Below are 72,089 nucleotides of genomic sequence, written 5' to 3' on the forward strand. Positions count from 1 at the left end.
TAGGCTCCAGTAGACTCCCAAGCTCTCCTAGGCCACTGCCATGCTTAAAGCAGTAGTGGTTTAGGTACTCAAAATTAATGAGAATCAAGCTCCATCTCACTCCATCGGGTCGAATCGATCTGCTGAGCCACGATGGTCTCAATCTTAGCGACCTGGTGTGAGTCGATTTAGGGCCAGTGGCCCCTATCTTCAGAGGGGATCGTGGGGCAATTACATCATCAACCCTAATGAGCCACCGCACTACACTAACCCCAACACCAGGGTAGGAGGTCAACCAGCACTTTGGTGACATTCAAGGCCATCTTAACCAACTCCATGATGTCCGCCGTCGCATCAATAGGAGTAGCAATTCCCATCATGCGGGTGAAATTCTCCGCTGGTAGGAATATGACCAAGAATAGGGCAACCGCAAGGCCGCCCTTCAGCCAATCGAGCCGGCTAACTCTGACAATGCCTTTTGGCCCATGGCCAGCAACACCTCCTAGCCTCCCATTAGTAATGCCATCGACCTGCCACTAGCAGCCACCACCACCGCCACTGCCCCATGAGCCACATGAGTTGCTACTCCATGCGCCATTGATGACATCATCATCATGAGTGATAGCCCGTTAGCTTTCACGACAAGGCTCCATGTAGTATAATGGCCCATAAACTTCAAGGTCTATAAGGTCTAGCCATATAATGGCCATGCCAATCCTAAGTAGTGACTGACGAGTTATGCCATTGCTATGCAAGCCAGTAGTTGTGACACAGACGTAATGGCAAATTGCTTGCTAGTTATGCTCCAACCCATCATAATGAATTGGCTCATAAGTCTCCAACTAGATATCATTGACTCTTGGGATGACCTCAAGAGAATGTTCATTGAAAACTACAAGGCAACCTGCAAATGGCTAGCAACAAAGCATGACCTGGACAGAATCTACCAAAGGATAAGAGAGCTCCTTTGGAGCTACATCCAGCACTTCTCGGAAGTAAGGAACCAGATTCCTAACATACATGAAGCCGAAGTAGTTACCTATTTTGTCTATGGGCTCTATCATCATGATGAGCTCCGTAGAAAGTTCAATAGAAAGCCACCGATCTTGATCGGCAAGATGCTCTAGACAGCCAACTAGTACGCTGATGTTGATGAGGCCGACTAGCGCCATAAAGAAGAAGTCGGTAGGGTTCCTCGGACCGACCACCTAGCATTCTACGATGACTACCATCGCGACGACCACCATCGCGACGACTGTGAACACTGTTCTAACGATCATGACTATCACAACAGACCAAAGGGCTCTAAACATAGGCAGCTACGATGCCGCTGACTCGATAACTTCATCGGCTCCATTGAGTAGCCTCATGTCGAGCACAACTATGGCACATAGTTTGACAAGCTTCTCCATAGCCCATGTCTGGTTCACAAAGGCGCAAAACATACTATGAGGGAGTGCATGAGACTAGCCAAGTCCCTCTTCAAAGAGCAAAACAAGAAGCATGATGACCACAATGATGATGTGTACAAGGATCATGAGCCCCCTAGAGATGCAAGCAAAGATTACCAAGACTGCTATCAAGACTATCCATACCATCTTTGGGGCCGTGTAGCCTCTGAGAACAAGCATGACTAGAAGCTCACCGCTCGGCAGGTTCTTTCCATCAAGGCCACCAAAACCATTACAAACCCTAGATACTCCCCTAGTTGGATTAGCCTATCACCTTTACCAGGGCTGACTAGTGGGTAGAGATTCCTTACACCGGACACTTCCCACTCATTCTAGACACCATCATCCAGAAGGTGCGCTTCACAAAGGTCCTCATCGACGGAGAGAGTGCCCTCAACATCCTCTATGTCAGCTCCCTAAAGGAGTTGGGCATATCCAAGCAAGACCTCACCCCTGCCGACTCTCTATTCTAGGGAATCATTCCAGGCAGGGCATCTTAGGCCCTCGGTGAGATTACGCTGCCTATTCAGTTTGACATCATCCAGATTTTCCACATCGAGTACATCACATTCCTAGTCATCGACTTCGACACTGCCTACCATGCCATTCTTGGCCGACCGGCTCTGACCAAGTTCATGGCCATCCCGCACTACTCCTATCTAGTGATGAAGATGCCAATGCCTGGAGGGGTCCTTTTCTTGCAGACCAACCTCGTTGTCGCTTATGACTGTGAGAAGGAGAGCCTTGCCCTCACCGAAGCCTTTGACCTCTCCACGCGCATGTAGGCATGCCTTGTTGAGTCCAAGAAGGTGCTCAAATACGAACAAGGGATCCCAAAGATGGAGGTGCCCAAGCAAGCTACCAAGGCTAGGAAACCAAGGAGGCGAGCCTTGGCCCATCTAGACCCCAAATAGGAAGACGTGCTCATCAACTTCCTATGTACCAACGCATATGTGTTTTTATGGAAACCTACCAACATGCCTGGGGTACCTAGGGAGTTGATCAATCACTCCATACATGTCTCGTTGATCACTGATTAAGTAGAAGCTCCATCGATTCGTGTAGGACAAGGAGGCTATTAGGGTAGAATTAAACTGGCTTTTAGCAGCCAGATTTATAAAAATGGTGTATCTCCCTAATTGGCTGGCTTACCCAGTCCTCGTTCAAAAGAAGAATAAAGAATGAAGAATGTGCGTTGATTATACCAATCTCAACAAACACTTCCCTAAAGACCCATTCGGTCTACTTCACATTGATGAGGTCATTGACTCCACCACCGGTTGTGAATTGCTTTCTTTTCTAGATTGCTATTCTGGTTATCACCAGATCTCCTTGAAGGAGGACTATCAATGAAATTTGGTCAACAGTCTATCGAGGGGTATGCCCATGGTAGTAGATAAATCGATGGAGGTGCGCATGAGGAAATCAGATGGTGACATAGAACGCAAGAGACAACGATTAGAGAGGTTTGGGCCATTGGCTTGACATAATACCCTACGTTCTGTGTCTTTGTGGATCATATTGCATGTGTTCAGATGAAAACAAAGGGGTCCCTACCCACTTTATATAGCTTGGGTGTAGGGTTACAAGATAGGAGGTTACAAATCATACAATATCTATCATATCCATGTAGATTTTCATAGATCACTAAGGATCTTCACGTTGCCTTATGAAGCATGTCATCCTAGGATCAGTCTTCCAACCAATTAAAATAGGGGCTGAGCTATTGAAGCAAGCGTCCGAGTAGTTTGAATGAGTGTCCGAGTTGTTGAAGTGGGTGTCCGAGCAGCTGAGATAGGTGTCTGACTAGTTTAACTAGGCATAAAGCTTAGACTCACTCGACAGTTGTGGTTTGCCATAAGTATGTAAGGAGCTCAAGTAAAAATTTTGAAGTCTTGGTCGGTGAAGTGTACACACTTAAGTGCCAATTGCAATGGACCTGACGATGTGGTCATTAGGGTAGAGCATAGGTGGAAACTTCACGAAGGCAAAACACCATGAATAAGAAAAAGTATGTGCACCACAAGGTGCATTGTACACAATGTAGTCCTCGAGCCTACAGGAAGATGATGAAGGAATCTTTTAGCAGGGTCAAAGAAAAATATGCAGTCCCCATCATTGTCGAAAGATCAAGTAATTAGGGAACCAGTACATTAACCGCAAGGTGAAGTGTAAACACTTAGTCCCTAAGCCTGCTAGAAGATGATGAAGAAATCTTGTAGTAGGGTGAAGGAAAAATATCTTGGCATAGATGGATAATGAATTCCATTGACCCAGCGTTGAGTCTGGAGATTTGTTTTGTTGTTCCACATTCAACTGTGATTTAACACCATAGCCCACCTTGTTCATTTGGCAGCACATTAGCAGTGCGGTGGTTTTGGGAGGGAATGCGGTAGTTTAGGCATGGTTTCCATAAATCCCTAGAAGGCAAAGGCTCAGGGGTCAAACTATTATAAAGTGCCATAGCCCTAGCGCACATTCTCCACCTTGCTCTCACCTCTTTGTCTTCTTTGCAGCCTACACCACATCACTCGGCAACTGCTCTACCATGTTAGCAACCGCAAGCTCATAATCTCCCACCATTCCTCAGATTGGCAAGATGGCGCCCAAGAGAAGCCATAGCAGCTCGAGTAGGGCATCACGCAAGCTCAATTGCACTAGGAATGGGTGAGCTCCATCAACAATGAAGTGGTGCTCAACCAGTTGGTGGTGGATGGTGTGCTATCAGATAGGGTGATGGTGGGATGGCTTCCTATTCATGGTGAGAGCTTTCCTACCCCCCATGGTGATGAATTGGTCATGTTTGAATATTATTTCTATCAGTGGATTTGGCATTCCAATCCATCCATTCCTCCATGGATTGATTGAGTATTATGCCATACATCATGTGTCTTTCTTCATCCATTTCTATGAATCCTATCTTGGCATTCTCCCGCATTTTGATCTCTTTCCCCACTTTTTCTATTTGAAATCTCATGGTAGATCTAGATCTAGGGTTGTGGGTAGCGCGTACTTGCAACTATGGGATGGGATGGTTGGACAGTACATCGCTACCTTGTTGAACACAAACATGAAGTATTGGGCACAATGATGGTTCTACATGCCACAGGGGGTACATTATGTGGCATGTGACATTGATCAGATTCCCATGAGCAACGCCAAGTGGTCAGAGAGACCTAGTGTCAATGTAATGGAGTGTCAATGTAATGGAGCATGTGAGGGAGCTCTTGACATTGATCGATCGGACAAGGGTGGATGGGGTTATAGTAGCGATGAATTTCACTTTTCAGCAATGCTAGCCGAGCAAGGAGAGGGCACATCCCGTGTATGAATTCCATAAGGATACTAATGGGACCCAAGTGGTGCCTGAGCCAATTGATCAAGATGAAGTCATGCAGCGTGTTGGGGTGTTGTTTAACCTCATGGGTCATCATAAGATCGATGACCAGTAGAGGGCCTTCAGTGTAGGGAACTTCCCACTATGAGTAAAAGTCTTGTTTCTAGTTTTGTTTGATTCCTTTTTTTGTTGCAGCATAGTCATTCGTGCTCTTGAAGATTCATGGGTAGGACCAGGTAGTGTACTTCTCAGCAATGCATTCAACCGACTAGCCGAGGGGTGTTGATGCTTAGCTAAGCAGTCCCTGGCATTGGGCTAGCTCAGAAGCTAGGTGGGGATAGCTCTGATGATGACAACGATGGAGATGAAGGTGAGTGGATGTCGCATGTCCGTGAGAAACTTTGAGGGACGTGGCCTATGGGCGAGGAGCCATCCCTAAAGAGAAGGAAAATGGGAGGGTCATCCCATCAAGAAGAGCAGCCAGTGAGCATCGACGCTCCCACTCAGTACCAAAGGCAGCAAATGGTGGTTTCGAGCTCGTCAGATGATGATGGGCTAGTGGCACCACCTTCACCAAGGGTTGGGATGCCCCCGCCAACCACGCCAGCTAGAGCAAGGACTCCTGTGGCACTAGGGGAAACTACTCAAGTGGCTACTAGGGGTCCTTGAGACCATAGTTACGCCCATGGTGGAAGCAACACAGGTGACCACCGTAGTCCCTGAGACCACCTGGGTGGTTCTAGTGGTGGCGGTGGAGATGTCGAGTGATTCAGCTATTGGACAAACTAGTTCCAGGTGGGGGCGCTAGTTCTGGTCTGCATAGCGGGAGTCCCAATTGTAAGTGCCTTATCTTATTTGGCGTATTTGTTCAGCACGGTGGATTATTTCTTGATGATTTTTTGTTTGTTGAAGTGCAGAATCGATGAAGGACCTACAGCCATAGGCTACCAACGATGGAAGGTGCGCGGAGGAGCCATGAGCTTCCCACACCAAGTTAGATCATGCCAGAATGGATTTGGCTACCACCACCCTAGAGCAACCTATGGTTGCAAGGCTGATGGTCCCTACTATGGAGGAGCCCTCAGCAACTGGACTGACCTCGCCTGGTGGCAGATTGCATGACGAGGGCAATCCTTGTGTGGAGGAGGTGTGGGGTGCGGCGGTGATGTCAAGTGGCCTTGCTAGACAAGGTACAAAGCCTATAAATGATGCACCGAGCAGTGTAGTGCAAGGCCCACCTATGGTTGCTGAATAAGGGGCGGCTGACGATGGAGGCAGTGCTTCGGACACCTTGTCTGAGCACTGACAGCAGCCGAGGAGGGCACCTTTGCTGGTGGCCATTGTTGAGGTCAAAGAGATAGTGCGGGGAGCTCATCCTGCCTCCCCAATGTCTCCACATAGTCATTTAGTGCAGCGAAGAGTTTGAGGTGCTCGAGGAGGGGGAGGCAAGTGCAGAAACAAAGAAGCTAAGGGCTGATCTAACATCAATGATTAGCTGTATTAAGGTAAGCTTGAAGAGATCTTTTTGTCCCTTGAAGAGCATAGTCTGTTAATCTGCTTGTCCTCTACAAAATGTGATGAAGGTGTCCAAGCAGCGCCAGTGGAAGCTAGAGGAGATGACTCCAGTACTAGAGGAGAATAAGAGTCTGCAAGCATCAATGAACGACCTCCAGGCACACCTGCTTCGAGACCACCACTATAGGGAGGATCTAGAGGTAAAGGTTCTAGCATTAGAGAAGGAGCATCAGCAAATGGAGGTGGAGGACCAGTCGATGGCTGAACAACTTAGCCATAGCGCTGATTGGCAGAAAGGTATGTCTCGTAACTTTGCTTTGCTAGTAGTCAGCATTGTGAAATGTCTACCAATTATATATAGCACTAGAGATGAAGCTCGGCCTTTCCTAGGAAGCCTTCGGCCAGCTTCTAGAGGCGAAGGAGAAAATGGAGGAGAAAGACGAGAAAGCCATTAAGGATCTTCAATGTGAGTATTTTTCACTCAATTTTGACTTGTGTGGTGTTAGGTGTGCGCTTAACATATGGTTGTGTTGTTTGTAGAGAATCGACACCAGTCCCAGGCATAGTTCTAGGTGCTTGTGGAACAAGTGAAGGCATGTGATGATAAGCTAGAGATGATGATCGTAGGAATCTAGCCCATGCTGGACTGCGTCAGTCCTAAGCAACCCAAGGGGGACGTCTGCCCAGTGATGGGCTGTATCAATTGGTCATGGATCATTGCCGGATAGCGTGGATGGACTTCAAGGAGTTCATGCATAGCACAGCCTATGGGGTTGTCGTCCACACGCTCATGTAGCTAAGGTTACATTACCCTTCGGTGGATCTCCAATGAGTGGCGACCGAATATGCGCAGAGCACGAACATGGAGAAGATTGCCAAGCTAGAAGATGATGCGGAGGAGCCAACAAATAGGTTGGCCGAAGATGTCGAGTTGTTTGTTGAGGGGGAGTGCAGTGCTCCATAGATTAGGAAAAACTCATGTTGGGTACTTTGCAATTTTTGTTGAACACTTGTAGCTATGGTATGTTTATGTTTATATTTGATATAAACCATCCGATCAGTCATGTGTAGTTGAGTCCCTAGCCCTAGCTAGCCTGTTAACCATAATGCAAGGCACTAGGGCCATGTGCATGTGGGAAGAATTGGGCATCACTAAGGAACCATTGCCGACCACCCATGACGTAGAGGGTGGATGCTCATGGATGTGTAGGGAGAAGTCAGAGACAGAGTCATTTCTAGAGGCGTCCGAGCATCAACAGTGTTTGATTGGGTATTTGCGTTAGCCATAGTTGGCGTGTCATCTTTGAGATGTTGTACACAGAATCAGAATCGCTTAGCAGAAAAGTGTGGAGAAAACAATATGGAGAAACATCAGTGTAAAAAACTTTAATGAATACTTAAACATGAAAGGTATATATCTTTGAAGAGGACACTTCAGGGGTAGAAATGTCTAAACTTGTCGATGTGCCAAGAGTTTAGGACATCTCTTTCATCCATACCACACAGTCTATAAGACCCTGGCTGGGTGACCGCCTTGATGATGATAGGGCCCTCCAAGGTGAGGAGAGCATGTGCATCCCATCTATCTTTTGTTTTCTGTAGAGTACTAAGTCGCTGACCATAATGAATCGGTCATTGACACTACAGTTGTAGTATCTTCATAAGCCATCAAGGTATTTAGCTGTCTGAACATAGGTGACTAGACGTACCTCTTCTAATCTATCCACTTTGATGAGCCAACCTTGGTCGGAGTTATCCACATTGTAATTCTCCACCCTAGGTGCTCAAAAGGCGACGTCAGCTGGCAATATAGCCTCAGAGCCGAAAACCATGAAGTATGGGGAGACGCCAATGTTATGACTGGGCTAGGTCCTTAGTCCCTAGACTACAACTAGTAGTTCCTTGAGCCACTTACCCAGGTGTTTCTGTTTCTTCTCATAGAGCTGTTTCTTCAATATGTCTAGGATCATACCATTGGCGCGCTCGACTTGGCCATTGGCCCTTGGGTGAGCCATGGAGACACACTTGACTAAGATGCATCTTTCATCGTAGAAATCCTAGAAGTCAGTGATGATGTTGTTCGGTAGGCCAAACCAGCAGATTATGTCATCAAGCAGCTTGGCTGCTTTCTTTGCTTTAGCTTGGACTAGGGGTTTGTATTTGATCCACTTGGAGAATTTGTCAATGCAGACGTAGACCTAGCGGAACCTCCTGGTGTGGGCTTGAACTGGCCTGATCATATCTAGTCCCCAACATGCAAAGGGCCATGATGCAGGGATCGTTTACAAGACTTGAGCTACGATGTGGAGTTGTTTGGCGAAAAATTGGCAGTTCTCACATCGGTGAATGAGTGCTTTAGCATTAGCTATGGCTAAGGGCCAATAAAAACCAGCTCAAAAAGCCTTTTTGACTAGTGTTCTAGAGATGACATGCTTACTGTAGGTGACTACATGGATCTCCTTGAGTATCTTCTCGCCTTCTTCCATGGAGATGCACTTCTGGAGTAGCTTCCCTTTTGCATTTTTGTGGTACAACTTCCCTTCAACTAGGACATAATGCTTACTGCGTCGAGTAAGGCATTCTCTCTCCATGTTGTCAGCTAGGATGTCTACAGTGGTGAGGTATTTAATGAAGGGTTCCCTCCAATCATTGCTTGGCCTAGGGACCGCTGTGACTATCTGCTCGGGAGGTGTTTTTTCTTCAATGCCTTCTTGTTCTTGCTTGATGGAAGGGGCCACAAGGTCCTAGATGAACACTCTGGCGATAACTTCAGCCTGGGTTGATCCTCTTTGATAGTTCATCGGTTGCTTGATTATTGGCCTAGGACATGCGGTGGTATTCGATGTCGTAGAATATGTCTTATAACTTTCTTTTCATAGCGCACTACTTGTCTATTTTCTCGTTGGTGCAATTCCAATCCTTATTGAGCTAATTGATTATGAGTGCAGAGTCACCATACACCTAGAGGCATTTAACGCTGAGCTCGATAGCTATATGGAGACCATGAAGTGTTGCCTCATATTTAGCGGTATTATTGGATGCTCGAAAGTGTAGGTGGAGGTTATAGTGAACCTTATCCCCTGATGATGAGATGAAATATATGCCTACCCTAGCACCATCAAGGTTGAGTGACCCATCAAAGTACATGGTCCAATGCTTGGGATAGTCGACCGGTATAGGAGTCTGCATGTCCATCCACTAGGGGATGAAATCGGTGAGCTCCTACAACTTGGTCATGTGGTAGGGCCAAGTTGATGGTATAGGTGCCAAGGTTGACTGTCCATTTGATGATGCGACCGCTAGCTTCCTTATTGTGGAGGATGTCGCCGAGTGGGTACTCCGAGACTACCGCTATGTGGTAGGCATCGAAGTAGTGGTGGAGCTTCCAGGATGTGACAAGGATGGCATATAGTAGCTTCTAGACCTATGGGTAGCGAGTCTTAGACTCATTTAAGACCTCGCTAATGAAGTGGACTGGGCACTGGACATTATATGCGTTTCCGGCCTCCTCTTGTTCAACAACGATGGCAGTGCTGACTACCCGGTTGGTCACTGTAATGTAGATTAGCAAGGTTTCATCCTTTTCAGGGGGCGGTCATGATCGGAGGTGTGGTGAGAAACTGCTCGAGCTTGGCAAATGCCTTGTCAGCATCCTCCGACTAGACAAATTTCTCTTGAGCCTTGAGTAGCTTGAAGAAGGGGAGTCCCTTTTCATCTAGACAAGATATGAAATGACTTAAAGCCACCATGCACCCTATTAGCTTCTGGACATCCTTGACATAGGATGGTGGCTTCATGTTTATCACCGCCGCTATCTTCTCTAGGTTGGCTTTGATGCTGTGGTGATTGATGATGTTGCCTAGCAGGATACCGGATGGAACATCGATTATGCACTTAGGGGGATTCAGCTTCCATCGGTATACTTTTAGGGCTTTGAAAACTTTGGTGAGGTTGACAATGAGGGTGTCAGCTGTTCTAGACTTTACCACCACATCATCGACATAAGCCTCAACATTCTTCCTAATTTAGTCATTGAGATAGCGCTAGATGGCTTTTTGATATGTCGCGCCCACATTTTTTAGTTCGTAGGACATGGTCGTGTAGCAGTAGGCGCCAAAGGGTGTGATGAACGATGTCTTGATCTAGTCTTCTTCCTTTAGCATGATCTAGTGATAACCAGAGTAGCAATCTAGAAAGCATAGGAGCTCACAACCAGCTATAGAATCTACGACCTCATCGATGCGAGGTAAGCCGAAGGGGTCTTTAGGACAGTGTTTGTTGAGATCGGTGTAATCAACGCACATTCTCCATTCTTTATTCTATTTTCTTACAAGAACTAGGTTGGCAAGCCAGTCTAGATGGTACACCTCTTTTATGAAACCGGCGGCTAAGAGCCAGGTTATCTCTACCCTAATAACCTCCTTTTTGTCTAGCGCGAATCATCGAAGCTTCTACTTGATGGGCTTGGTGGTCACCGAGATGTTTAAGGAGTGCTTGATCAGCTCCCTTGGCACACCGAGCATGTCTGTAGGTTTCCATGTGAACACATTGACATGCTCGCATAGGAAGCTGACTAGCATGTCTTCCTATTTAGGATAGAGGTCAGCCCCGATCTGAGCAGTCTTGGACTGGTCACCAGGGACGAGGACCACTTCCTTGAATTCCTTGGACTTGGTTGAAGCTCGGGCGGCCTCCATGGTAGGGATCTCTAGGTTATTTGGAGGGATCACCTACGAAGTCACGATGCAGTCCTACATATGGATGGAGATGTCAGTTGCCTCAGTGAGCACGAGGCTTTCCTTCTCATAGTGGTAGGCAACATCAAGGTTGGCGCACAGGGAGAGGACCCCCTACTCTATTGGCATCTTCAGCACTAGGTATGTATAGTGAATCATAGCCATGAACTTGGCAAGAGCTAGTCGCCCAAGGATGGCATGGTATGCCATGTTAAAGTTAGCAATGAGGAAGTTGACATAGTTGACATGGAAGTGCTTCACGGTGCCTAACTAGAATGGTAGTAAAATCTATCCCAAGGGAAGGGACACCTTCCCAGCAACAATTCCCCAGAACGGAGAGTCCATGGGCTAAGGTCTTCCTTCTTGAGGCCTAGCTCCTCTAGAGATCTAGTGAAAAGAATGTTCAGGGTGCTCCCTCCGTCAATGAGAACCTTCTAGAAGCGCACGTTCTTGATTATGGGATCCAGGATGAGTGGGAAATGCCATGGGTATGGGATGTTCGACCACTGATCAGTCCTAGAGAAGGTGATTGGGTGTTGTGACCAGTCAAAATACTTTGGATTAGAGATAGGGCCATCATATGTAGCGGCTGATATGATGCGTTGGGTTACGAGCTTCTGCTCTTGCTTGTCTTCAAACACAACCCTCCCACCAAAGATGGTAGCAACAGTCTTGGTGGGATCCTAGTATGTAGGGACCTTGTTCTTGCCTCGCTCTCCACCTTGACCATCTCCAATCTCATCATCATTGAACTATTGCTTCTTTGATGGTTCTCCTCGGAGCATGGTCTTTAGGCCCCTGCACTCTTGCATGGTGTGCTTAGCATCCTTGTGGATAGGGCATCTACCATCCAGTAGCCTACCAAAATCCATGTCATAGGTGCGCTTCAGAAGGGTGTCAATGGTGTTGATGGAGGTATCAGATTGGTGATGATGGCTTTGTCTGCCTCTCGAGCTCTCTAGATGATCATCACGCTGGGGGTTGCGGTCATCGTGATGGTGATCATGGTCATCATGATGGTCATGACCATCGCGGCGGCAATCGTGATCGTCGTAATGTCTGTCTTCACAATGAGCGGAGCGGGTAGCCCATTTGGCTTCTTCAGCGTCAGCGTATCCATTCACTGTTTGTATTAGCTCATTGATGGTGGGGGCCTCTTGCGGTATAGCTTGCTATGAAGCTACTCATGTTAGAGCCCCTTGGTGAAGGCAGCGATGGCCTTGGCATCGGTGATGTTGGGGGATAGAGTTTCTTGTCTCCGAGAAGCGCCTAATGAAGTCACACAGAGATTCCCTGAGGACTAATGAAGCTTTTCCATGTCATACTTTGTGCTAGGCTACTCATATGTAGCCATGTATTTGTCCATATGGAGTTCTCCTACAAGCTAAGGAGCCAATTATTTGCAGACTGGTTAAGCATGAAAGGAAGGTAGTTTGCCTTGATGTCCTCATCTCCGCCCGTGGCTTTTATGGTGATCTCGTATAGAGTTATCCACTAAGTGGGGTTGGCCTTTCTATTGTAGTTATTGACACCAATGACCTTGAAGCCCATTGGCCACTAGACGGCTCAAAGCCTCTTCGTCAATGGGTGAAGTCCTGATGCGCTAGTGGGGAGTGGTGCTTGGCGAGCAGCGAATACTTCATGTTTAGCGTCAAATCACTGACAATGCTCCATCTCTACTTTGTAGCATGCGGACCTGCTATTTTTGATGTGGCCATGGGGATTTGCACTGGCGTTATGGTGATCGCAAAGGTCATGAGGAGTGGGTTGATTGACCTCCTGGCTGTGGTTGCCACCCTGACCTCCCTAGGGATGTGGTGGGTGGTTGTCTTGGCGAGAACATGCTTCATAGTTGCCCCTGTATCCTCTATAGAGGTAGGGGCCTCTAGCTTGAGGTCGGGGGGTGTTAGCACCATGATGTTGGCCTCCTCCATCATGGCTAGAGCAGCGGCTATGAGTCAACATGGTGGAGTAAGATGGCGTATCATTCCAGAACTTGTTGACCTAGACTTATGTAGCTATGATGTGTGCATGGACCTTCTCGACCTCTGGACTATGAGGAAGTTTGTCGAGCTCATTGAAAGCAACAACAAGATTGGCGTTAGGAGTTTGATAGACTAGCTAGTTGCCAACCATGTCAAATGCCTTTTCTAGATTACGTTGATGGCAGGGTGGGCTATGACCATCTTCGCTGACCTCAGGGGCCACTTCTGCATCTCGGTGACATTGGTGATCGACCTTCTTTGCTAGACAAGTGTCATGCTCTTCAGCAGTTTCACCCTCCTTGGTAACACTATCATGGCTGACGTGGAAAATCATGCCCTGAACCCTAGAGGGAAAGTAGGGCAGCTCAACAAGGTCATGGTCGAGCCCTCAGAAGAATCATTGGGTCTTTTGTCTAAGATGTGGTGAAGGGATTTGTCAGGGACCTAATACTGGGGTACCCTAGAAGGTGGAACCAATAACCACCGAACGTGAAAAACTTCTGGACGCATAAGGGTGCCGTTTCATCCCTTGTTTAGGTGATAGGAGTTTGGTTCCTGCCTCGCCCGACGCCTTTGGGAGATGACTCTGCCTCGCCTGAGGGCTCAAGGTTAATCTCCGTCTCGCCTGATGCCATTGGGACAGGTTCGGTCTCGCCCGAGGGCCAAGGGATAAACTCTGTCTCACCCAACGCCTTGAGGGTGGGCTCGGTCTCGCCCAAGGGCTGAGGGATAGATTCTGCCTCGCCCGACCCCGGAGGGGCGAGGTTGGTCTCACCTAAAAGATAGGAATTGGCCTCCGTTTCGCCTAACGGCAAGGAACGAGTCTCACCCTGCTCCATATCTAAAGATTGGATTCATCCTCCCTGACGACTTCTCCCCATTCCCTCAAGATGATAAGTATAGGGCAAGACAAGACGTTCAGGTCAACCATGGCTCCAAGGACCATACCCTGCACCCTGGCAGGAAAAGTACTTCCAGGGGATGACAGGACAGGTGCTTTAGACCCTTCCGGGCGCCGTAGAGCCCGAAAGCTTGTACGGGTGCATGCTCCTCGCCTTGTAGAGTTGTAGGCGCCGCCTTCAGCCCTAGGACACGCAACCCGATGAAGATATACGACAACCGCTACGCTCTAGAAAAGGACTTAATATCTCCACGCACAATGGACATTCCGTCACCACGCTATGGACCCAAGGGAGTGGCACCTGCTTCCCAACCCCTTAGGTCTGCCAAGTCAGAAGGCCTTGACCACGTCGTCACTCTAGACCCTGACCCCTTGTCCCTCTGACAAAGACTCACAGGAACCAGAAGGCATGTGAAGCAAGGCTAGGAGAGGCTAATAAGTCAAAACCACTGTACTATAGCCCACACCCTACGTAGGGTAGCATTCTGTAATCGACCTAACATTCTATAGTGACATCAATAGTATTGTAGGCGCCTATCTTCCTTCGCACTCATCAGAATGAAAGAGGAGGATTGGGTAGACGTGAGCCACAAGACTAAGTAGAGTATACATCCTAAAACCTCGCCCTTGTAAAAGCCACCCCCTTCCTCTATAAAAGGGGATGCGCTTCCTCCATCAGAGGGACGAACTCTTGAGACTGAACAATACGACACACAGTCAAGTTGTTTCAAACCTCTTGACATCCCTTCAACCCTTCCATTAGAGACTTGGGACCAGTTCCTCTCTAGATTGTTTGTACCCCTTACTACAAACTATTCATGGTGCTAATAACACGAGCAGCAACAAACTGGACGTAGGGACTTTCAGCCCGAACCAGTATAAATCTTGTGTCCTTTAGTGCACCATCCGAGCCTAACACGCATTACTATAAATTTGCTTGCCTAGTGCTTGTACGAAACACCGATAGGATTCGATCAGAAGAGGGGAATCCTTCGAGAGATGATAAATGGCCACCATGTTGACCACGGTGCTGACTGACCGGAGTTAGTTGGCTTCATCACGTAGAGTTTGGTGACGCGATTGCATTCGACATGGTTAGCAAAGAGGTGGTGGAGGGTGTTCTGATATGCAAATCCTGCACCCTCTAGCCCAAAGGGGTAGGGCCTCAGTAGGTTCTCCATTAGGGCTTCATAGTCATCCAAGCAAAGGACGGTGGCGGGAAGTGGTTGGCGCCACACCGTGCACCCTTCTAGAGTAGCCATGATCACTAGATTGAAATCTATCCTCCTTGCGCTATGTGGCTGAGCAGGTCATTTGATCATCGTGCTTGGTGATCTTGGGGCGTAGGAAAATCATCGCTCACTCTAGATCAATCTAGGACCAAATCTATGAGGAGCTAGCATTCTATTAGGCGATCTGTGACCCGATCGATGGATGCGATCAGGTCATCATTGCTGATGGATCTATTGATCCAGCGATGTGGCACCAAGACTAGAGATGTCATTGCTAGTGTCAGCCTAATCAACATAGGGTGGTCCTACACTGCCTCCATGATCTCTCCATTGTTGTCGGGGCTGATGACCTAGGTCATGGATCTAACCATGAAGATTAGGCCTAGCTCAAGGGGGCCATGTAGCTTGGGAAGGTGACCATCTAGTTTGCCATGGATTCAAGACACACACCCCCTATCTGGCTTGCCACTATCGATGAAATCTAGTCAGTAGTCTACCGAGGAGTATGCCCACGGTAGTAGATGAATCGGTGGAGGTGCCCATGAGGAAACCAAATGGTTACACAGAATGCAAGAGACAACAATTAGACAGGTGGATCATATTGTGTGTGTTTAGATGAAAACAAGGGGGTCACTACCTACCTTATATAGCTTGGGGGGTAGGGTTACAGTTTAGTTATTTCTATTCTAATTGGTTTATAAGATAGGAAGTTATAGATCATACAATATCTATCATATCCGAGTAGATTTCGTAGATCACCAAGGATCTTCACATTGTCTTGTGAGCTAGGCCTCGACCAGTGGCGCAACCCATGCATAGTCTTATGGGTTGGGCCTCCCCTAGAGGCTTGGTCCATGTGGAGCCTTCTAGGTACTAGGGGTCATACCCCTACAAGGACCAAATCAAAACATCCTTCATCACGCCATATGGCGCCTACTGTTACACCACTATGTCCTTCGGACCTAAAAATGCTGGTGCAACATATCAGAGGGCCATCCAATGTTTCCTTAAAGATCAGATAGGCCACAACATTGAGGCCTACATCGATGATGTAGTAGTTAAGTCCAAGACCACCAATAACCTCATCGCCAACCTCGAGCATTCAAAGCCCTCAAAAAATACCATTGGAAACTGAATCCCACCAAGTGCATATTCGGTATTCCATCTTGTATTCTTTTAGGAGACATTGTTAGTGCTTAGGGGATCGAGGCAAACCCCAAGAAGATCTCGGCTATCACAAGAATGAAATGGCTGACCTGCGCGAAGTACATCCATATCACGATTTCATGAGAAAGGTCTCCCCTTCTTCAAGCTGTTGAAGGCTAACGAGCGATTCAAGTGGACAGATGAAGCTGATAAAGCTTTTGCTGAGCTCAAATGGTTCTTGACTTCGCCTCCAATTATGACAGTGCCTCAATCCGGTGAGACTTTACTGATTTACATTGCCGTGACCTCCTAGGTTGTTAGCACGGCTATTGTCTTTGAGCATGAGGAGGCAAGGCATGCAAACAAGGTCCAATGACTAGTTTACTTCATCAATGAGGTCCTAAATGAGTCCAAGACTCAGTATCCTTAGGTCCAAAAGCTGTTGCACATAGTCCTAAGCACATCCCGCAAGCTCCACCATTATTTTAAGTGGGCGATCGAGCTCGGCACCTACTATATCAAGTTTAGGAGCCGACTGATTATTAAGTCACAAGTTTTGGCAGATTTTATCACAGAATGGACCGAGGTCCAAGAGACCATACCGGTCAATCACCCTGAGCATTAGAAGATGTACATCGATGGCGCGCTCAACATTAGAGACATCAGCACAGGCATGTTGTTTATTACCCCCTCCGGGGATGAGCTTTGCTATGTACTCTAAATTAATTTTTTCGGCCTCCAACAATGCCGCTGAATACGAGGTAGCTCTCCATGACATCTGTATTGCCGCTAAACTTGGTGTCAAGCACCTCATGGTGTATGATGTTTTGCCTTGGTCATCAACTAGGTCAACAAGGACTGGTCCTGCACTAGTGAGAAGATGGACGCCTACTATGCCAAGATCAAAAAATTGGAAGGGAAATTCTATGGTATCTAGTATCATCATGTCATTTGGGATCTTCTAGAGCTAAAGTCCCAGCAGGTGTGTTTGTTCAAGATCTCCTGACTCCATCCATCAAGGAAAAGTAGGTAGTCAACGAAACGCCCCCAGCCAAGCAGTTAGTCCTGGTGATGCCTACTCCTAGCCCTAATTGGAGGGAGCAGTTCATCAAGTATCTCACCATAGCTGAGGTCCCGAGTGATAGAACTAAGATGGAATGTCTCATTGGCCGTATTAAGCACTATGTGCTAGTCGATGGCAAGCTAATGTGGAAGAACACCTAGGAAGAGTTGTTGCAAAAGTGCATCTCCCAAGTGGAGGTTGAAAAATTACTACTTGAGATCCATGCTGGTTCATGTGGCAACCATGCAGCCTCCAGAAATCTGGGCAGCAAGGCTTTCCGAGCAGGTTTTTATTGGCCATCCGCCATGGCAGACGCTGAGGCACTCGTTCAGCATTGTGAGGGTTGCCAATTTTTCACCAAACAGATACATGTGCCAGCACAAGCCCTTTAGACCATCCCCACATCTTGGCCCTTTGCATGCTAGGGACTGAACATGATTAGGCCCTTCAAGCTAGCTACGGGAGGTTTCAAATATGTGTATGTTGCCATTGATAAGTTCTCCAAGTGGATTGAGTACAAGCCCCTCTTCACCGCAACTGCGAAGAAGGCAATTGAGCTATTTGAGGACATCATGCACTACTTCGGCCTACCAAATAGCATTATTACCGATTTGGGCTCTACATTCATCGGCAATGACTTCTAGGATTTTTGTGAAGATTGGTGCATCTCTATCAAATATGTCTCGGTCACCCACCCTAGAGCCAATGGCCAGGTTGAACGAGCAAATGGCATGATCTTAGATGCCCTCAAAAAGAGACTATTTAAGAAAGATGAGAGGCATCCGGGCAAGTGGCTAGAGGAATTGCTAGCTATAGTCTGGGGACTCCGAACCTAGGTGTAACACCCCAATGTTAAGCATTGCATTTGGCATTTGCATTTCGTGAGCACAAGCATCATCCAAGCATTCATGAGCATGAGCATATGAAGTTTCATTTTGTTTACCTTCTCTTTATCACATGTGATGTTACTCATATACTTAATTATGCTTGTGGTCATATGTGACCAATGCATGAGATGGTTGTGAGTTCACCAAAATACCTTGGACACATCTATAATTATATTTGGAACAATGTTTATATTCATGACTTAAGCCAATTTTGCTTCTAAGTGTTGTTTTACTTTGTAATGCCATTTTCATGATGCTAGTTTGACCAAAGTTGTAATGCCATTTTCATGATGCTAGTTTGACCAAAGCTCTACAATGTCTATTAAGGAATTTTTTGCTAAAGCACCATGGATTAGGAGTAGTAATCGCTTGAAGATGCTTCGTCAGTCGGCCTAATGGCCAATTTAGAGCCATGCCGCACCAACCATCGTGGCTGACCACGCTCAGGCTGCGGCCGCCACCTCGTGGCCATCCACTAGCGATGGCCCCACCCCTCAGTCCAAAGTAGGTGGTAAAGAGCGCCGCATCGCGGGCACCTACTCACACGCGCTCACTCTCGCTCTCGCCTCTTCTCTCACCCACATGCCGCTCCAGAGCTAATGTTTAAGAAAGATGAGAGGCATCCGGGCAAGTGGCTAGAGGAATTGCTAGCTATAGTCTGGGGACTCCGAAACCTAGGTGTAACACACCCAATGTTAAGCATTGCATTTGGCATTTGCATTTCGTGAGCACACAGCATCCACAGCATTCATGAGCATGAGCATATGAAGTTTCATTTTGTTTACCTCTCTTTATATCACTGTGATGTTACTCATATACTTAATTATGCTTGTGGTCATATGTGACCAATGCATGAGATGGTTGTGAGTTCACCAAAATACCTTAGACACATCTATAATTATATTTGGAACAATGTTTATATTCATGACTTAAGCCAATTTTGCTTCTAAGTGTTGTTTTACTTTGTAATGCCATTTTCATGATGCTAGTTTGACCAAAGTTGTAATGCTATTTTCATGATGCTAGTTTGACCAAAGCTCTACAATGTCTATTAAGGAATTTTTTTGCTAAAGCACCATGGATTAGGAGTAGTAATCGCTTGAAGATGCTTCGTCAGTCAGCCTAATGGCCAATTTAGAGCCATGCCGCACCAACCATCGTGGCTGACCACGCTCAGGCCGCGGCCGCCACCTGGTGGCCATCCACTAGCGATGGCCCCACCCCTCAGTCCAAAGTAGGTGGTAAAGAGCGCCGCATCACGGGCACCTACTCACACACGCTCACTCTCGCTCTCGCCTCTTCTCTCACCCACATGCCGCTCCAGAGCAGAACCATAGTGCCGTGTCGTCGACACCAACCTCCACCGTGCTCGCTCGCTGCCATAGTAGCACCATTGTCCAATTGCTCACACACAATGCTCTGCCATCCCCTGCTCCACCTTCCCGAGCCACTATCCATACCAATCATGCTTAGGTAAAGCCATTGTTCGAGTTCACCACCACCATGCCATCACCGGAGCTTCGCCGAGCTCGCGTTCACCGTGACCCTGCTCCACTGAGCCATCTCGTGCATGCCTTTCTCTTGTTAGGGTTAGCCTAGGGTCAGGTCTAGGTCACGCTGCTGGCCATTGAGCCAACACCTGGCATGGAATGTGGTTGCACACCATCGTGCTTTTGTTATTGCCACTGCCGCTCCACCGTAGCTCGAACCTAACCCTAGATCTCCGTTGCACCACTAGGACGCTGTAGCCTGAGCTCGCCTAAGCATGCCATGGCTAGAAAACGATGGGTGCACACCATAGCACCACCGCCATCTGCCATTAGCGCTACCCCTATAGCCAACCACCATCAGGGGTTCACCCACTTAGCTCCCTATGTGCGGAACGAGGAGGGAAACACGTCAGTGGTGACCTCATCACCGGTGACCTCGCCTGGCGCCGAGTTCTCACCGGTCAAAGCGCCTCCTCTGTTATGTTTGGCTATCATGTGGGGCTGGGTTGACTATGAGACCCATGTGTCAGTCACAGCGGGGTGTATAGATCGGGTGCACCAAGCATTTAGGGTTTAGTTGTTTTTGTTTATTTTTCATAGATTTGAATACAAACTTCAAAAAATCATATCTAGGAGCTAGGAGTATCCAAATGAGGTGAACCAAATTTTGTTGGATTCATCATGAAGAGTAATATTTGATAAAAATATGAAATCTATTGCTTAGGGTAATTTTTAGGAGAATTAAATTGAGCAAGATAAGTGCTTTTAAAGTAGTTTATATGTTTTAAAATGCATAACTTGAGCTAGGAAAGTGATAAAATTGAGATTCCAATTTTACTGGTCTTGTGTTGATGTGCTATAGCTAGGAAAAATACTAAACCTACAGTAGACATACTTGTAATATAGTCTTCCTATTTAATCTTAATTAATTGTTAGATTCTAGTCAAATTAATTGGGCTAAAAATACATAAAATATGATCATACAAATTTTTACACAATATTATCATTCTAGGAGGAAAGTAAGAAAATATTAAATCTGTTGCTTGACACTTTTCACTATGCTAAACTATTTTTACTAAAATAAGTATTTATAACTTGTCATTTTTGTAGAGGTAGATATTGTAACATCCTAATGGGCCAAAGTGGGCCCAATGTAATCCTAGTCATTGGATGGCCAATGTACTGTAGCAGAATGGGCCGGCGGCACTGGTTACCCGAAAACGGGCCGGTCAAATTTGAGGTACTGTTCACATGGGTTACTGTAGCACCTGCGGAAAAACGCTGCGCAACCAGTTAGTACCATACTGGAAACTCTGAGGTCGCCAGATCGACTTAAATACCAGGGTCAGGGACGCGTAATAACCTTCGATTAACCATTTTGAACGAAGTGAGGACGAAAGTTCAAGCGGGTTGCTACGCGGGTGGGACCACTCCTAGGAAGAGTGGGCCTAGGGCCATGTATGTCGGGACTGGACGTTACAAATATACTTATCCAAATGGCATAAAATTTGTACAATAGACTATTAGGGTCATGTGTAGCCTACTGTAATTTTCTCAGAATTTATTGAGCACTAAAAATATTTATCCTTTAAATCACCTTATTATACAAGGAAATTGATAAATGAATATAAATAAATTTGTTAGGCTTAACCATGATGTTTTATGTGGTGTGTATGATGCATATAATCTATTGATATTGTTAGTGAGGCTTAGAAGTATTTGTTTATAGGCAACTAGTTAACTATTGCTTTATAATTCAACTAGATGACTGCATGTATAGTTTCTGTTGTGGTGATGTTTTCATAATGATAATGATCTTTTCTGTAAAGATGGTTAATAACAATGTTGTATATAACTTACTTATATACCTTATGTTAAATTTTCATAGTCTTAGGCCTTATGGTTTGAGAATTATGGTGGTCAGAAGTCTGCTATCTGAAATGCTTGCTCTCTGGACAGATCTGAAAGATTGAATTGTTTGACCTAGATAACTGTAGAATCAAATTAAGATGATTAAAATAAAGTTGTAGGAAATTTCATAATATTTCCATAAAGTCCACAACCATATTAACTAGATGTGTATAACTCATGTTATGGTCAAAATAAGTGGCTGCTACCTTGCAGTCTAGATAATGATTTACATAATTGTTTGTTTAAGTTACTAGAGAAGAGATATGCACCTACTCAGTAAAAGAAAATGTAACTTGTTAGTCACCTTAATGCAATGCTGCTGAGAACACTTATGAAGATACATTTATCACATTATATCATATTATACATGTCATTATATATGCATCCATGATATCTTATTTCCTTGCTCATGCATATAGGATCAGTCTGAGGGGACAACTCTATTGGAATTCGATGAAGAGCTGGAGGAACAATAGGACGCACCTTAGCCTATAGCTCCAGAAGGTGAGGAGCAAGCTCTCTAGGACCTACCCGAGTGCCCAGATCATAGGCCAACTTCCTTTATCAAAGGCAAGCCCCGGAGCATTCTAAGTCTCCCATGTTTTACAAAATATCAATTGAGTCTTTTATGTTTGATGCATTAGGTTATAAGAGTTGGTTGGAAACACTTGATGCATAGAACTACCTTGTCCAAATATATACCTTTAACCCTATGTAAGTCCAAGATCGAATATATGCATAGCTATGCTTAGACTGGTTGAAGTTGGGTGATTTCTTGTCACCTACGAGATATAGGTGGGCACTAAACCATAGTTGGCTATATTTGCTATCATGTAAAAGAATCATGGATGTTGTAAATCAAGGTTAGATGGAGTCTATGTTGTTGGTTGACTCATGTGATTCTGTCTAGTGTCGATTAAGGACTATACCGTTGTTGGTCCTCAGTCATTTTGAAAGCATGCCTCTCACTTAGCTGGCCGGCTAACTCATTCCAACCGTGAAGCCGAGCAACTCAACTTAGGCCATGGCCCATTCTATAAGAGTGCACACTCTGGTTGGTAGTAAGGATATGCCGGGAGCTAGACGTGAACCCAAGGGCAGGCCGGGCCTGAATGTCTTGGCAGTTGGTCATCCTCGATTGTGCGGCGCTGATCGAACCCACAAAATGTGGAATTGAGTTGTACCAAAGGTGACCTATGGTGACCATTGATCTGGTCTAGCCTAGATTTGTGTTAGGAATAAATTCACAACCAGTTGAAATCGATTCAAATTGTTGTCTCTCCTAGATAGTGAGAAACTTGACTAAGCTTCCTTATATCGTAGTGTTAATGGCAAGTGGAATGGTTCTGAGAATGAAATATTAAATGGCTATGATTATTATTGTGCTGTCATTAACAATATACTACATGTTTGGCATAAGTTAGTCGCTAATCTAGAGATGAATAGCTATAATTAACTTGATGACCTGAATTATAAAAGGTATAGTTGAATTAGTGGCTTTTATGCAAAATGTTGTCAACCTAGCTCCACTTAGAAAGCCTTGCATGGATCCTTGGAGTCACTTTATTTTTAGTTTATGATGGGTAAGTCTAGCTGAGTACCTTGTTGTACTCAAGGTTTATTTCCCATTGTTGCAGATAATACAATGTATCATGGTTACTATAAGAACTGCTTTTGTCCAGCCATGGATGAGGAGTAGGGCCCTGGACAAGGCATCTCTTTTTAATCTCTCTCTTATGCTTTTGTGGGATTGTGATCATGAGCTAGCATAGTATTTGAACAACGATGGAGATGTTGGTTTCAAACTTTAATTGCTTCCGCTACTATTTAACCTGAACTTGGTTTATAATAACTTTTAATTGTACTCTGATGTATGGAACTATATTTGTGATTTTTATGTAATGTGTGACCTGTATGTTGAATCATGTATGATATTGGTTGTGTGTTGGTTGAATCGAGACCCTTCGTGGTACTCGATGGACTACCGGGTTTATATGGGCTCAAGTATGACAGTGCGACCACTTGGGGGCTGCTATTGTACTTGTGCTCTAATAAATTGGATGGTTCTACTACACTAGGCTAGTCATAACACCGGTGTTTCTCCTTATTACTTGGTGTATGGCTCGATGGCTGTTTTGCCAACCGATATTGCCTTCCGAGCACCAAGGGTTGAGAACTTCAATGAAGAAAAGTCAGGTTGTTGCCTGGCAAGAAGACATTGATCACCTTGAAGAAGAGTGTTTGGTTATATGTGTTAATATGACAAAGTGTCTAGAGGTCCTACGGAGATTGTAACAACCCAAAAATCCACACACCAAAAATCCCAACTACAAAATTTTTTCTTCAAAACCCTATGTGATGATGAGTGACATTTGTAGGAGCTAACCCTAAGTGTTGCATTAGTCATAATCTAACTAAACCTACATGACTTGCACAGGTATCTCACCTCATCACCTTGAATTTATTTTGCCACATAACATACATCAAGTTGCATTATATTCAACATGGTGATTTGGCTTTTATTTGGGTTTATGTGTTGATTAATAAAAGCTAACAAATATTTGTCTATAAATAAATGTACTAACATGGGATTAATATCCCAACATATACTATGACCAATATACCAAAGGATAAATATGCCACCTTGATTTATAAACAAGAAAGAAGTGTAACATAATACAAAAAGAAATAGAAAAAGAAAAGGAAATAGGAGAGAGGGAACAACAGCAGCCCAGGCTTGCTCGGCCTTGCGAGCCAGCCCAGCCAAGCCCACTAAGCCCACCTGCTCGACCTTGATTTATAAACAAGAAAGAAGTGTAACATAATACAAAAAGAAATAGAAAAAGAAAAGGAAATAGGAGAGAGGGAACAACAGCAACCTAGGCCTGCTTGGCCTTATGAGCCAGCCCGACCAAGCCAGCCTAGCCCTCCCACTCGAGCATGTGGCCCACGAAGCTAGCCCAGCAGCACCCTACCGCCCGTGCGTGCACAAGCCGCTGACGAGTCGGACCCGCCCATCAGCCGTCATGCACTACACACCATCGCATCAGGACAAGTTGACAAACGGGCCCCCTCTGTCACCCGCACAGCAATAGGGTCTTCTTCCTCCACACGCCAGCCTCTTTTCCCGACCAAGCCCTGACCACAGAGCAGGCGTGGGCCTAGGGTCATGCAAATTGCATGACCTTGTTCCCCCTTGCGCCGCACTTACGCTACCGCACGCGAGCCGTCGTATGCACTGCACGTATCACCACCGCCCGATCACCGTCCACCATTGGAGCACTTGGAGCTCAGCTATAAAAGCCAATGTCCGTGAGCCCTAACCCTTAGCCCATTCACCGCCGTTGCTGGTGGCATAGCACCACACAGCGTCAAGCCGAGAGAGAGGGAGGAGGGAGAAGCAAGGAGGAGAAGGAGAGGCATGGAGAAGGACGCCGCTGCCTAGAGCAAGAAGGGAGGAGCCACCGACATGGAAGATGGCGAGTACCTTTGTCCCTGGCTTGGCTCTACTACACCATTGACACCTGCACCACCACCATCGCCTTCGAGCTCTCTATGGTGAGCCATCTTGCTGAGACCACCTCCCTAGCCAAATGGAACAGTGCACCGCCATGATCAAAACCTTGCTAAAGCTTCAAGCTCTAGCCTAGCCCAACTGGTTAGCTAGGGAGACCTGCCATGGCCATGCTTGCCGAGACCCAGGACGCGCCATGCATGCTACCATCAGCCAAAAGAAGGACCCCAGCCATGACATTGTACATCAGAGCAGGAGCAGCACATACACAGGCATGTTCACCATGGCCGAGAGCACAACCATAGCGAGACCACCGTGTCTTCTACGTTGCGGTAAAGGTGATGTTGACACCCTGACTGGCTCCACCATGATGAGAGTCACACCGCGCTCACCTTAGCCAAGGAAGAAGCCCACCAGAGCCCTACATTGCCGCACCGCACCTCATCAGAGTGCCACCGCCTCCACTTTGCCCTCACCACCATCACTGGAGCCACTAGGAGCACTAGGAGCTCCTTCAACATGCCCACCATGGCCGTAGAAGCACCGTAGAGCTCACATGCTCTTCCAACTAGGCTCTTGCTACCACTACAGCCCTATCCATGCACACAGACGAACCCATGCCGCCATTCACTGCGACCTAGAGCCCTAGGCAGCCCTAGTCCGTCGCCCCGACCCCACCATCGCAGTCGCCATGACATGGGGAACCTATTGCCTACCCTAATCGAATGCTAGCACTACCATGGGGGCTCGCCGGTGACCTCACCACCTGATGGGAGCCCTATTGGGGAAGAGAAGGGGATTTTCCCCTCGCCGGCCACATGTCCCAAGCAGCTCTGCCAAGCTCCGACCATGACCACGTTGACCACGTCCTGAGCAGCTCCGCCGAGCTCCGACCACGACATCATCGACCACATCCCAAGCAGCTCCGCTGAGCTCCGACCACAACCACGTCGACCACGTCCTGAGCAGCTCCACCGAACTCCGACAATGACCATGTTGTGCACGTGAACCGAACCCTGGGAAGGAGTAAATGGACCAAGTCCTTCATAGACCAGCTCTGTGGTCTATGGACCAACGCAAGCGGGTTCACCATGAACTGTGCCTCACCTACGCCCGTGGATCATGGCCCATTAGTGGCCTAGAAAGGTGACATGGCCACACCAGCGCATGCCACATGGCGGGCCAAGCCTGGCCCAAATCCATGCCTGCCTGTATTGGCCATTGACCGATCAACGTTGACCGTTGATTGGGGCCACATGTCAGTGACATCGCCATGCGGACCCCACCTGTCAGTACCAGAACCAAGACAATGATGTCATGCTAATGTCATGCTGATGTCAGCATGCCACGTGGACCAACAGGAGCGTGACACATGTCAGCACGATATTAATTCATCCTTTTCCCATTTTTAGAAATGATTGAAACTTTAGAAATTCATAACTAATTCATACGAACTCAGAAAAATACAAGACCAAGACCAAAATTCATCTAAAATTGAGCTCTAAGCAATGAAACCATGTTTGAGTGCATTTGGCGCTTTTGAATTTTCATTGCTTTTTGTGCTATTCTATAGACGTCGCTAATGCGACTATAATGCGATCGCTTGCAGACTCGGAAGGAGAACCAGATGGACATGGATCGAGAGTACCATGAGGAGTACGGAGATGACTTCACTAAAGGTGCCACATCCCACCCAACCTCGTAGCACCTATTACGCATGGCTAAAATAGAACAACTATTGATTTACTTTATTGTTATATTCACACTATGATAGGACTTGCATGGTAGTGTGCTTACTTGATGGCCTTTACCTTGACACAACCTTACCCCTTCTTACCCTACTATTAGGCTAGACACACACTTGCTGCTATATTTCATTGCTTATCACTTCTACTATGCTTGTACTACATTGATGTGTAGTGGAAACTGGTGTTATCTAGACTATGGGGAGAGTGCTGCGTGTGTGACTTGGGTGCATGGAGGGTAAGGGTTGTGTCGACCAAGTTGGAATATACAACGAGCCTGAGGCAAGTCTTGCCATGGGGTGCTACCTGTGCACCCCTGGAAAATGGATACCTGTGGTGGGTAAATGGTATATGAGGTGGCCCTAGGTGTGAACCTGTGATGGGAGGAGCCTGGGGTGGAGGTGCTGTGGTGGCATGGTAAATGGAAACCATGATGAAGACATTCTAGCTTGGTCATCCCTAAGGACTTACTAGTACTCAGATTCACCGGGAAGCCTTACGTACCGCTCACCCTATATGGTGCGGGACGGCCGGACTACTTGGTAGGATATTGCCACTACTGCTAGGTTGATAGCAGATAGTGTAAGGAGGTATGGGGCGTGGAGGATTTCCCCCACACCCTTCCGAGACTTCATGGAGGCCTTGTGGACCTAGCTCATGACTCACAATTTCAGCCGCCCCAGATTAGACTTGGGGTGTACCAGGGCTAAATGGTAGAGTGGCATTATCCTAGGCTAGCAAGCGGTCGGAATCAGCCCAGTTGATGATGGTCAGCGAAGAAGGTAGATCTTGTGGTTATGTAAAACCTCTGTAGAGTGTATGGTTGATCGATCGATACATATGCCGACTTGTCAGCTATGGACCTTTCCTAGGGTTTTGCTTAAACTAGATAGTGAGATGAGTCCTTCTCTTCTCCCCCCCGTGAGAGAGTGTCGGTTGTAGCCAGGGGCTACAGGCCTTGAGACAGTGCTAAGAGGGAGTCGGCCTATCGACTAAGCGATGGTATGGTGATGATATGGAGATGGTGGTATATCGATCCTAGGATCGAAACCTAGCTCTAGACGGGAATGGGGTGGAATGTGTGTGGGAATGGCATTAAAACTTGACTACACTATTATATACTTGATATGTTAAAACATAGGAAACCCCAGCCTTATAGGTTCCTTTTGATTATATCCAACTTGCATTCAATTTCCACAAAGCAATGCTCATAGGGTGGGAGTGGCCAGTACAAATCGTACTGATAAATTTTGGCACACAGGTTCTACTGAGGAGTGTAGCTCTGAGGAGTTTGATGGTTGAGGGGTTCGTTCCTATGCTCAAGTTTGATCTTATCTTCAAGCTGTTCTGAATGATTGCTGCTTTTGATTCCGTCAATGCGGTGATGTAATAATTTATGTAATTCCACACTATTTGTACACTGATATTATGTTGTATGGATGTGATATTCGACAGGAATTTGGGTAATATGATCTACAACAGTCTTATTACACTTCGACTCTATGGATTTCCCTCCTCGTGGAAATCAGGTCGCTTCAGTTGGTATCAGAGCCATACTTGACCCTAGGACGAAACCCTTAGAAATGGATGATAGAATAGGACGTGAACAACCCTTCTTTTGGTTATATACTGACCCTGCATTTACTTTTATGCAAGGCTTATCTATTTATTGACCTGCTAACAGCTGTTCCTTAAAACATGCAGATGGCAACGAACGTCGAATGGCCGCCTATAGGACCGCTACCTTTGGACCACACCAAGCTTACCTTTGACCTATGTGAGCTCAGGGGTTTTGCATAGACCCTCTGCCGAGTTCTCGTCATGTTAGGAGTCCCTAACGAGCTTGTCAAGGTCACCTGCACTGAGAAGTTAGCTCAGGAAGGAGGAATCGAAGGACCAGTTGTCACCTCAGTCGAGTTCCCAGCTAGCACTACTTTACCTTCTGTCCTAGCTTTCACCGAGTTGACCATAGAGGACACAGTTGAGGAGGGACTGCGAGCTATCTCACACAAGGCACTTCGTAGAGTGATGAGGGATCACTATGAGCACTTGAAGATGATAGAGTTCCATTTACTTCCCCAGGCCCTCGACCTCAGCCTTACCCCCAGTGAGCAGAGTTTCGCAGCTGGCAGAGTTATCTTTGCTGAGGATGATAGATGCCTTCGTGTCTTGGCTATCCACCTACTAGAGTAGGATAGGTATGTGACCTAGCTTAAGCAGAGGAGACATGAGGACTAGGCCCTTCTATGGGAGTACTAGGAGCGAGACTCATAGGGAGCATAAGAGCGAGCTAGTCTGCTTAAGACAGTTGCCAAGCTACAGGACGAGCTCAACCGTCGTGAAGAAGTCCACAGAGCCAAGGTCGATGACTTACAGGACAAAGCCGCCAACCTAGGCAATAGGAACTGCTACCTCGATAGCAAGGTCTTGGAGTTGCAGAGAGAGTTGGACGACAAGAAGGCTGAGTTCAACCGTAGAGGAGATAGAGAGAGGTCCAAGGGGATTGATATGCTAAAAATCCAATCTAAGAACAAGACCATGAATCAGGAGCTAGAGGAGTTCAGGAAGAAGGCCATTTGCAACTAGGGTCACCTGATCGAGGCACTTAGGTAGAACGAGTACCTACAGGACAAGTGTGAGAGGACTTGGCAGGCTTGGCAGAAGTCTGACAAGAAGCGCCTTAGGGAGATGAAGAGTATGTGGGATCAGCTATCCAAGGAGATTCATAGTAAGACGAAGCCTAGGATAGAGGAGTTTGAGTTAGCCCTGACTCACCTCAACCTAGATGCCTGCCCTACCCTAAATAGAGCCAAGCCTACCGAGGAGCTCACTAAGGCCTTGAAGTACATGTCCCAACTTCACAAGTCTAACAAGGAGATCGAGAATAGTCGTATCCCAGCTGCGGTGTATGAGTTAGAGTAGATGACCCTGCATGGTCATAAGTCATGTTAGTGGCTTCCATAAGTTGTACCCCATGATGTACCACTTATGAGATGTAATATGAGACACTATGCGTAGTACGATTCTCGCAAGTCTCCAAGTGTAGCTACTAGAGATGATGCTATGTAATAAAACCCATGTAATGAATGTTTTGGATCTTATTGCATCTTATGGATTTTATTGCTTCTTTGTAATGAGTGTTGGATAGTATAAATGAATTTCTTTAAATTGTCAAAATCATGTAATCATACTGAATTATAAACACTTATGGCACAAACACTAAAATTCCTATGAACTATGTTGCAGATGCCGAACCACGGATCTGCTCGCCTAATGAACCGTGGATGTGCACCCACCCCCAAACCAGTCGAACCAAACGGGGGGCATGATGGCAACAACCGTGGCCGTGGCCGTGGATGTGGAGGGATACCCTTCAACCTAGAGAATACCCCGCTGCTTGTTGAGGAGAACATTCCACCACCACCACCATCGACCCTAGCAGAGGTGATGGCGCAACAAACCCAGCTTCTTGCAGCTCTTGTAGACAGAGCAAACTGTCGCTAGGGAGGCCAGCAGAATGACTTCTAAAGGAAGCTAGAGGGATTTCTGAAGTTGAGGCCACCTACCTATGATGGCACCGACCCTGACCTGATGGTAGCCGATGACTGGCTCAAGGAGGTGGAAAAGAAGCTCGACCTCACCACCTTCACCTACGATGAGTGTGTTAGAGCTGCCACACACCAGCTCATAGGTGCAGCACACACCTGGTGGGATAGTTTCAGTGATTCCCATGAGGACCCTACCAACATCTCATGGGATGAGTTTGCCGAAGCATTCACTGAGTATCACATTCCCAAGGGTATCATGGAGGCCAAAGCCGAGGAGTTCCGCAACATCAAGATGGGAAAGGATTGGGTGACTGAGTACACTACTCGTTTCACCAACCTTCTACGCTATGCACCTTCCTATGTTGTGAACTCTAAGAAGGAGAAGCTGTATTATTACCACAAGGGACTTAACCCGCACATCAAGCTGAAGTTTGGCGGTATTGACAGTAGCACGCTACGTGCTCTGGTGGATCACTGCATCTAGATCAAGAAGGACCGTGCTGAAGCTGGAGAGGAGTATATGGAGAGGAAGCGTAAGCCTGAGGAGTCCTACCATGGCCATGATCGCAAGAGGGTCCGTAGAGATGCACCATCCATGGAACGCTCTTGCCACAATAGGGATGACAACCCTAGATCGAGTAGGGGTGGTGGAGGCTACACCACCAAATACTCCTGCCCAACTCAGGATCTTTACAACCAGGACCAATATGCTCAGGATCGTTACACTCAGGACCATTTGAACTGTTCCTGCTCAGCGAATGAATGCCTAGCATAGAACCGCTCTGCACCAAGCATTGGAAACTAGAAGACACCCGTGCCAACCTCTACAGGCAGTGCGCCTTTCACCTGCTTCGCTTGTGGCCAACCGGGTCACAAAGACGCTGAGTGCCCTAAGAACTTAGCCACTTAGAAGTCTCAGTTCAAGGGATCTTCTACTCATGGACATCTCAACCATCTGGACATCGAGGAAGCACAGGCTACCCCTGACATTGTGTATGGTATGTTTTTAGTTAATGGCAATACTGCATTAGTTCTATTTGACTCTAGAGCAACTTGTTCTTACATATCATCCAAGTTTGTACGAGAGCATGACCTGCTATAACCCCACATGGAAAGCCTATCATCACCAGCTCACCTTTAGGAGACCTAAAGTGCACCCACATCTGTAAGGGAGTGAGTCTTACCATTGAGGGGCTTATCTTTAAAGCCGACCTTACCCTATTACCTTCCACAAGCCTAGACATCATCTTAGGTATGGATTGGCTAACCATTCACTAAGGTATCATATCATGTTCACCTAGATACATCCAAGTGACCCATCTATCAGGCCAAGTTATTAGATGTGAACCTTAGTCCGGAAAGTCCACTTCTATCCTATGTGCCCTTAAAGCGAGTTTAGAATCACAAAAGGAGAAGACAGTTCATGACGTGCCTATGGTTAGAGACTATCCCGATGTATTCCCTAAAGAATTACCGGCTATGCCACCAGACCATGATGTAGAGTTCATCATTGATCTTTTGCCAGGAATAGGACCCATTGCCAAGAGACCCTATTGCATGTCAGTTGATGAACTGGCCGAGCTCAAGAAACAGCTTGATGAGCTCATCTCAAAGGGATATATCAGACCCAGTGCTTCACCCTAGGGATCCCCTGTTCTATTTGTTAAGAAGAAGGATGGCTCAATGAGAATGTGCATTGATTACCAGAACTTGAATGCAGTCACCATCAAGAACAAGTACCCCCTACCAAGGATCGATGATTTGCTTGATCAGCTTTGAGGTGCCAAGTATTTCTCCAAGATTGATCTCAGATCTGGCTATCATCAGATGAAGATTCGAGAGAGTGACATTCTGAAGACAACTTTCATGACTAGGTATGGGCAGTTTGAGTTCACTGTGGTGTCTTTTGGACTCATGAATGCTCCCGCATACTTCATGAACATGATGAATAAGGTTTTCATGGATGAACTAGATAAGTTTGTGGTAGTATTCATTGATGACATCCTTGTCTATTCACCCACCACCAAAGAACATGAACATCATCTAAGAACTGTGCTTGAGAAATTAGCCCAACTTCAGCTCTACGCAAAGTTCAGCAAATGCAAGTTTTGGCTACAAAAAGTTGCCTTCCTAGGCCATGTACTATCAACTGAAGGTGTTGCAGTTGATCTAGCTAAGATTGAAGCTGTGAAGGAATGGGATCAACCCCATAATGTGACAGAAGTCAGAAGTTTCTTGGGATTGGCTGGATATTATCGCTGATTCATTGAAAACTTTTCCAAGATAGCCCATCTAATGACCAACCTTCTGAAGAAGACTAAGGAATTTGAATGGACGCCCGAGTGCGAACAAAGCTTTCAAGAGTTGAAATTGAAGCTTACCACAACTCTTGTGCTAGCATTGCCTGATATCAGCAAAGATTTCATGGTCTACTGTGATGCATCCTGTCAAGGACTTGGCTGTGTATTGATGCAAGGTGGAAGAGTGATAGCTTATGCTTCTTGCCAGTTGAAAGAACACGAGAACCGTTACCCTACTCATGATCTTGAGTTAGCAGCAGTTGTGCATGCATTGAAGATCTGGAGGCACTACTTGATAGGCAATAAGTGTGATATCTATATCGATCACAAGAGCTTGAAGTACTTTTTCACTCAAGAAGATTTGAATATGAGGCAACACCGTTGGCTAGAGTTGATCAAGGACTATGACCTAGAAATTCACTATCATCTGGGAAAAGCTAATGTAGTCGCAGATGCTCTCAGTCGCAAGAGTTACTGTCACACTTTGATCACAGAATCCGTACCACCTAAACTCAAGGAAGAGATTGATGATTTCCAACTTGAGATGCTACTGCATGGCTTGTTGAATGAGCTCCGTATACAGTATGATCTCACAGATCACATTAGTCAAGCTTAGAAAAATTGTGAAGAGATCGAATATCTCCATGGTCTGATGAAACTAGGCTACAAGACCAACCACCATGAAGATGAACAAGGAACCATCTGGTTCAAGCACAGAATCTGTGTACCTTCCAATCCAGCACTATGAGAGGAAATTCTGTCAGAAGCTCATGATTCTAAGTACTGTATTCACCCTAGAGGTTCAAAGATGTATCAAGACTTGAAGAAATACTTTTGGTGGAAAGGCATGAAGACAGACATTGCGGGACATGTGGCATGATGTGACACTTGTAATAGAGTCAAGGCTAAACATCAAAGGCCTGTAGGATTATTAAAGCCTCTTGACGTTCCTGAGTGGAAATGGGAGAGCATATCCATGGATTTCATAGTTGGGTTGCCCCGTTCATAGAAAGGCAATGATTCTATTTGGGTGATTGTAGATCGGTTGACCAAGGTTGCTCACTTTGTACCAGTTAAGACCAAGACCGATGTCGAAAAATTAGCAGATCTATATGTTGAGCATATTCTCAGACTGCATGGAGCTCCCTCTAGTATTGTATCTGATCATGGTCCTCAGTTTATGTCCCTGATTTTGGGAAGCCCTGCACAAGTCCATTGGAATCAAACTTGATTTCAGTACCGCTTATCACCCATAGACAGATGGACAGACTGAACGAGTGAATCAGATCTTAGAAGACATGCTTCGTGCTAGTGTACTGAATTATGGCTCTGATTGGGAGAAATGCCTACCCTATGTAGAGTTCTCTTACAACAACAGCTACCAAGCCAGTATCAAGATGTCGCCGTTTGAAGCACTGTATGGCAGACCTTGTAAGACACCTTTGATGTGGTCTCAATCGGGGGAAAGATCATTCTTTGACTCTGCTAAGATTCAAGATGCTGAAGAAGGAGTTGCTCAAGTAAAGGAGAATTTAAGAATTGCTCAAAGTCGATACAAGAGCTATGCTAACAAAAGAAGAAGAGAACTTGAGTTCAATGTGGGAGACTTCGTTTATCTCAAGGTATCCCCGCTACATGGAACTATCAGATTCCATGTGAAAGGCAAGCTCGCCCCTAGATTTGTTGGACCATACAAGATACGCAAGAGGATTGGAAAACTCGCTTACAAACTTGAGTTACCTGAGGAATTGGCGAGTGTACATCCCGTATTCCATGTCTCATAGCTACGCAAGTGTTTGAGAGTACCCGATGAAGTAGTTCCAACTGATACACTTGACATTCAAGATACTCTCGAGTATAAAGAGCATCCTATCAGAATTCTGGGCAGAGATACCAAAGAGACCCAAAGCAAAACTATTCCTTTGTGTAAGGTCCAATGGAGCAATCACATTGAGAGGGAAGCAACATGGGAGAAAGAGTCTAACCTCTGGCTACAATATCCTTATCTCTTTGAAGAGTACGTTACGCTTTAATCTCGAGGACACAATTCTATTAAGGGGGTAGGACTGTAACAACCCAAAAATCCACACACCAAAAATCCCAACTACAAAATTTTTTCTTCAAAACCCTATGTGATGATGAGTGACATTTGTAGGAGCTAACCCTAAGTGTTGCATTAGTCATAATCTAACTAAACCTACATGACTTGCATAGGTATCTCACCTCATCACCTTGAATTTATTTTACCACATAGCATACATCAAGTTGCATTATATTCAACATGGTGATTTGGATTTTATTTAGGGTTTATGTGTTGATTAATAAAAGCTAACAAATATTTATCTATAAATAAATGTACTAACATGGGATTAATATCCCAACATATACTATGACCAATATACCAAAGGAGAAATATGCCACCTTGATTTATAAACAAGAAAGAAGTGTAACATAATACAAAAAGAAATAGGAAAAGAAAAGGAAATAGGAGAGAGGGAACAGCAGCAGCCCTAGGCCTGCTTGGCCTTGCGAGCCAGCTCGACCAAGCCTGCCTGCCCTCCCACTCATGCATGTGGCCCATGAAGCCAGCCTAGCAGCACCCTACCGCCCACGCATGCACAAGCCGCTGATGAGTCGGACCCGCCCATCAGCCATCACGCACTGCACTGCCGCTGCATCAGGACAAGCTGACAAACGGGCCCCCTCTATTAGCCACGCAGCAATAGGGTCTTCTTCCTCCCCATGCCAGCCTCTCCTCCCGACCGAGCCTCGATCGTAGAGCAGGCGTGGGCCTAGGGTCAAGTAAATCGCATGACCTTGTTCCCCCTTGTGCCGCGCTTACACTACCACACATGAGCCATTGGATGCGCCGCACGTATCACCACCACTCGATCGCCATCCGCCATTGGAGCCCTTGGAGCTCGGCTATAAAAGCCAATGTCCGTGAGCCCTAACCCTCAGCCCATTCACTACCGCCGCTGGTGGCACAACACCACACAGCGTCAAGCCAAGAGAGAGGGAGGAGGGAGAAGCAAGGAGAAGGAGAGGCACGAAGAAGGACGCCGCTGCTAGAGCAAGAAGGGAGGAGCCGCTGGTGTGGAAGACGGCGAGTACCTCTGTCCCGGCTCAGCTCTGCAACACCATCAAGACCGCACCACCACCATCACCTTCGAGCTCTCCACGGTGAGCCATCTTGCTGAGACCACCTCCCTAGCCAAATGGAACATGCACTGCCATGATCAAAACCTTGCTGAAGCTTCAAGCTCCGGCCTAGCCCAATTGGTTAGCTAGGGAGACCGCCATGGCCACGCTTGTTGAGACCTAGGATGCGTTGTGCGTGCTGCCATCAGCCAAAAGAAGGACCCCAGCCATGACATTGTACATCAGAGTAGGAGCGCACATACATAGGCACATTCACCATGGCCGAGAGCACAACCATAGCGATACCACCGTGTCTTCTACTGTTGTGGTAAAGGCGACATTGACACCCCGACTGGCTCCTGCCATGACAAGAGTCACACCTGTGCTCACCTTAGCTGAGGAAGAAGCCCACCGGAGCCCTGCGTTGCCGCGCCGCACCTCGTCGGAGCACCACCGCCTCCTGCTTTGCCCTCACCACCATGGCCGGAGCCACTGGGAGCTCCAGGAGCTCCTTCAACACTGCCCACCATGGTCATAGAAGCCCCATAGAGCTCACATGCTCTTCCAACTGGGCTCTTGCTACCACTACAGCCCTATCCATGCACACCGACTGAACCCACTGCTGCCGTTCATCATGACCTAGAGCCCTAGGCAGCCCTAGCCATCTCCCTGACCCCACTGTCGTAGTCGCCATGACATGGGGAACCTATTGCCTACCCTAATCAGATGCTAGCACCGCTGTGGGGGCTCGCCAGTGACCTCACCACCAGCGGGAGCCCTATCGGGGAAGAGAAGGGGATTTTCCCCTCGTCGGCCATATGTCCCGAGCAGCTCCGTCGAGCTCCGACCACAACCATGTCGACCACATCCCGAGCAGCTCCGCCGAGCTCCAACCACGACCTCATCGACCACGTCCCGAGCAGCTCCACCGAGTTCCGACCACGACCACATCGATCACGTCCTGAGCAGCTCCACCAAACTCCGACCATGACCACATCATGCACATGAACCGAACCTTGGGAAGGAGTAAATGGACCAAGTCCTTCATAGACTGGCTCTGCGGTCTATGGACCAACGTAGGCGGGTTCATCATGAACCGCGCCTCACCTATGGCTGTGGATCACGGCCCGTTAGTGGCCTAGTAAGGCGACGTGGACGCACCCGCGCGCCACGTGGTGGGCCAAGCCTGGCCCAAATCTAGGCCCAACCAGCCTAGTCAAGGCTCGGCCTATATTGGCCATTGACCGGTCAACGTTGACCGTTGATTGGGGCCACATGTTACTGACATCGCCATGTGGACCCCACCTGTCAGTACTAGAACCGAGACGATAACATCATGCTGACGTCATGCTGACATCAGCATGCCACGTGGACCAATAGGAGAGTGACACATGTCAGCACGATATTAATCCAGCCTTTTCCCATTTTTAGACATGATTGAAACTTCAGAAATTCATAACTAATTCATATGAACTCAGAAAAATACAAGACTAGGACCAAAATTCATCTAAAATCGAGCTCTAAGCAATGAACCCATGTTTGAGTGCATTTGGCTCTTTTGTATTTTCATTGCATTTTGTGCTATTCTATAGACGTCGCTAATGCGACTATAATGCGATCGCTTGTAGACTCGGAGGAGAACTAGACTGGACAAGGACCAAGAGTACCATGAGAAGTACGGAGATGACTTCACTAAAGGTGCTGCATCCCACCCAACCTCATAGCACCTATTACGCATGGCTAAAATAGAACTGCTATTGCTTTACTTTATTGTTATATTCACACTATGATAGGACTTGCATGGTAGTATGCTTACTTGATGGCCTTTACCTTGACATAACCTTACCCTTGCTTACCCTACTATTAGGCTAGACACACGCTTGCTGCTATATTTCATTGCTTATCACTTCTACTATGCTTGTACTATATTGATGCGTGGTGAAAACTAGGTGTTATCTGGACTCTGGGGAAAGTGCTACGTGTGTGACTTAGGTGCATGGAGGGTAAGGGTTGTGTCGACGAAGTTGGAATATACGACGAGCCTGAGGCAAGTCTTGTCATGGGGTGCTACCTAGGCACCCCTGGAAAATGGATACCTGTGGTGGGTAAATGGTATACGAGGTGGCCCTAGGGTGTGAACCTGTGATGGGAGGAGCTCGGGGTGGAGGTGCTGTGGTGGCACTGGTAAATGGAAACCCTGATGAAGACATTCTGGCTTGGTCATCCCTAAGGACTTACTAGTACTCAGATTCACCAGGAAGCCTTACGTACCACTCGCCCTATATGGTGCGGGACGACCGGACTACTTGGTAGGATATTTCCACTACTACTAGGTTGATAGCGGACAGTGTAAGGAGGTATGGGGCGTGGAGGATTTCCTCCACACCCTTCCGAGACTTCATGGAGGCCTTGTGGACCTGACTCATGACTCATAGTTTCAGCCACCCTAGACTAGACTTGGGGTGTACCAGGGCTGAATGGTAGAGTGGCATTATCCTAGGCTTGCAAGCGGCCGGAATCAGCCTAGGTGACGATGGTCAGCGAAGAAGGTAGATCCTATGGTTATGTAAAACCTCTGCAGAGTGTATGGTTGATCGATCGATACATATGCCGACTTGTCGGCTATGGACCTTTCCTGGGTTTTACTTAAACTAGATAGTGAGATGAGTCCTTCTCTTTTCCCCCCTATGAGAGTGTCGGTCGTAGCCAGGGGCTACTGGGCCTTGAGACAGTGCCGAGAGGGAGTTGGCCTATCGACTGAGCGATGGTATGGTGATGATATGGAGATGGTGGTATATCGATCCTAGGATCGAAACCTAGCTCTAGAGGGAATGGGGTGGAATGTGTGTGGGAATGGTGTTAAAACTTGACTACACTATTATATACTTGATATGCTAAAACATAGGAAACCCCAGCCTTATAGGTTCCTTTTGATTATATCCAACTTGCATCCAATTTCCACAAAGCAATGCTCATAGGGTGGGAGTGGCCAGTACAAATCATACTGATAAATTTTGGCACACAGGTTCTGCTGAGGAGTATAGCTCTGAGGAGTTTGATGGTTGAGGGGTTCATTCCTACGCTCGAGTTCGGCGATCTTATCTTCAAGCTATTCTGAATGAATGCTACTTTTGATTCCGCCAATGCGGCGATGTAATAATTTATGTAATTCTGCACTATTTGTACTCTGATATTATGTTGTATGGATGTGATATTCGACTAGGAATTTGGGTAATATGATCTACAACTGGTCTTATTACACTTTGATTTTGTGGATTTCCCTTTGCGGAAATCAGGTCGCTTCAGAGATATTACAACCGCAATGTCAATGAGCGATCCTTTGCAGTTAGTGACCTTGTTCTCTGCCAGAAGCAGAAGACTGAGGGCCAGCATAAGCTCTCATCGCACTAGGAAGGGCCATACATCATCATGGAAGTTCTCCGGCCAGGGTCTTATCGGCTATGCGACTTCAAGGGGTTAGATGTCCCCAACTCCTAGCACATCGATCTCCTTAGTCATTTCTATCCTTGAAGCATTCTACTAAAAGATATGTGTTTTTTCATTTTTCTTATTTGATGATTCAATAAAGTTTGCATCGATTTCTCCAATTGCGTTCTCCATATTTCACCACATGTTTTCTCCAATTTGTCATCATGTTTCTCCAAAATTTAACTCTTCGATTATTCTCTGTAATTAAATGCCTCCATAATCCGTTATTGGCCAACTCTCCATGCGTATCATCGCCGACATACTCTCCACTCCGTGCGTTCGACCAGCCATGTTTTTACCCATGGCATCTAGAGCTAGACCTAGCCTTGACTTCATCGTACGTGTGCATGAGCCATGCTCTATGCTTTGGATAGTCAGCAATGGCTCCATTGGCATCACTCCCTTCTCTTACACGTACATAGGTGCCAGCCACTCCACGCTATAAAGCTTGGGGGCTAGCTAGGGCTAGGTGACTTGGCATAAAACCAACTGGAAAGCAACTAAATCATATTTAACATATGCATTAAACATACTCCAAAATAACACTTAGTGTTTATGGCAACTGCTAGGCAACTTTACATGACATTTCCATACAAATGTTTTTTCCTAACCTACTGGGTATCGCTCCCTCACTCGCCGAATAGGTTGACTATCTCTAGCAAGCTTCCCTGCTGCCACCTCCACTTCATCCTCTAGCTTCATGATCTTCGCTACACTAGTCCCTTGAGTGAAGCCTGTCATTATCACCTCAGGCTTCACCGAAGGATAGTGTGACCGGACCACACAAGTGCATGGACGATGGCATAGTGGGTGGCACCACGGGTGAACTCCTTGGAATCTTGGCACTAATTCAGGATTGGTCATGGGGGCATGTTGCCAGGTAGCTGCAACGTTCTATCAGGAGGTTCAAAGCTGATGCAGTCCATCACCGATTTTATCCCAGCAACCACTACTTCTAGCTTCTCCTCCTAAGCTTTCACCTGATCTCCAAAGACTTTGATCTGCGCCTACGCGTTATACCAGTACTCTGCAAACACAATAGCAGCATGTTATACATGACCTTAACACTACAAAGATGGATTCTATAAGAGATATTCTCATGTTCAAGATCTACGGTGACTGTCTCGGCTTTTTCCTCTGCTTCTCCTTTCTCCTTTTCGAGTTGGGTGATGGCCTAGCAGGAAAGGCTAAGCTCCATCTCTAGATCTATGCAAAGACAAGTTATAACTTACAACACCGAGCACCAATAGAGCAAGACATAAGATCACACCTTTCTGCTAGTCGGCACCGTGGCAAAGCCAATGGGTCAGTGACCGGTTCTCTGCCTCTAGTGCCCGGTGCTCCTTCTCCAATGCTAGGACCTTCAACTCTAAATCCTCCTCTCAGTGGCGAGCTCTAGTCAGACTCGCATTAAGGTCATTCATGAACTGACTGTACCCTCTTGTTTTCTACATGGACCGGAGCCATCTCGTCCAGCTGCCATTGGCACTACTTGGATATCTCCATCACCCTCTATAGAAACAATGATTGTAGTTTGCACCTCAAAGAAGCCTAGCGACAAAGCCATTTTCAACTTACCTTAATGCGACGCATAAGCATCGCTAGGTCAGCCCTAAGGGCCTTCACTTCTACACTGGCCACATCTTCTAGCACCTCGAACTTGTCCCTGCGCTGAACAACCTGTGCAAAAGATTTTAGGGGCAGCGTTCGTTGGCTCCCGCACAATCTCCTCCACTTCTTCAATAGCAGGCCTCGGGGGCAACGTCCTTCGGCAGTCCTACGGCCACATAGGGCCTCCAAGGATCAGCTCCACTAGTTCCACCACTACATGTGTTGCCTGCCCTATGGGTGTAGGATTCTCTTGCATTCTCCCTACAGTCCTAGTTTCACCTACTATAGGGGCGACCAACGTTCTTGCCATGATAGGTGTCTCTTAAGCGGCCGACACGTCCATCGCCGTCGGTGTCTCCACACAAGTTGGCATGCTCTCCAGTCGATCCACACCATGAGCCACACCACCTTCAATGGTTGTAGGGTCGAGATGGCGGACTAGAGTCCTTTCTAAAATTAATTGCATCGGCTAACTAAGATAAATGCATAATTAAAACTATTGGTCTAGCCAAGACTACACCCCTCTATCTAAGTTTTGAGCACGTTACAAGGATCCTAAATAGGCAACAAAGGTGCCGGGTTAGCTAGAGCTCACCTAAATAATTCTAGCTTGCAAGGTCACACAAACCTATGCAACTAGTACTTCAAGCAACCAGGGAGAGCTCCTACACAATATAGTAAGCAAAAGCATAAAGCTCCTAAGCTCACTAGCAATGCTCAATAAGAAGGCTACACAAGCCAAATTAGAGAGCACAAATTACTTAGCTACACAAAATAACCAATGTGACTAACAAGGTTACTTAAACCAAATTAGTCATGCAAGGGAGCTAGTTCTATGCTACACAAGCAAGAAGGTAACTAGCCAACTACACAAGTCAACTAATTATAAGAGCAACTACACAAGCACAAGTATATGAAAGTAATTATAAGCTTCTATAATGAGGATGGAAACTAACTAGGATGATGAGGATGACACGATGATTTTATCCCAAGGTTCATGTGCTTGCCAACACGCTAGTTCCCGCTGTGTCGACCGCTCACTTGGTGGTACAACGGCGAATTGGCATCACTCGCCAAGTCCGTATGTTGGACATCGTAAGAACCTACCCCAAAAGTGAGGGTAGCTCAATGACACGGTCTACTAGTGTTGCTCTTTGTGATCCCCATGGGGTGAGCACAATCCCCCTAACAAACCCTCCTCTAGAGCACCGTAGAATCCTCTTGCGTGCTTCAACTGAAGTCACAAGCCACCAAGCCGTCTATGAGGTGGCAACCTCTAAGAGTAACAAGCACCACTGGCTTGCAACTCAATTACCTAGTGCCACTTGATGCAACCACACTGATGCAATGCACTAGAATCACTCACTCGATCAGATGATCACTATCAAGCACAAGTGGGTTAGAGGTCTCCCAAGTAGCACCACACAAGCCACCAAAGCTCTAGTGTGCTTAGCTACTAGCCCATGGATGGCAGGTGCTTGGTTTTATAGCCCCTAAGTGAATAGAGTTGTTATGCACCTTCACTGTGTTTTCCGCAAGGCAACCGGACTCACTACACATAATGATTGGACATGCAGGTGCCATGTCTGGTCATAGATCTGCTACCGCATGTCCACTTCATTCAACCTTGGCCATGCGATCTCAATGGCTAGTTCGCGTGCATACGCCTGCTCAGCGAAGACTGGGTGCACCTCTACGCCATGATCGGACCCACCAAACCCTAAGTCTAGACCTCACATGCCTCTGCACAACATGTACGAACTCATTGCTCAAGTAGTGACTGGACTCAGCCAAAGCCAGAGTCCAGTCAAGGTCCAAATCCACACCTGAGAGCTCCTGGGCACTTCGGATCGAGTCCGGTCAAGCAAGATCAGACCCAACATTTGAGTCTAGTTCTCCCCGAGTGCCATGCATCACCTCCATGCCTCACTGAGCGATCGGACCCACAGGCCTAAGTCCGATCACACGCGATGGCAGGGTCCAGTCCTCCTTGCTTGCTCTTGGCCATGTCATGCCACATAACTGGACCCATGCGTTAGGGTCCGGTCCTTCAAGACTGTAGGGTCTAGGACTCCGTTAGGCTACGCCCAAGGCTAGGGTTAGCGAACCGAACTCGCTAAGGCAGAGTTTGGTCCTCCCTGTTAGTAGAGTCCTATCCCTATTTCTCCTCCTTTTCTTCTCTGAGTTGATCCATTTCAACTCCAACAACTTCTCCGTTGCAAATGTGCCAACACCACCAAGTGTACAACACCTTGTGCACATGTGTTAGCTTTTCACAAACATTTTAAGGAGTTAATCACTCAATTCACCACTGCCACTCGATCCTAACAACGATGCAAAGTTAGATCACTCGAGTGGCACTAGATGAATGATATGCAAACAAGTTTGCTCCTCTTGATAGTACGGCCATCTATCCTAAACCCAGGTCATAAACTTCTCTACACACCTATGACTGGTGAAAAGAAATGCCCTAGGTTATACATTTGCCTTGCGCATTCCATTCTATCTCCTCCAATGTTGATGCAACACATGCATCAATCAATCACAAATGATATGATCCACTTCATATCATCACATGACCGTATTGGTTCATCAATCTTGACTTCACTTGCTCTTCATTGTTGTCTCGGTCCATCGGCGCTAAGTCATCACTCAACTTTCCCTTTACACTACAACCGGTTCTTCAAGCCAAGTCTTGTCTTGATCTGCTCCACCTTAATCACGTGACTCCATGTCATGTCTCATATGCAATGAGATCCTTCATCACATGTGTGAGCTTTGCAACATCTCCAAGCCATTTCACCTCCATGGCAAAGGTTGCTCACACATGATGTACCTATGGACTAATCACCTATGCATCTCACTCAAACACATATTAGTCCACCTAAGGTTGTCACTCAATTACAAAAACCAAACAATGACCTTTCAATCTCCCCCTTTTTGGTAATTGATGACAACTCTAGAAAGATGTGGAAATTAAGCACTTTTGGATTCATGTTGCTTGCCCAAGCAATTTTACCATGTGTAAAAGATTTTGGACAAGTACCACAAATCCGAATTGGTAGTATTAGCTCCCCCTACATATGTGCTAGAGTGTTTGGTTTGAAGCTCACACATATGCATAGGATTAGAAATGTGGGAGAGTAATTACTACCAAATGATGCTAGGGTGTATAGAATAAACCTTTGAAGCGTGATACGAATCGGAGTTGTACCTTTAAGTTCAACCTTAGCACCATGGTTAGCTAGGATACCACTTGGAAACTAAAACACTAGATACCTTGTGAGATCAACATTATAAGCAAGGTTATAGTACCACGTATAAAAATACAAGTGTAGCTACCATCCTATGCATGCTAGTTACCAAATCATCAATCAAGTTCCATAACTAGCATACAACACACAAGCATGCATTTCAAATTTAAAAACTTATGCAATGCAAGCAAGCACATGAATATGCACATATCAAATGCAAACAATCAAGTTCATGAGCTTGCTCCCCCTACTTGTGTGCTACTCTTGTCCAAGAATTTTGATCCTTCTCAATTCTTCAATGTTGCTCCCTGTTTGTCCAAATCCAACTTCTCCCTAATGCCTTCTTGCATATTTCATATCTTTGTACCAATCCCTCCCCCTTTGTCATCAATTTCCATAAAAGATGTGCATCACTTGATACAAAGGGTGGTACTAGGGATAGATGGTTCACACTTGAATATTGCATTTTTTATGGACACCACCTGATATGTTGGAATGACACCATTTGTATAGCTCCTGAGATACCACACATAGGATCTTCGACTTTGATATCAATTGGTGGGACACCTCCCCCTAAATTATTGCATGGGTCATCCATTTGCTAAACTTGAGCTCTTGTAGTGAGGGATGCATTCCTCATTTGATGATTACTTAAAGTTGAGGATCACTTGTGGAACCACCATATTGTATGATTGATACCATGTGTAGAAATGTGATACCACTTGAAAGAATTTGCTACCATGGAAACACTTGTTGGATTTGTCAATTTTGAACATTTCTTGAACATTTGCTATCTTCATGAGTACCACTTATAGGATATCACTTGTAAGTTGATCTAGACACCACTTGTAAATTTCACTTGAAGAGATCAATTGAGTCTAGATACCACTTGAAACAACCAAACTAGATATCCATTTGCATTGTTGTCTTGTGCTTGTACTCTTGTTACAATCATGAGCTTCTAATGTTGACTTAAATTAAATTGATTTGCCTAAGATTCCAAGTTTGGTTTGAACCCTCTCTAAGCTTCTTCACACTCATTTGGAGGTTATCTTATCGAGGTTGTACTTGTCACTTGTTGGCAATCCAAATTAAATCAAGTACTTGGGTTCACTAGCTCATGAACAAACTCATACACTACTACCAGATCAATTAATCAAACAAGCAATAGTGGTAGGCTATGAATTTTAAAAATTCATTTGTCATGCATGATCCTATAAGCATGTACTATATGGACTAACCACATAAGGAACAAAAATGATCATGCATATTACAATGATACCTTTGCTATCTTGGAGTAGAGGATAGTCATTAGATTCTAATTAACCTCCGCAATAGCAATGTGAAGTCCAATTATAAGCTTGGTGAAGACCAATCATCGACAATGAGATCCATTCTTCACCCATATAAATTGAGAACCACTTAAGATCAAGTGTACTAACTTTTGTTGTGGTTGGCTTGCTTTCTCTTTTGATCCATGCTTGCATGAGAGCACTAAATGTGAAAACCCACTTGAATTATCATGACTAGCTCTCTTTTGGGTGTTGCTTGCTTTTCTTGATCAACCCTTTTGATTGCTTCAACTAAGCATCTCAAATGTTCCTCAGATCACCACTTCCATATTAGCCTTCTAAGTACTACACTAGGTTTACCTACACATAGGTGGCAAGCCCCTACACTAGGGAGAAGTGACCTCACTCCAAAGAACCATCCTTGATATTCACTTAAATAACTTTGTTTGATTGATCCAAGTGATGGACTTAACTTGATGAGTAACCATAAAACCTTCCTTAAGTTCTTTTCTTTCTACTTGTTTAAGTTCCTTTCTTTCTACCAAAAGATCTCCAATAATCACTAGAACTTAAACTCCATCTTCATCTTGAGTTTGATCTTGATCTTCAACTTGAGTACCAAATGTGTGCCAAATACACTCAACAATCAAATGACCTTGTACTCATTGCTTGCCATGCTTCTAGATCAATCCAAAACCAAACTTAGGTACCTTAAACACTTATAAACATGATTCCAACTTGAGGACATTTTAATCAAAGTGACTCTTGATCAATCTAATAATTGTCACTTTTCTGGCAGATTCTGTACCCTTTAAATAATAATCCATATCTCCTAATGTACAGATCCAAATACCACTAAATTTGGTGGAGATGTGCTTCACTAAGTCATCTAGTAGCTTTAAAAATTTGAGATTCATTTGACTTCTAGATTACTACCAGATTTCAATTCTTCCATCACTGCTACATGCTAAAAACTGCTGCACTATAGCTGACAAGATCTACTCCAAACCCAAAGCATTTCTTATCCAATTATCATGAAATTTGCACTGCATCTTGTACCATAAGTCTAAAGCTTGTATACCAAAGTTCAAGCCAATCCAATAAGTTTGGTCACTCAAACATGGCTAAGATCACAGCTCACTCATATTTTCAAATATAGGACAGATTTCAATCACTTGAGCTATACTTCATCAAATGTGAATCAAACTTGAAACTAACTTGTTTGAATACTTTCACAAGATATATATCCATTCAATCCACTCACTAAAGGTCATCTTATGAATTTATCCAACACAAATCAATCCAAACATGATTACTAAAGCTTTTATCCATTCAATCATCTTAGACCAAACAACATTGCATATTTATCCAATTCAATCAACTCATATGCACCCACATGCAATGATCAACAAGAGATATATCTTGGTTAGCTCATGATCATCCAATTAGCAAGCTTCAACTCACATATTTGCAAGCCATCAAATAATCAAATAAATCATCAACAACTTGAACATGACACTTGTATGTTGTAGCACATTTAGACTTCACTAATTCTTGGCTTGGCATTGGGATATGATTGCATTAAGCTTCAATACTTGACTCAACATATGATGATCAATGTGAAATCAATTGAGTCAACTCTCCAATTCCATGGTACCTACAAATAATCATCCACGTTTTGATGGTACCTAAACTAGTTTGGGTCCTCTCAAGTTAGGTGCAACATACTTAGGCATAGCCTTAGTATGAATAGCTGGATGTTTTGCAATTGCAACCAATAAGGTACCATTGCCATCCTTCCAAAGCACAGTATTATCATCAATTGAAATGAACTTAGAATTATTACCTAGGGGACATGAATGAGCCATGTGTCCCCTTTCCTAGCATGAGTAGGACTTCCTCTTTGATTGAGCCTTCTCTTCCTTGCTCATGTGGTACTTCCCATTGCCTTGCCTCTCATGAGTTGCTTGAGCCTTCTACTCAAGCTTGGTTGGATACTTCGAGGCAAAGTGTCTCATATCTTCACACTTGAAGCACTTGACGTGAGCATAGACTTTCTTCTCTTCTTAATTCTTGCTCACTATCTTGGCATCTTGATCAAGCTTTTGATGCCTTGCCTTTCCACCCCTTCTTGTTTTCTTCTTCATTCATCATCAAACTCCACCATCTTCATGGTTGATCTTGGGGCTTCTCTTCTCACTCAACTTGTGGCTTCGGTTGAGGCTTTAATTGTTGCTTCATCAATTGCTTGGTTGGGCACATAGAGGTGAGATGACCCCATGTGCGACATTTGAAGCACTTGATATACTTGAGCCTCTCTTCTTCTTTTTTTTATCTTGAGCTTCTCTTCATTAGGGCAAGCACTTGCAAGGTGTCCCACTTCATGGCATTTGAAGCATATGTAGTGAGATAGCTTCTCCTTTTCTTGCTTCTTTATCTTTCTTGCCCTTTCTCTTTTGCCTTTGGTCATCTTCTTGATGAACCCAACTCCACCCTTGTCACCATAGCTTCTTTGATTCTTCATCATATGCTCGAATGTGACTTTGGAGTTGTAGCACCTTTCTAACTTGTTGCTCAAATTTTTCACTTCATTCTTGAGCTCATTGTTCTCCTTCAAAAGGTTAGTCTTACAAGACATAGAAGTAGAACAAGAATCTAATTGTGAAGAACATGGAAAATCTAGTAAATCATCACAAGAGGTGGATACATGCTTCTTCCCTACATCACAAGAGTTAGTCACATGTTACAATTGATCACTTGACTCATGTGATGAACTCTCATTCTTTTTAAGTTTCTTTGAAAAAACTTTAATGAGAGAAGCATGTTGTTCTAATAATTCTTCATGAGACACAAGTAGCTTCTCATGAGTCAATTTGAGCTCAACATGTGAAGATTTAAGAACATCAATTAAGTGCTTATGGTCTTCACATGAATTCTTTAGAAATGAGTTTTCATTTTCCAATTTCAATGTTTTAGCTTTCTCATTTTCTAAATACATGGTCATGCTAGCAAGTCTACTAACAAGCTCATCATATGAATCAACATGATCAACCACATTAGCATTAGATACCTTGGTGCCACCTTATGACATGAAGCAATGTGGTGTAGTAGATGGGCTTGTAGTAGCATCACAGTCATGGCCAGAGCATGAACCATCATCATCATCATCACCAAGTGTGCTTGAGGTAGAAACATCATTTGCATCACTTTGGGCATCGCCATCAATCTTGTCAAGTGAACTTGTGGTAGATACATTCTCATCATCACTTGACCATGAGGTGGAGCAATCTTCTACAATCACCAAATTGTGGTCATGCTCAACACACTCATGCGCCTCCTCCTTATCATCATCCTCCTTCTTGAACTTTCCATCATCACTTGTGAAGGAGTCACCGAAGAAGACTTGGAGTGCCATCCACATATCATGAGCACTCTCCAAGTCCCACACACGTCTCAAAATATCTTTATGCCAAACAGACGTTAGATAATATTGAGCACGTGTAGCAAGTTGTAAGCAATCCTTTTGAGCTTGGGTTAAATTTCTCTTATCCAAAGCATCATGAGAAAAGCCAACAACAATGATCCACCACTCCTTTTGACCCATTGCATGGAAATGATCAAGCATATGGTGTTTCCACCATGCAAAGTGTGTACCATCAAAAATATGTGTGTCACAAACAACATCTAGCCCAAAGTTCGCCATCCTCTCAGGTCGATGAAGACCACAAATGAGAGACCTAGCTCTGATATCACATGTAGGGCCAGAGATGGCAGACTAGAGGGGGAGGGGAATAGTCCTTTCCAAAAATAATTGTGTCGGCTAACCAAGATAAATGTGAAATTAAAACTATTGGTCTAGCCAAGACTACACCCCTCTATCTAAGTTTCAAGCAACTTACAAAGATCCTAAATAGGCAACAAAGGTGCTAGGCTAGCTAGAGCTCCCCTAAACAATTCTTGCTTGCAAAGTCACACAAACCTATGTAACTAGTAATTCAAGCAACCAGGAGAGCTCCTACACAATCTAGTAAGCAAAAGCACATAGCTCCTAAGCTCACTAGCAATGCTCAATAACAAGGCTACACAAGCCAAATTAGAGAACGCAAATTACTTAGCTACACAAACTAAGCAATGTGGCTAACAAGGTTACTCAAACCAAATTAGTCACACAAGGGAGCTACTTCTATGCTACACAAGCAAGAAGGTAACTAGCCAACTACACAAGTCAACTAATTACAAGAGCAACTATACAAGCACAAGTATATGAAAGTAAATATAAGCTTGTGTAACAAGGATGCAAACCAATGGGATTACAAGGATGACATGATGATTTTATCCCGAGGTTCACGTGCTTGCCAACATGCTAGTTCCCATTGTGTTGACCGCTCACTTGGTGGTATGGCGGCTAATTGGCATCACCCTCCAAGTCTACATGTCGAGCACTGTAAGAACCTACCCCAAAAGTGAGGGTAGCTCAATGACATGCTCTACTAGAGTTGCTCTTTGTGATCCCTGCCAGGTGAGCACAATCCCCCTCACAAATCCTCCTTAGGAGCACCACACAATCTTCTTGTGTGCTTCAATGGAGTCACAAGCCACCAAGCCATCTAGGTGGTGGCAACCTCCAAGAGTAACAAGCACCACCGGCTTGCAACTCGATCACCTAGTGCCACTAGATACAATCTCATGATGCAACGCACTAGAATCACTCACTCACTCGATCGAATGATCACTAACAAGCACAAGTGAGTTAGAGGGCTCCCAAGCACCACCACACAAGCCACCAAAGCTCTAGTGTGCTCAGCTACAAGCCCATGGCCAGCAAGTGCTTGGTTTTATAGTCCCCAAGCGAATAGAGTTGTTATGCCCCATCACTACGTTTTCTATGGTGTTGACACATAATGACCAGACACATAGGAGCTAGGGTCCAGTCATAGATCTACTGTTGCATATCCACTTCGTTAAACCTCGACCATGCAATCTCAATAGCTAGTTCGCGCACGCGTCTGCTAAGCGAAGACCGATCACACCTCTGTGTCATGACTAGACCCACTAAACCCTAAGTCTAGTCCTCATGCCTTTATGCACAACATGTTTAGACTAACTGCTCAAGCAGTGACTGGACTCACTAAAATCTGAGTCCGATCATGGTCTAAATCCACACCGAGAGCTCTTGGGCACTCCGGACCGAGTCTGGCCAACCTAGATAAGATTCGACGCCTGAGTCTTGTTCTCCCCCAACTGCCATGCGTCACCTTCGAGCGACCGAACTCGTAGGCCTGAGTCTGGTCACACATGATGCCAGGTCCGGTCCTCCTTGCCTGCTCTCAGCCATGTCACACCGCATAACCGCACCCGTGTGTCAGGGTCCGGTCCTTCAAGACCGCAGGGTCTAGAACTTTGGTAGGCTACACCCGAGGCTAGGGTTAGCAACTGGACTCACCAAGGCAGAGACTAGTGTACTCATGTAGATCTACACCAAGGAGTAATCGGTTGAAGCAATCATCATACGGATTAGGAGATATGAAGGGGAGAAAATAGAGTTTTAGCTTGTATTTTTGAGGTGGTTTTTGGGTCTGTTCATTTAGTTTGGAACAGGATGTGGCCGACCAACTTTGGGCATTGTAGGCCACGTGGCTCCTCTGTGCTAGCCTCGCTTGTCACATGAGCACCACCTCGCCTCACTCTCCTCATCTTGGACAGCAGAGCATCCTCCATTCTCCCTCCTATCCTCTCAATTCTCCTCCTCTGCTCTACTGCCAGTGCCATGGTGGGCGCGCCCATGGTTGCTGTGGCAAGGCCCTGCCCCATCCACCCTTGCTGCTCATCACCTCCAACCATCTGAGCACCTAGTTCCATGCCCCTCTAGCGCCTCCTCATGCCGTCCCCCAACTAGCGAAGTCGGAAAGCATCGCCGTCGAGGCCATGCCCATCAACCGCCGCATCCTACTGCTGCCGAGCGACTGCTGGCTGTAGCCGGCCAAGGCTAGAGCTAGGCGTGGCCATGGCTGGCCATAGCCAGAGTCAGCCATCCCCTTCCTCATCACTTCTGGCTATCAGCTGCCCAGAGCCCGACCTCCCCGGCGCCTCTTCTCTGCTCTGCTCCATTGTTGTGATGTAGAGAGAGCGAAGGACTGGGCGCATGAATTAGAAGAAGTTGGAGAGCCTAAGTGAGAAGGCGTGACTCAGTTGAATAGTGCCAGAAAAGGATCTTTTTTGTGTTCAATTTCTAAAAACTGCAGGGTCCCCGATGCAAGATTCACATTCCTTTTCTTTGGTTTTTACAGATTTGAATGATCAAGTTTGAAAATTCGTAGTAATTAGTCAAAAAATCTTAAAATAATAAATAAGGACTTTTTGGAATACTTGTGCAATTATCTATGCATTAGATATATAATATGGAATGATTTATTTAAAAGTTTTTGCTATAAAAATCAATTTATGCAGTTAGGTTTTTAATACTAGTTGTGTCTTGTCTTTTTCATAACTGCAGTTTTTGTGCTCAAATAAATGTGAATTTTGATGAAGTGTTACACAGGTGTTGGTTGATGTCTGGTAAACATTTTAGGAGTTTAGGCTTGATAGTTTAAGATCTATAAAAATAACAAATGCCCTATGTTGCTTGGCTCCTATTCTAAATAGACCTACATGTTTGAATTAATTGGCTTAGTTAAGTTATTAATCATGACTTGATGACAATACATGAGTTGCAGTAGTTTTATTAAGATTTTTAAAAAGTTAAATATCATGATTTTTGGTTAAGTAGATCTTGAGTTATACTTGCTTAAATCTCTGTGGCTGTTTCTGCCCAAACCTAGACTGGGTTTCCTTATTGGCACTGTGGGGCCTACTTAGTTGTAGAATTAGCTTTAGGTGTTTATAACAAAGTTGTTTAGAATTTGTTAATCTTTCTAAAAAGTCTAGAACCACATTTATTGGACATGCAGAACTTTAGTTATATCTATTTAAAGTGGCATGTCAGTTTCTATCTATGTTTTAGACATACATGCATTCATTGGATTCATTGACCTTGTTATCTATAGAATCATCTTAAGATGACAATAAGAAAGTTGTAGGTAACTCTATAAGATTTTTAAAATGTTATGATTCATGTTTGTTGGAGATCTAGAATTCTAGTTATGCTTCTCTGAAGTTCCTATCAATTTTCTGTACCACTGTTGTTGGGCTACAGGTGTAGTTTTACTTGTGCAATTATTTTCATGGTGTAAATGATGTTTTATGTGGTTGTGGTGAATACCAAAGTTTTAGGTAAATTCATAATATAGCTTGTGTTAAATTTGCATGACCATAGGCCTAATAATTTAGGAGCTATAGATTTTATAATTTCCCTATCAGGTTTTGCATGCTCTCTATATAGATCTGAATGATTGTGTTGTTTGACCTAATTAAGATTTGAATCATGTCTTGGAGATAATATAAGAAGTGTAGTGATTTTCATGAGCTTTTCAAATTGTTAAAGATCACTCCTTTTGGTGGTCTAAATCTCTAGTTATAAGCTTGTCAAGTTGCATGGCTGAATCTGTCCAAGTCTGGATAGAGGTGCTCAATTGTGCTTGATTGACCTTGCTAATGGTGGAATCACCTTGTGATGATAATAAACATGTTTTAGATAATTTAATAAGCTTTTTAGAAAGTTAAGTTTCATGCTTGTTCGATGTTTGTAACTCCAGTTATACATTGTTGAAATTACTACTACTTTTTTGTCCTTGTTCTGTACAGATCTGAAACATTGGCATGTTTGACCTAGTTAGCTTTGGAATAAGCTTTTGGTGATAATAACAATATTGTAGGAAATTTCATTAGCTTTCCAGAAAGTCTAGTGTCACCTTCTTTGGATATCAAGATCTCCAGTTATGGATAAAATAAGTGACTGCTGTGCTGCTGTCCAGATTTCTATATATGTGCTAGGTGATTGCTTTAGCTTGCTCTTGTTTTGGCTAAACATGTTGGTTAGTTCTTGATCGATGCATGTGTGCTATATCTGAACTTAAGTTCACTTGTGTGACATGCCTAATATTCTTGCTATCCCTCTATAATAGGTTGTGTGATGTTTAGTTAAATAACTCTAGGTGCCTATGTCTCGCATGATCTTATGTTTGCCTTGAATGTTATTATGTGATGCATCTCATATTACCATTCTTCATATTCATGCACTTGCATCTTGCATCTCATCTAGGTATGCTAGATGAACCACGTGAAGGACGTGATGCTGGAGCCGAACCCAAAGACGGTGTATGGTGGACCTATTCCGAAGATGGAAAGACTGGACAAGTGCTAGGATGGGAGATACTCCCCTAGCAAGTGTCGTCTAACAAACACTAACCTAGTGTTGGATCCCAGGCAAGCCCCGGAGCATTCTAAGCCTCCTACATTTTTATAAATATCACTTGATTTCTTTATGTTTGATGCATTAGGTTATAAGAGTTGATTGGAACCACTTGATGCATAGAACTACCTTGTCCAGAAATATACCTTGAACCCTATGTAGGTCCAGGATCGAATATATGCTTAGCGATGCTTAGACCGGTAGAAGTCGGGTGATTTCCTGTCACCTGCGAGATATAGGTGGATACCAAAGCACGATTGGCTATATTTGCTATCGTGGAAATAATCATGTGTTAATAATGAATAGAGACCGGGTGGGATGTCGATAAAGAAGCAACAAGACATGGAGGTCTTGGGTGTGGATCTATCCCCGTCTATATCATTTAAGGACCGATTCGTTGTACGTCCTCATGTCATATTGAACGCATGCCTATCACTTAGTTGGTCGAATAACTCGTCCCAACCGCGAACTCGACTAGCTCAACTCAGGTCAGAAGTTTAGGAAGTAAAAGTGCACACTCTAGAGGCAGTAAGGATGTGTTTGGGGACATTGGCATGAGTCCAAGGGGTCAGGTGCTTAAAATTCCTGCTCTTCCTGGCAGAGTGTCGCCCTTGAGAATGCGGCGCTGCTCGAAACCACGATTCCTGAGTTGTACCAAAGGTGATCTAAGGCTACCGTGGCTGGTAGACCTAGGTTTGTGTTAGGAATACCCCTCCAGCTGGATAGGAATCGATTCGAATCACCGTCTCTCCTGGATAGTGAGAACTTGACTGAGCAACGACAACATAGAGTAACTTAATTGAACTTGATGGTTATAATGATGATGATGATGTTACAACATTATACCGGCTATGGTTACTATTGCCTATTACTAAATAATATCCCACATGTTTGGCACATGTTAGTTGCTAATCGAGAGATGAATAGCTATAATTAACTTGGTTACTGAATTGTAAAAAGGTATAGCTCAACTCTTGGCTTTTATGCAAAATGTTGTCAAGCTAGCTCCACCTATAAAGCCTTACATACTCCTTGGTGTCACTTTATTTCTGGTTTATGATGGGTAAGTCTAGCTATGTACATTCGAGTACTTAGGGTTTATCCCACCATGTTGCAGGTGAAGTTCTTGGCTTGTTGAAGATGGTGGCTAACCATCGGTGGGCTCGGTGACTCTATATTTATTTCTCATCTATATGCTTTTATCAGAGGATGTCACTTATGCTAGCAATGTATTTGGAACTTATATTAATGTAATCATTTGAAAGCTATGTTGTTTTCACTAACCGGTTTTGGAAACCCAAACTTGTACTATTATTTATGAACCCATTTGTAATATTATTTCCGCTGCAACTCTGTGTATGTGATGTGTATATGCTTAATCATATGATCTTGGTTGTGATGTTGATTTACCGAGGTCCTTCATGACACTTGGCGGACTACCGGGTTTATATAAGTGAAAGTATGCATGTGTCAACGTGTTAGTGGGGACAACCATACTTGATCTTGTATAAATTGGGTGGTTCTGTCATAGGTTTTTCCACTTTCTCCCTTCTGTAATCCCTACTCCCCCTTGGTCTATAAAAGGGAGGGCAGGGCGCCCCACTAAGGGGACATATTGATTGATCACACATCACACACAACCAAGCAGCAACTGAGCTCTTGGCATCCTTTCGACCATTCCATTGGAGCCTTGGGACTAGTCCCTCTCTCGACCATTTGTACCCCCTACTATGAACCTTTTTTGGTGCTAATAACACGAGTAGAGCTCTTGGCATCCTTTTGACCATTCCATCGGAGACTTGGGACCAGTCCCTCTCTCGACCATTTGTACCCCCTACTATAAACCTTTTTTGGTGCTAATAACATGAGCAGCAGCAAATTGGACGTAGGGACATTCTGCCCAAACTAGTATAAACTTTATGTCCTTTAGCACACCATTCGGGCCTAACGCTCAACAAATATAAATTTACTAGTTGTTGTTTGTTTGAAACACTGATGGTTGGTGCGCTAGGTAGGGGACCTTTGCGCATTCCGACGATAACCATTAGGCCCCGGATGGCTAGCCACGGCAATAGCTAGGTCCCAGGCACACACGTGCATTTTGGGAGCCTAGACTTCATCATCATGGTGGAAGGAGAGTTGGCATTGGCTCACGCCGCCTCCAATCTCTCTCCTCCATCGGCCTCAACCACAAGAGGCTTGAGCGCTAGCTCGATGTCTCCCTTGGACCCTAGTGGTCTAGGGAGGTCCAGCGCCGCCTCACCCTCTCCGACGCCAACAACATGGTGTGGTTTTCCAGAGGAGGGTCCCTCTCTCTGGAACACCACATACGGAGCGCCCCGACAGATCTTCCGTTTAGTCTCCGCAACGTTGCAGCGACTGTTAGCCACCTTATGGCGCGACGCATGGTTCTGCCGCCGTGAACAATGAGTTCATGGGGGTAATCAAGCATGTCATGGAATCTCTCCACAACCTCCTCATAGAGGATCCGGGGTCAACCTCTGGCTCTAGCAGAGGGAGCCATCACTCCTCCTGGGAATGTTTAATGATGGGTACCCTCGAGGGACACGTTGAAAGCATCCCCGTAGAGGAGGCGACCCTGGTAGGCAACCTTGGCAACAGTGGCCCCACCTCGGATGGGGGTGGAGCAGCTGAAAGCCTGAAAGTGAGAGATCGAGGAAGTAGGAATCTAGCTTGTGCAGGAGTGCGTGGAGCTTGATCGAGAGATCGAACGCCGTGGAGACGGTGGACGCGCATTTGCCATGGCCTGCAGTGTAAACTAGAGGATCATCGCCAACGTTGAAGCCCTTCCTTGCTGATGAGTACAGGCCCGATCTTCCGAGAGGTAACCGATAAGTTTGATTTGTGGAGATCTCGATGTTGGCGATCCGGCTTCAAATCAGACGTGATTCGAACCCTGCAACCATTACACCACTGCTCCATTGGTTATCAACCAAGCACAACTTGATTGACCTCGCCAATAAGGCTTTTCCTGCAAGTGAATCGAAGAGCACAAGCAAAAAGGTAAAACACACAATCTAAAATTGCAAATATGAATGACGTGAATATCAATAGAGGATTCAAGAACTCGGTTCCAAAGGACTAATCGACACAGTGGAGGAGATCAAGAACAGGGGCCCTGGATCACTGTAAAAGGATTTGTCACCACAGTTACAATGAACGATTCAGTTTCTCGATGGAAAACTAAACTCTAAACAAAACCCAATTGTGTAGCAGCGGCGGCGGCTGTGTTTATAGTCTAAGACTCGACCTAGGGTTGGGGACGGCCAGGGGTTGGGCGCCCACAACTTGGGCTTAAGGCCCGACACGATACATGGCCAAGTTGGCCCAAATAGGTGACGCAGCACCTTGCCGTGGTCACACAAAATGATCCACGGACCTTCTGGAGCTGGGACCAGATCCAAAACGACGGCATCGTCGTCCCCTTTCCAACGCATCCAAGAACAGCCCGTTTCGATGTCATATGAGAAACTTATGACCGAAATAGTGACGACGTGTCTGCTGAATCCGAGGGCGACGTGGCAGCTGAGTTGGGAACGAATTGCAACTTGGGGAAGACCATGGCGTCGGTGTGTCCAGCGTGGCGATGTCCTCATCATCCTCCCCTTCTTGAATTGGAGTCGTCCTCAACTCCATCTTGGCAATGTCCTCATCATCCCCTCCTTCTAGAATTGGAGTCGTCCTCGACTCCATCCCATCATCAACGAACTCCTGCAAAAGGTTAGTGACAGCAGGCAATGCACTAGACATAAAAGGTTGACAAAACATAGTATAACATGGTGCATCAGGATTATCACATAACTCAGCAGTAGCAGAAGTTGTAGCAAGAAAAGCACCTCCTTTTAACTTAATCCCATTATTTTTAGCAATGTCTGTTGGAGGTTTATTTTTGATCTCATTAGCATGTTTAATAATATCCGTAGGAGACAAAGGCAGCAATGTAATTTTCTTGTCCTTATGTATGATAGTGTATGTATTAGTTCTACCATAGTGTAAAGCATCATTATCAAATTCCCATGGGCGACCTAACAAAATGGAGCAAGCTTGCATAGGGACAACATCAAAATCAGCAGTATCATGATAAGAGCCTATGAAAAAGCTAATGCGTGCTGATTTAGTTACCTTAGTCTTACCACTATTATTGAACTATTGAAGTTTATATGGATACGAATGTTGTCGTGTGGTCAAGCCAAGCTTGTCAACCAAATATGAACTCACCAAGTTGTTGCAACTCCCGCTATCAATGATAGTGAGAACACGACAACCCTGCACAATGAGATACATGTGGAACAAATTATGGCATTGGATCTTCATCTCTTCTTCATGTCCCACATGTGTACTCAACACACGCTGCACAAGAAGGCTAGGGTAGTCCGTGGTAGCAGCCACAGAGTCAATGGTGATGGCCTCCTTGTCTTGATCGCCCTCGGTGGGATCTGCATCAATGTTAGCAGCAAGGGCTAAATCATCTTCAACATCACTAGCACTTACATATCCATCCTCGGTAGCAATGAAAGCACGACGACTGGGGCATTCCTTCATGACATGTCCCATGCCTTTGCATCAGTGGCAAATGATTTTAGAGCTAGACGAGGAGGAGCTAGTAGAAGCACCCGGAGTGCCACCTTTCTTCAGCTGTGGAAACTGCACATTAGACAATTTACTTACCCCGGAAGAAAATAGAGGTGTAGATGGCTGTGGTGCAACAGGAAGCTTGGGTGTCTCTGGCTCGAAACGCTGCTGAAAATTCCTCCCATTGTTAGACCTGAAAGGCTGGTGTTATTTGCGTCCCTGTACTTCTCGTTCTGCCTTAATAGCAAGATGATACAATTGGGAAAAATTGCGCCATTCTTTGTAATCAAGTATGTTCTGTATATCATGGTTTAAACCACCAAAAAATCTAGCACTAGCATCATGATCATCTTCATTTATACCACAACGTGCTAAACCAATAAGCAATTCTTGATAGTATGCTTCCACTCCTTTATCACCTTGTTTTAAAGTTTATAGTTTCAAACGTAAATCACGTTGGTAATAAGGAGGAACAAAACGAGATGTCATATGTTGCTTTAAAACATTCCAAGTTTGTGGCACAGCAGCAGTATTATTGGCATTGCAAAGAGCACTCCACCAGAACAAAGCAAAATGAGTAAACTCACTAGTAGCAAGTCTAACTCTATGCTCAGCAGGAACATTATGAGAATCAAATTTTTGTTGAACAACAAGCTCCCAATCTAAATATGCCTTTGGATCAACATTACCAGCAAAAGGAGGTAGACTAAATTTAATTTTAGCAAAAGGATCATTATTACCATGATTATTACCTGCCATACCGCGACGATTGAAGTTGAGGCGGCGACGGGCACCACCATCAGCATACGCATCTTCATCACCAAAAGCATCCGCATCTTCATCATCAGCACAATAAGGTGGAGGGCGTTGCTCAAGCTGTTCAATGCGGCTGACCAGATTGTTCACGTTGTGTGTCAGCTCGGTCATAAGATTGCGTTGTTCAGTCATGAACGTTGCAAGCTCGCCCTTGGACACGCACTCATTGAAGTCCGTCGGAGTTCCTGCCATGGTTAGAAGATAGAAAAAGACAACACCAAAGTATTATCCCTATCAACTAAAAGGAAACAAGTGGTGGTGATGGTGGTGAAAGTGGAATGCAAAATCACAAGCGGCTTACCACCGTCTTGCCTGTATTCTTACCAACGCCAAACAGGAGCAAAACCAAAGTGGCGAAGCAATCTGTTGTTGAGCGTGGGTAACAGTTGCAAGATGAACCTGTGCTGACAGAAGAATATGTGGAGCTATGGGTAGGCACACAATATGACAGCAAGGATTAGCAATTAACGAGTGCAGAGTAATGATTGTTCAATCCAGATCCAAAGTACAAATCACAGGTGCTGGCTAAGACGTGTCGAGACATAGCGCAACAAGGTGAAAACAAAGGACGATCGAAAGAACTCACAGCACAAGCAAATAGCCCGGATTTCTCCTTTTTCCTGAATTTTTTCCTAGATTTTTCCAAAAGGCACTAGTAGGAAACAAATTTTTTTTTCTTACTATTTTTTTATACTTTTCTCTGAACAAGGATCACAAAAGATGCAACCATAAAAATTAGCACCTACAACTGAGGTGGGATATGGTCTACAGAAATTCAGCATATTCTCTGAAAAGCGTGCAAAAACACAATTTTTTTCTATATTTTCCTGAATTTTTTTGGCAATTCTAAGGAAACCAAACAGGGCGTAGCCGAGTTTGGGTCGGCTCCAAATGGTGTCAAGAAGCTGCTGAAAAAATTTCAGATTTTTCTGATAAACGAGCGAAAAGTTATGCCTGTTTTACCGAAGGTATCTCAAGGTATGTTTTCCGGAAGGCACAACACGGCGGCGGCAGTTAGGGCAAAGCATCCCTAAACTCTAACACCGATCACAGGATCGTCACTATGACTAACAGCAGTTGGTATTCGCCTGATGATGTAAGGAGGGCTACGATGCAGGCAAAATAAGAGCGGCTGGCAACCTATCTAGGGTTTGCGCGGCGGCGAGAAGTTACACAAGGCGGCTAGCGGGGCAAGTCGAGTAATGTGGTGGCTTTGACTTGTTTGGAAATGGTGGATGGGATAGCGGCGGAAAACAAAAATCACAGCAACGGGCGATTGAACTACGACCACGAACACAATCCTAAACCAGCAACAAGACTCGACCACGGACACAAACTCAACAACACGAATCTGAAACGAAATTGCAAAGGCACAAAGGGCGATAGGACAACGGAAATTGAAATATTTTTGGGCTTTCTGTGGACTCTAGGTAATGAACAAATATGAATCTAAGGCAAACGAGATTATACCTCGTGGTAAACCTGAAATATCTGATACCAATTGATGAGTACATGCCTGATCTTTCGAGAGGTAACCGATAAGTTCAATTTGTGGAGATCTCGACATTAGCAATCCAGCTTCAAATCAGACGTGATTGGAACCCTGCAACCATTACACCACTGCTCCGTTGGTTATCAACCAAGCACAACTTGATTGACCTCGCCAATAAGGCTTTTCCTGCAAGCGAATCGAAGAGCACAAGCAAGAAGGTAAAACACGCAATCTGAAATTGCAAATATGAATGACGTGAATATCAATAGAGGATTCAAGAACTCGGTTCCAAAGGACTAATCGACACAGTGGAGGAGATCAAGAACGGGGGCCCTGGATCACTGTAAAAGGATTTGTCACCACAGTTACAATGAACGATTCAGTTTCTCGATAGAAAACTAAACTCTAAACAAAACCCAATTGTGTAGCGGCGGCGGCGGCTGTGTTTATAGTCTAAGACTCGACCTAGGGTTGGGGACAGCCAGGGGTTGGGCGCCACAACTTGGGCTTAAGGCCCGACACGATACATGGCCAAGTTGGCCCAAATAGGTGACGCAGCACCTTGCCGTGGTCACACAGAATGATCCATGGACCTTCTGGAGCTAGGACTAGATCCAAAACGACGGCGTCGTCGTCCCCTTTCCAACGCATCCAAGAACGGCCTGTTTCGATGTCGTATGAGAAAGTTATGACCAAAACAGTGACGACGTGTCTGCTGAATCTGAGGGCGACGTGGCAGCTGAGTTGGGGACAAATTGCAACTTGGGGAAGAGGCCACGACGCTCGAGAATCGTCAGGCCCACCACAAGATTCGCATGCTGCTCGAGTGTGCCACAGTGCAGCAGGCAAAGAGCTTGTTGTCTCGGTGACGCGAGCTCGACACCATCCAACACATGCCCTCGACACACCCCGATAGGGAAACGTCAGTCCACCAGGCACCATAGGGCGGCAGGCAGCGCGCCATGGTCCTAGTGCATTAACGTCTCGGCCGCAACCGCGATGCACGCAACACCCTCGATGCCCGTAGATGCACCTACGGTGACTCGAGAGAAGGAGCCCACCATGGCTATCATCCTTGTTGTGGTAGACGCTACGATAGCGGTGAGGACCAGAGCCTGAGATCTGGCCTATTGGGCCCTCAGGCCTTCAGCCGACACATCCTCAACACTACTTTCCCACCAAGGTATCGACCACCTACCAATATCCCAAAATACTCTAGGGAGACAAACCCTAAACTTTGGCTCAAAGACTATCGGCTTGCCTACCAAGCCGGTGGTGCGAATAATGATGACTTCATTATCCGCCACCTTCCACTATTTTTAGCCAATTTGGCATGAGCGTGGTTGGAACACCTGCCATCCAACGTGATCTAGAGTTGGGCTGATCTGAAGGAGATCTTTGTGGGGAATTTCTAGGGCACATACAAGCGCCTTGGGAACCCATGCGACCTCAAGACCTATCATCAGAAGGCCGGTGAGACCCTCCATGGGTACATCTGGCGCTTCTCCCGACAGTGCAATGAGCTCCCTAACATCACCGACGCCGATGTTATAGGAGCCTTCCTCTCTAGGACTACCTATGAGTCTTTAGTTCATAAGCTAGGATGCAAGGGCCCATGAACCACCAAGGAACTCCTAGACATTGCCACTAGCCATGCCTCAGGAGAAGAGGCGGTCGGAGCAATCTTCGATCATCTCGAGGGCAAGGCAAGGCGGGACGAGGGTGCTGGTGAAGGAACCTCCAATCGTTCCACCAAAAGGAAGAACAAGAAGCAATGGCATGAGGACTCAATCATGGCCACTGCTGACTGCAAGGGTGGTTGAAAGACCATGGAGGGCACTCCAAACCACTTCAGAAATTTACTCGAGGGGCCATGCCCGAACCACGCCTTCCTGGTTAAGCATCTGCTCAAGGACTGCAGCCTCATGTGGTGGTTCTTGTTTGATGGCTTTCTAATGCTAGACGGCTGCCTTATGATCTTCGGAGGATCAGCGGCCTATGACTCTAAATGTTGTCATAAGGTCACGCGCCGCGAGGTCTACACGGCCAAGCCAACCACACCTCCCTTCCTCCGGTGGTCAGAGTCTACCATAACCTTCAACCGAACTGACCATCTGGTTAGTGTCTCACACCTAGGGAGATATTTGCTTGTGGTCGACCCGATCGTTGGCCCAAATCGACTCACCAAAGTACCAATGGATGGAGGTTGCGGCCTTAACATCATGTATGCCAAGATGCTTGATGAGATGGGCATTGACCGAACCCACCTCCGCCCAACCAAAGCAACTTTCCATGGCATTGTGCCCGAGAAGCAGGCCATGCCACTCGGGTAGATTGATCTGCCCATTACCTTTGGAGATTAGTTCAACTATAGGACTGAAACCCTCACCTTTGAGGTGGTTGGGTTCCCCAGAACCTTCCATGCCATCCTGGGACGTCCATGCTACGTGAAGTTCATGGCCGTCCCAACTATACATATCTCAAGCTAAAGATGTTAGGCCCCCATAGGTCATCACCATCGGCACCTCCTTCTAATGCGCCTATGAGTGTGAGGTCGAGTGTTGCGGTCACGCCGCAGCAATCGTCGCCTCTGGAGAGCTCGTCGCCCTTAGGGAGGAGGTCGCCAAAGAGGCGCCCTACACCAAGAAGTTGACTAGGTCATTTGAGTCGGCCGAGGGCTCTAAAGAAGTCCTCGTAGACCCCGAGAGCACCGAGGGTAAAACAGTGCGCATTGGTACCACGCTTTCCTCCAAATAGAAAAGAACGCTCGTTGACTTCCTCCACAACAACAAAGACATCTTTGTGTGAAAACCCTCGGATATGCTAGGCATTCCGAGGGAGGTCACTGAGCACACCTTGAAGATCCACCTAGGCTCCAAGTCAGTGAAGCAATGCCTACGTCACTTCAACGAGGAGAAACGTAGGGCCATTGGTGAAGAGCTAGCAAAACTATCAGCTGCCGGATTCATCAAGGAAGTATACCACCTAGAGTGGTTAGCCAATCCCGTTCTTGTACAAAAGAAGAGTGGGAAATGGAGGATATGTGTAGACTATACAGGTCTCAATAAGGCATGCCCAAATGATCTGTTTCCTTTGCCACACATAGACCAAATAGTTGACTCTACCTCGGGGTACGAAACCCTCTACTTCCTTGATGTGCACTCCGGGTACCATCAAATCACGATGAAAGAGTTCGACCAGCTCACGACATCTTTCATCACCCCCTTCGAATTGTTCTACTACATTTCAATGCCGTTTAGTCTAAAGAACGCTAGCGCTACATACCAGCACTATATGCTCAAATGCTTCGGGGACCTCATTGGGTGAACCGTTAAGGCCTACGTTGATGACATCGTAGTTAAGTCCAAATGGGCTAATCACCTCATTGCTGATCTTGAGTAGACCTTTGCAAACTCTGAGTGATGTGACCATGCCAGCAAGCTATCAGCGTGACCTCCACAATAGGTTACAAACATTGAGACAAGGATCAAAATCTATTGATGGCTACTTCAAAGAGATGGAGTTACTCTTGGTGAGATATGGAATTAGAGAAGATGAAGAGTCAAAAATGGCAAGATTTTTGAATGGTCTCAATGAAGAAATTTTAGGTTTTGTTGAGATGTTTCCATATCATAATTTGCAAGACCTTGTTGATCAATCTATGCGCACTGAGAGGAAAATTCAGCAGGAGGGACGAAGAAGGTCTTATGGGAGCCAATCAATTTTAGCTCCATGGCGTCGGCAGCAGCCCGGTACCTCTGTTGGTGGGGGAAGATCACAAGGAGTTGCTACTAGGCCTTCTGCATCCATTGGTGCTGCAAAGACAATGGTTTCTTGTGCTTCTTCACCTGCAATTCAGTAAGAACAGTGACATCCTGCTACAAGCACAGCAACCCCTTCTGTTGCATCAGCTGCTGCTTCTTCTTCCCATACCTGAGGCATTATTTGTCACAAGTGCCAAGGTCGAGGACATATTGCTGCTCAATGTCCTAGTCGGAGGACCATGATTATAAATGAGCAAGGTGAATGGGAATCTGAAAGCGAACCTGAGGAAGAAGCTCCAATATATAATGAAGAAATTATGCAAGATGAAGGTGATGAAATTCAACCTGATGATGGAGACAATAATTGCTTCATTTCTCGCCGAGTGCTTAGTGTTACTGCTGTCCAAGAAGAGAATAACCAGTGGCACAATCTTTTTCACACTCAGGGCATGATCAAGGACAAGTTGTGCTGAATCATTATTGACAATGGCAGCTACAATAATATTGCAAGTCGAGAATTAGTTGAAAGATTGGGACTGAAACAGCGGCGCCACCCTTCTCCATACAATATGCAATGGTTAAATGATTGTGGTGCACTACGTGTAACAAACATTGTGACCATTCCCTTCTCCATTGGGCGGTACAATGATCATGTGGAATGTGATGTGGTGCCTATGCAAGCATGTCGGCTGCTAGTAGGGAGGCCATGGTTATTTGATTGTGATGTTCAGATCTTTGGAAGAACCAACAAGTTGTCTTTCATGTACAAAGGAGAGCGAATTTCTTTGCTTCCTTTAACACCAGAGGAAATTTTGAAGGATGATCTTAAGAAGAAACAGCGAGAGAGCGAGAACCACCTGCGAGTGACCCACAAAAATAGTGAGGGAGAGATTCCAAAGCCAAATAAAATCCCACAGCCTCAAAGAACCAAGACTCTGGGAAAAGAGGGTTTAGTTATGAAGGCTAGAAAAGGGGATCTAAAAGAATTGAGTGAACCCAATGCCATGTTCTTCGTACTCCTATACAAGGACACTCTTCTTTCTACTAACAACTTACCCTGTACCCTGCCAAGTGTTGTCTTTGATGTGTTACAGGAATATAAGGATGTCTTTCTGGATGAAGGGCCACCAGGACTACCACCTAAGAGAGGAATCAAACATCAAATTGATCTTGTGACCGGTGCCTCACTCCCAAACCATGCTGCCTACTGCACCAACCCAGAAGAAACCAAGGAGATTCAGCGACAAGTGGAAGAATTGATGAGAAAAGGGTATGTACAAGAAAGTCTGTCACCTTGTGTTGTTCCTGTCCTTTTACTTCCTAAGAAAGATGGGTCTTGGCGGATGTGTGTGGATTGCCGAGCAATAAATAACATTACCATAAGGTATAGACACCCCATCCCTCGGCTAGATGATATGCTTGATGAACTTAGTGGTGCTATCATATTCACTAAAATTGATTTAAGAAGTGGATACCACTAGATTCGCATGAAAGAAGGAGATGAATGGAAAACAACTTTTAAAACAAAATTTGGGTTGTATGAATGGTTGGTAATGCCTTTCAGGTTAACCAATGCACCAAGTACATTTATGAGATTGATGAATCATGTGCTTAGAGCTTTCATTGGCAAGTTTGTTGTCGTTTACTTTGATGATATCTTAATTTACAACAAGTCTCTTGATGAACATGTTGAACATATCCAATGTGTGCTTGCTGTCCTACGTGAACAAAAATTGTATGCTAACCTTGAGAAGTGCACCTTTTGCACCAACAAGGTAGTCTTTCATGGATTTGTTGTTACAGGACAAGGAGTGGAGGTAGATGAAGAAAAGATCAAGGCTGTACAGGACTGGGCGCCTCCACAGAACGTGAGCCAAGTAAGAAGCTTCCTTGGACTTGCTGGTTTCTATCGGCGGTTCGTGAAGGATTTCAGCACTATTGCTGCACCAATCAATGAGCTAACAAAGAAAGAAGTGCTTTTCAAGTGGGGAGAAGCACAACAGAAGACATTTGAAGAATTGAAGATGAAGTTAACAACAGCCCCAGTCCTTGCACTCCTAGATTTTGGTAAGTCATTTGAAATAGAATGTGATGCAAGTGGAGTTGGGATTGGAGGTGTGCTCATGCAAGGACGAAGGCCAATTGCATACTTCAGTGAAAAACTAAGTGGTCCAACTCTAAATTATTTAGTTTATGATAAAGAATTATATGCTCTTGTTCGGAGTTTGGAAACTTGGCAACATTACCTTTTTCCTAAAGAATTTGTGATACATTCAGATCATGAATCATTGAAACACTTTAAAGGACAACTAAAACTGAATAGAAGGCATGCAAAATGGTGTGAATTCATTGAATCATTTCCCTATATTGTCAAGTACAAGAAAGGAAAAGAGAATGTTGTAGCAGATACTTTGTCTCGACATCACACTTTGCTAACCCAACTTGACGCTAAATTCTTGGATTAGAAAGCATAAAAGATTTATATACAACTAATTCATATTTTGCTAAACCATATTCCAAGTGTCGAGATGGCAAAGGATGGAAAAAATTTCATGTGCATAATGGGTTTTTGTTTTAAGCTAACAAACTTTGTATTTCAGATTGCTCTGTTCAAATTTTACTTGTGCAGGAAGCCCACATAGGAGGACTCATGGGCCATTTTGGCGCCAAGAAGACAGAACAAGTCCTTACCGACCACTTCTTTTGGCCAAAGATGAGAAGAGATGTGGAGAGACATGTTCTTCGCTGTGAATCATGCCACAAAGCTAAGTTTGGTGTGAACCCTCATGGATTATACACTCCTCAGCCTATCCCCTAGTGTGCCTTGGGAAGATATCTCCATTGATTTTGTTCTTGGTTTACCTTGAACCAAGCGGGGAAGGGATTCCATCTTTGTTGTGGTTCATCATTTTAGCAAAATGGCACATTTTATCCCATGCCACAAGAGCGATGATGCTTCACATATCGCTGAATTGTTTTTCAAAGAAATTGTATGACTACATGGAGTGCCACGAACCATTGTTTCTGATCGTGACACCAAATTTTTGAGTTACTTTTGGAAAACTTTGTGGGGAAAACTTGGAACACGGTTGCTGTTCTCTACGATGTGTCATCCACAAACGGATGGACAAACTGAAGTTGTGAACCATACTCTATCAATGCTACTGCGAGCTATCCTCAAGAAGAACTTGAAACTTTGGGAAGAAAGTTTGCCACATGTCAAGTTTGCATACAACAGGGCAGTACACTCGACCACTGAATTTTGTCCATTTGAAATTGTATATAGGTTCAAACCCACTGCTCCCATATATCTTTTGCCTCTACCTATGCAGGAACGTGTAAACTTCGATGCAAGCAAGCGAGCCGAGTTTGTCAAGAACCTTCATGATAGAGCTCAGACAAACATTGAAAAGATGACTAGGATGTATGAGAAGCACGCCAATAAAGGTCAAAGGAAGGTGTTATTTGAACCAAGAGACTTGGTTTGGGTGCATCTACGCAAGGATAGATTTCCTGAACAACACAAAAGCAAGTTGCAAGCTCAAGCTGATGGTCCATTCAAAGTGCTATGCAAGATCAACGACAACGCTTATGAAATTGACCTGCCTAGTACTTATGGTGTGAGCACCAGTTTTAATGTGGTCGACCTCTCTCCATTCTTTGGATTGGAAGAGTCGGGGATGACTCTTTTCTAAGGGGGGGGGGGATGATGTGACCACGCTAGCGTTGGGGACCTTGGTGACCTCTCCGACCACCTCATCGACCTCGTCTACCTCATTGGCGACCTCTCCGACCACCTCACCAACCTCGTCTACCTCATCAGTGACCTCTCCGACCACCTCACCGACCTCATCGACCTCACCTGCTGCTTCTCTGACCACGACACCATTCCAAGTCCCTACTGGACCAATCACCCATAGCCGCGCCAAAAAGATACAACAAGAGGTGCACATGCTACTTTGTGAATTTTAATTAAACATTGATGGTAATTTTGAGCTACCTAAGTTGTGCATGTTGTTATTATTCAGGTTCTCTGAGGAGGAAGACAAGGATACATCAAGGATGGATCAGAAAGAAGAGCTATGTTCGAGTCAACCCAGCATGACAGAACCATCCAGATGAAACAGTCATATCTTTTGTCTCCCAAAAGCTATTAAGGTGAATGAGCACTTGTTGGAAAGATCTTGAAGCCTAGTTTCCAATGCTATCATGCCCAACCAGTTTGGAGTATCCAGCGTGGCATCCAACCAGTTTTAGTGAAGACTGCTCTGAAGCTCAATAGTCTGCATGAAGCTAAAGATCCCGTGCAAAACTGTACCATTCTACAATAATTCGTGGTGCATAGCATACATGGTTGGAAAGATGATGAAGTTAGCTTTCCAACGCATCCAATGGTTCATCATTTGGACTTCCTAGAAGGAGTTATGACCAAAATATTGAAGACTACACAGAAGCCTAGAAGACGCGTGGGGACTGAAGACCACCTCGTAAAAGCTCTAGCCAGTTGAGCTTCCACCTCCCAACATGGTTTCTTCAGTACACATCTATCTTAGAGACTTCTCATAGTATAAATACCACCTCTAGGCTACTAGAAAAGTACTTTTAATGATTTGATAATTCAAGTGATATTGCAGCCAAGCTGCCGAGTGCTTACTCAAACCCTTGTTCTTCCTTGTTCTTCCTAGACTTGTGAAGAGATTCCTCTGGGATCCACTAGTTCATGCTTTGTGGGTTCTAGTACGGCTGCCCCGCCTTGTGTGGATTAGCTCCGGTTGTGGTTCTGCGGTCATTTGGAGATGAGTCGAAGTCTTTGTGGTTTCGGTGCCTCTCTCCCCGTCGCTTGGTCGCATCCAACCTTGGTCAGGTATAAAGCTAGTTACTCCGCTATTCTTCAGCAAGTTACCCTTTTATCCCCGCTGCCTTGTTGCAAGTTATCTTGATCGTGACCTACTGTCATGAAGATTGGGCTAACTCCCGTACTAAAATAGTTTAGTACTTATCATTGAGCGAATGGCATCAAATTCAATCCCAAGAAATGTGTTTTTGGGGTCCCAAGGGGCAAGCTGCTCGGCTTCATCGTCTGTGAGCGTGGCATCGAAGCCAACCTAGAGAAAATCTTAGCCATCACAAGGGTGGGCCTGATTTAGAACATAAAGGGGGTTCAACGAGTCATAGGGTGCCTCACCGCACTTAGTCGATTCATCTCACGCCTCGGCAAACGAGGTCTCCCCTTTATCAACTCTTATAGAAAGCCGACCGCTTTGAGTGGACATCCAAGGCCTAGGAGGCACTTGACATGGTCAAACTGCTTCTGATAAGGGACCCAATCTTGTTTCCTCCAACCGGTGGAGAATCCCTTCTGCTATACATAGCAGCCACCACGCAAGTGGTCAGCGCCGCCCTATTACTGGAGCGGGAAGAAGAGGGGCATGCCCTCAAGGTGCAGTGCCCTATGTACTTCATCAGTGAGGTACTATCTGACTCTAAGACCCGCTACTCCCAAATCCAAAAGCTCTGATACACCATCCTCATCACGAAGAGGAAGCTATGCCACTACTTTGAGTCAACACCATGATGGTCGTGACGTCGTTCCCCCTCAATGGGGTTGTCTAGAGCTAGGATGCCACGGGAAGAACCGCAAAGTGCATGCTCGAGTTGATGGATCAAGGCATCTTGTATGCCTCCCAAATGGCGATCAAGTCCTAGGTGTTGTCAGACTTCATTGCGGAATGGACCAAGGTCCAAACACCACCGGCGGTCGTCAATCAAGAGTATTGGACAATGTACTTCGATGGATCGCTGACGAAGAAGGGCGTCAGCGTGGGGTTGGTCTTCGTATCACCCCTCGAGGTTTGCATGAGGTACATGGTTCGTTTCCATTTTCCCTCATCCAATAATGTTGCTAAGTATGAAGCGCTCATCAACGGCCTTTGCATTGCAATCGAGTTGGGCATTCGATGCCTCGACATCCGAGGCGACTCCTAGCTAGTCATCAACCAAGTCATGAAGGAATCAAGCTGTCACAACACCAAGATGGATGCATACTACCAAGAAGTCCTATGGCTAAAGGACAAATTCAATGGCCTCTAACTCAATCACATCCCAAGACACCTCAACAAGGCGGCCAACGCACTTGCGAAGGCGGCATCTGACCGGGAGCCAGTGCTAATAGGTGTCTTCACCAGTGACCAACATGAGCCCTTGGTGCGCTATGAAGGGTTAGAATGGGCCAATGATGGTCCATCTGATCCAGCCTCAGGGGCTAACCAACCAATGGCTTTGTCCGGCCCTGAGGTCATGGAGCTTGAAGAGGATCTAGCGACAGAGCTCGGCCCTCTGTTCGATTGGAGAACACTCTACCTTGACTACCTCCTTCATGACACACTGTGGATGGACAAGATGGAAGCTTGATGACTCGCACATCGCGCCAAGTCCTTCATTCTTGTAGAAGGCGAACTCTACAAATGAAGCCACACCAGAATCCTGCAGCTCTGTATCCCCATTGAGCAAGGGAAGCTTTTGTTGTGTGATATCCATGGTGGGATATGCGGTCACCATGCCACACTTAGAACCTTGGTTGGGAATGCATTCCAATAGGGCTTCTACTAGCCCACTATAGTAGCCGACGCCAAGCAGATCATGCGCACCTACGAAGGGTGTTAGTACTACGCTCGGCAAACTCACCTCCCGACCTAGGCACACCAGATGATCCCCATCATGTGGCCCTTCATTGTCTAGGGGCTCAGGGACATCTCAAAAAGGCACCCAGGGGTTACACCCACTTGCTTGTCACCATAGACAAGTTCACAAAATGGATCGAAGCTCGACCAATCTCCATGATCAAGTTCGAGCAAGCCATGCTGTTCTTCCTCGACATCATCTGTCACTTTGGAGTACCGAACTCCATCATCATGGACAACAACACACAGTTCACCAGCAAGAAATTCCTTCGATTCCACGATGAACACCACATCCAGGTCGATTGGGCTGCCTTCGTGCACCCCCGAACGAACAGGTAGGTCGAGCGCGCAAACAGCATTCTCCTACATGGCCTTAAGCCTAGGATCTTCAACCGGTTGAACAAATTTGGCAGACGTTGGGTCGCCAAGCTCCCTATGGTGCTTTGGAGCCTAACGATAACTCCTAGTCGAGCCATCGACTACATGCCTTTCTTCATGGTCTACGGTTCCAAGGCCGTCCTCCCAACTGACCTCGACTATGGAGCACCAAGTATCAGAGCATATGATGAACAGGGAGCCAAGGCATCCCATGAAGATGCCATGGATCAGCTAGATGAAGCCTACGACGTTGCCCTCCTCCGCTCAGCCAAGTACCAGTAGGTGTTGCGATGGTACCATAGCCGATGGGTGTGGGACCGAGCCTTCAACATTGGGGACCTAGTTCTCTGCCTCATGCAGAGCAACAAGGACCACCACAAGCTCTCCCCACCCTAGGAGGGGCCATATGTCATCGTGGAATTACTCTGGCAGGCACCTACAAGTTGAAAACTATCAACAGCGAGGTCTTCACCAAAGCCTAGAACATTGAGT

This window comes from Miscanthus floridulus, chromosome 12 (assembly GCF_019320115.1).
Source record: "Miscanthus floridulus cultivar M001 chromosome 12, ASM1932011v1, whole genome shotgun sequence".
NCBI lineage: Eukaryota > Viridiplantae > Streptophyta > Magnoliopsida > Poales > Poaceae > Miscanthus > Miscanthus floridulus.